The 72,089-nt window shown below is 37.9% G+C and overlaps 1 protein-coding gene across 9 annotated transcripts; it reads right to left on the reverse strand.

Moving 5' to 3' along the window:
• Nucleotides 1-29,085: 29,085 nt before the first annotated feature.
• On the reverse strand, nt 29,086-56,669 carry CNX3 (cofactor of nitrate reductase and xanthine dehydrogenase 3). 9 transcript variants are annotated; one of them, XR_015792164.1, is made up of 5 exons: nt 56,409-56,669; nt 55,156-55,759; nt 45,092-51,197; nt 44,495-44,826; nt 34,956-35,530 (listed from the first exon to the last, which is right to left on the reverse strand). XR_015792164.1 is itself a non-coding variant. In XM_022302099.2 (4 exons), the coding sequence occupies exon 3, from the start codon at nt 55,754-55,756 to the stop codon at nt 55,172-55,174; it is 585 nt and encodes a 194-aa protein (XP_022157791.1). In that variant the 5' UTR covers nt 55,757-55,759; nt 55,971-56,038; nt 56,409-56,662; the 3' UTR covers nt 34,956-35,530; nt 55,156-55,171. The 9 variants fall into 9 exon arrangements, 7 of the variants coding, with proteins under 7 accessions (XP_087982506.1, XP_087982505.1, XP_022157791.1 ...); XR_015792163.1 differs by having other exon boundaries at nt 44,495-51,197; XM_022302099.2 differs by lacking the exons at nt 44,495-44,826; nt 45,092-51,197 and adding an exon at nt 55,971-56,038 and having other exon boundaries at nt 56,409-56,662.
• Nucleotides 56,670-72,089: the final 15,420 nt, after the last annotated feature.

Here is a 72,089-nt window from a genome sequence, read left to right on the forward strand (position 1 = left end):
GTATTGCCGCTTCCATCGGGAGCACGGCCACAACACTTCGGACTGCTGGGAATTGAAGCGCCAAATTGAAGATCTAATTCAAGACGGCTACTTCAAGAAGTTTGTGGGAAAGCCCGGGACCAGCTCAGCAGAGAAAAAGGAGGAGCGAAAGCGTTCAAGGACGCCACCTCGGCGCACCGACCGACCTGCGGTCATCAATACCATTTTTGGAGAACCAAGCTGGGGGCCATCGACAGAGAAGAGCTAATCCACTTCCTCAGATCCAACTCGGACGTCTTTGCGTGGTCTCATGAGGACATGCCTGGCATTGACCCGCGAATTATGACGCATCGCCTCAGCATAGATCCATCATTCCGACCTGTGAAACAAAAGAGAAGACCTGTAAACAAGGAAATGAGTGATGTAATTATTGAGGAAGTTAACAAACTCTTGAAAGCTGAATACGTAAGAGGAATTTCGTATCCCGAGTGGCTCTCCAATGTTGTATTAGTTAAAAAATCTAACGGCAAGTGGAGAATGTGCGTAGATTTTACGAACTTAAATAAGGCATGCCCGAAAGATTGCTTCCCACTGCCGAGGATCGATCAGCTCGTGGACGCCACAGCCGGGCACGAACTGCTCACTTTCATGGACGCCTACTCTGGGTACAACCAAATCAAGATGCATGTCCCGGATGAAGGTCATACTGCTTTCATAACAGACCAAGGTCTGTACTGCTACAAGGTCATGCCCTTCGGGTTAAAGAACGCAGGAGCGACCTACCAGAGAATGGTGAACAAAATGTTCGCCAAGCAGATCGGCCGGAATATGGAAGTGTATGTGGACGACATGCTTGTCAAGAGCAAGCAGTCTAAGTCGCATCTCTCCGACTTGGCCGAAGCCTTCGAGGTTATGAGGGCATATCAAATGAAGCTCAACCCTGCTAAGTGTGCCTTTGGAGTCTCCTCGGGAAAATTCCTTGGCTTCATGGTAAACAACCGGGGAATCGAGGCCAACCCCGAAAAGATTAAAGCCGTGATCGAGATGGAGGCACGTAAAACGCTGAAACAGCTTCAGTGCCTCAATGGCAGGATTGCGGCCCTGAACCGGTTTGTTTCAAGGTCCACGGACAAGTGCCTCCCTTTCTTCAAGGTCTTACGAAAGAAAGGGCCGTTTGAATGAACGGCGGAGTGCGAGCAAGCGTTTCAGCAACTGAAGAACTACCTCTGTTTGGCACCCTTGCTTGCCAAGCCTATGCCGGGGGACAAGCTCCAATTGTACCTAGCAGTGTCTAACAGTGCCGTCAGCTCGGCCCTAATCAGGCAAGAGGAAGCGCGGCAAAACCCGGTCTACTACACAAGCAAGGCTATGACCGAAGCCGAGACTAGATACCCTCAGATGGAGAAGTTGGCTCTCGCTTTGGTCACCTCGGCCCGACGACTTAGACCATACTTCCAAGCCCATACGGTGGTGGTGCTCACTAACTCGCCCCTTAAAAGTATCTTCCACAAGCCGGAAGCTTCCGGACGCCTAATGAAGTGGGCAATAGAGCTAAGTGAGTACGACATCCAGTTCGAACCCAGAACTGCGTTAAAGGGACAAGCAGCGGCAGATTTCATAGCCGAGCTCACACCACCTTCCGAGCTGAGCGGGTCCGACCTGCCTTGGACAGTCTATGTCGACGGATCCTCCAATGAGAAGGGGAGCGGAGTCGGGGTCCTTTTGCTCTGACCAGGGGGTGAACGATTTGAGTATGCCTTGCGGTTCGGCTTCCGGACTTCTAACAACGAGGCTGAGTATGAAGCATTTATCGCCGGCCTGCGAATCGCTCAAGCATTGGGGGCCTCTTGTGTTAAGGTCTTCAATGACTCCCAGCTGGTTGTGAGCCAGATCAAGGATGAATACCAAGCCAGAGACACCCGAATGGAGAAGTATTTGGGCAAGGTCAGATCGTACCTCACCCAGTTTCGAACTTACGAAGTAAGCCGGATTCCGCGGGCAGAAAATTCTAATGCTGACGCCTTGGCAAGTTAGCATCGGCGTACGAGACCTGACCTGGTCAGGTCGGTCCCAGTCGAGATCCTAGATAATCCCTCGATCTTAGAGCCAGATCTGATGGAGATCGGCGCTCCAGCACTCTCATGGATGGACCCGATCGCGGACTTCATTAGGGGCAACTCACCACAAGACCCCAAGGAGCGCAGAAAGTTGGCAAGGCGGGCAGCTCGGTTCGTGATCCGAGATGAGGTATTGTACCGACGTGGCTTTTCCTTGCCTCTGTTGAGATGCCTAACCCCTGAAGAGGGCCTGTACGTCCTCAGAGAAATCCACGAAGGAGTGTGCGGCAATCACTCAGCCGCCCGGTCGCTGTCAGCCAAAGTGATCCGACGAGGATACTATTGGCCGACCCTCAGCCAGGACGCCAAGAAGTTCGTTAGAACTTGCGACAATTGCCAACGCTACGGAACCATAATCCACCAACCTCCCGAGCTGCTCACCCCCATCTCGGCCCCGTGGCCATTCGTGCAGTGGGGGGTAGATATCATTGGTCCTTTCCCTTTGGGCAAGGGCCAGACCAAGTTCGCTGTGGTTGCTGTGGATTACTTCACCAAGTGGGCCGAGGCCGAAGCGCTCTCCCACATAACGGAATCCAGGGTCACGTCCTTCGTATGGACGAATATCATATGGACGAATATCATATGTCGCTTTGGTATACCACAGGCCATAGTGACAGACAATGGGAAGCAGTTTGACAACGCCAAGTTCAAAGCCTTTTGCAGCAAACTTGGCATAAGTCATCTCAGCTCGTCCCCCGCACATCCGCAAGCAAATGGGCAGGTGGAGGCGGTCAACAAGATCATCAAGCGAGGCATCAAACTCAGACTGGACTCCAAGAAAGGTAGGTGGGCCGAGGAGCTACCAGAAGTTCTATGGTCGTACCGGACCACCCAACGGGGGTCGACGGGTGAGACCTCGTTCTCCCTGGCCTTCGGCTCAGAAGCTGTAGTCCCGGTTGAGATCGGCATGCCATCCGACAGAGTAGAGCATTACGAGCCTTCGACGAATGAGGAAGAGCTGCTCCTCAACCTCGACTTGTTGGAAGAAAGAAGGGCAATGGCCCAGCTACGCCTGGCGGAATATCAGGGCAGGATGGCCAGACATTACAATGCCCGCGTCCGACCTCGGGCCTTTCAGGTCGGACATCTGGTCTTAAGGAGGGTCCAAACGCATGTGGGTGCCTTTGATCCGGCCTGGGAAGGCCCATTTGAGATCAAGGGCATAGTCCGACCTGGGACGTACGTGTTGGCCGATCTGAAAGGAGATGTCCTCGCGCACCCGTGGAACGCGGAACACCTGAAGCGTTATTATCCTTGAAATGCCAAGAGAGTTTTCAATGAATTTGTAACGACTGTTCCAAAAGCATTATGATCGGAATAAATGTGATGATTTAATTTCGTGCTTCCGAGTTCGACCAGAAATTAAATGGGGGCCACGGACTCCCACGCGATCGCATTCCAGCAGTTGGTTCAAATTCAATCCTCCGAAGCCTAAGGATACGAGGAACGATATGAAGAATAGCTACGGATTTTAGCCTTTTTACCTTTTTAAGTTAAGGGTGAAATGTTAAAAATCCAGAGTTGGTGCAATGTGTTGAACATTAAGAGATTCAAATTCAAACTTTCAAATTATTTTAACTAAAGGCGCGACCTCAAAAGTAAAGAGGTGCGAGGTGACACCAGTTGCAGTTCAAAGGAAAAGCAAAGAAAAGAGGTCACTAACAACAAAGTAGAAGCGAATGGGAGTCTCTTTATTGAATGAAGAGCAGAGCCAAGGCTTATAGACCTTGCAGTTCTGCTCTGACACTTACAAAACAAAAGAAAAGGGAGGAAGAACAGCGAAAAGCCTCGTGAAGGGCGGTCGCCTAAGAGCCTGCTGGGGGAGCTCCCTCTTGAATGGAGCCGACCTGGTCCTCTTCGGGATCGGAGTAATCAGAGTCCAGATCCCTGACATACTGATCCACCAACGCTTGGGGGCCAGGGGTGCCACCAGGCCCAGACGCCCACTTCTCGGCGTACCTCCTTTTCAGACCGCTGAGATCGATCTGAAGGTCGGGCATGTCGGAAGCAATGCCCTTCATGAGGAACTTGAAGCCCGCGTCAGAAAAGTCTTTGGCAAATCCATCGAAGTCAGGATGTTGCCTAAACGCTTCCTCCAGCAGGACTCCATTGCTGAGGCGCTCCTTCGCCGTCTCCAGCTCGGCAGTCGCATGCTCCAGCTCCTTATCCTTCGCTTCAAGCGCCTGGAGCATGTCGTCCTTCTTCTTCAGGAGCTGGAACTTCTCCCTCTCCAAGCCCCTGGTGATGGCGTGGGCAGCTCGGAGTTGGGCCTTGCGCCTGTCCTCTTCCTTCTTCAGCAGCTCGGCCTGAGACTCCACCTCAGAGTAAGCCTTCAGCAGCTCATCCTTCATGGTGGAAGAAGCAGCCTCTAAGGCAGCGGAGAACTCCTCTTTCTCCCTCGCTGCCAAAACTTCCCTCCCATCCAGCTCGGCCTTGACAGCCAGAGCCGATTGAATGGAAGCAACGAACGCCTGCGAAATGGTACAAAGGAAAAGTTAGATCGAACTGCCTGTTGGGCGAAATCAAGCAAAAATGGGGCACTAGTCTGACCTCGGCGGCGTAGTCGATGTTCCTCTGCAGAACGGACTCGGGGGCGCTCACGAATTTGGACGCCCTCCTTAGGCAGCGGTCCAAACTCGCAGCTGAGATGCGGGTCACCTGCTCCCTCACCCCGACACTTGACAGCTCGATTCTGAACCGCGCCGTCACATCGGATGTCCCGCCCATCCTGGCCGCAGGATCGTCCACCCGATCAGCCCAACTTGCAGGCAGGACCCTACAAGCTCCGACCTCCGAGGGAGAGATCGCCTTCTTTTTCTTCCTTCTTCGCTTTAGAGGGGCTTCCCCCCTCGCCTCCTCGCCCAAAGGCGGGGCGTCTGCCGCCTCGGTCTGGGCGTCCGCCGCCTCGGCCTGGGCGTCCACCGCCTCGGTCTGATCCCTGGGGCGCTTCTCCCTCGAGGGACCCCCAGAAGACTCCAGCTCGATCACCGGGGCTGGATCTTCCGAGGCAGGCCCAACCTCGGCAGGGGTGGGCGGTTTCGAACTCTGGGCAGCCTCAAGAGCATGGGCTCGGCCCTTAGACTTGCGCTTCACGCCGCTTGCAAATCCGCAAACCATGGCTACACGATAAAAACAAGGGTCAACACAAGGTTAGAGGAAAAAGGGGGAAGGCAAGTTCGGCATACCAAGTTCAGAGTTCGGCCTTGAAGATTCGATGGGACGAACTGCCGGGTTATAATCTAGCAGCCCGGACTTGAGCAGCAGTTCGTCAGTCACCAGGGTTCCGACCTTCCTACCCCTCGGAAAGCGCTCCTTGTAGTATTTCAGAGTATCGAAGGAGGCCTGCGTAAGCTCGGGGACTGGTCGGATTGAAACTGCGCGAAGACAAAATCCGAGTTAGACCTGAATGACGGAAGAAAATTACGAAAAGAAAGAACTACTCCGTACCTCGGTTCCCAAACCTAGTGGGGACGTCGAAGAAGGAACGACCTGACTCGTCCTTGGCGAGCCATTCCCCGGAAGCGTAGAACCACTTCCTCACCCATCCCTTGATGGAGGTCGGCCCCTTAACTATACCGCCTGTGCCTTTCCTTGCGCACATATAGAACCGACCAGGCTTCTTAGCTATCCTTTTCGCCTCGAAGCACGCGAGGAGCTGGTCTACGTCCAACAACTCGGCCTCCTCACTATCCCGAGCTCGAAGCCAAAAGAGGATGGCCAAAGCGAAAATGACACCCCACCCATTGGGGGCCACTTGAGCCGGAGCCAACCCAGTCCGGAAGAGGAATTCTTGGACAAAAGGGTGAAGGGGAAGTCTGAGGCCGTACTCAAACATTTTGAAATAGAGAGTGACCCATCCCTCTGGAGGATGGTCAGCTATCTCCCCCTCCTCCGGAAGCCTGAGGAGGATGTCCTCGGGGATGGCGAACCCCTTACGGAGGGATCCGAGGTAGTGCTCAGGTATCCTAGAAGGGTATTCCAAACCCTGACCTGAAGTGGAGGCATCGCTATCCTCCCCGTCATCGGAGATTCTAAAGTGTTCTATCTCCTCGAGCTCGGACTCTAACCTACAAGCTAGATCGGATCCTAGGTTGCTGCTAATAGAGGACGACATGGCAATTACGTTCGAAAGAGAGAGGAAAGAGACCGACCTACCAAGGGTTCGAGTTGCCTTCAGATCGAACTCCAAGAATTCAAGGAACGTGAGGTATGAACTGAAGGATTGGGGGCATTTATAGCCCGTCGGAAGAATTCCCCACCGTGCACGTGTAATCAGCGAGCGGCTAGGATCCTCTCTGAGATCTGAAACGTCGGAATATTTGAATATTCCGACGATAAATCTTCCGCGACAGTTGTATTTTCCCACGAATAGGAAGTCGCCACGTGTCCAAAGCAAGTTGAATGAACTTCTCTGCCAGGTCGAGATCGGACCAGGCAGAGAGGGGGCCAATGTTTGGGGATGAAAATACCCTAGACACGTGGAGGACCCCTATTGGTGCTCCAAGATGGCCCATGAATCATGCCCAGCTCGGATAGCCGAGATGGCTGCCACCAACGCCGGCGAAAGCTAAGTGTGAGGGCCGAGGTGAACCTGGCCAAGGTCCGACCTACCGGGAAGCTCGGTAGGGGCCGATGTGAGCTGCTGTCAGCGGCGTGATTACCGGGTGTAACCGTTGGTCCCGAGATTACCGGGTGTAACCGACGGTCCCGAGATTACCGGGTGTAACCATCGCGAGATTAGTGGGACTACCACCCATAAGTAGAGGACCTCACTCCACGATCAGGTACGATAATTTCTGGCCTCGAACTAGACTTGGAATCCGACCTATACTGACTTGATCGTCGGAGTGCTCACCTTTTTTTGCAGGTCCGCCCAAGCTTTCAGGTCGGTCCGGAGGCCGGGTTCGAGCTACAACCAGGAACACACTGTTGTGCAAGTCTTTGCATAAACATAAACAGGTACGTACAAAATGTGTATTACAAAAATACATTCAATTTATATATTTTACTTGATATACTTTATATTTTATTTAAAAATAGATCAATTTGACATGCGTAAGAAACATGTAAGACACCTATGTTTAATGTGTGGAACTTATCTAAGAGACACAAGGTAGTTGTTGAATTTAATAACTCGAACAAATCTAGGGTGGTTCAAGTATATTGGAAAACTTTTTTGCAACAATTATTACATGAAATTGTCAACTTTGGCCTTTTAACTATGATGATTGGAGAAAGGTCCTGAAAACGTAAAAAGATGAAGTTTAGGGTGTGTTAAAGGTATACATCAAAGATTATTTTGATTTCATGTTGTATATTTATATATTAGTGTTTCTTACTGAATTTACTTCTATTAGTCAAAGTTCAAAAAAAAAAAAAAAAAATAGATAAGAAATGATGTCTATCATTATTGTCTAGAAAGTGAGGTGGCTACAAATGCAATTTAAGAGGGCAATAGGTGAGAAAATATGAATTTGAACATCAATGTCTAGGAGATAAACCAGATAATATAACATGTTGAGGGTAAAAATCGAACAGGATGCATTTCTGCCTACACGGATGCGGGACCACATGCGGTTATATATCACATGGTGGTATTGTCGAGCCGGACACGTATCCGCTCACGAAGAAGCACTGGACCATATGCGGTTACGTACTGAAGGGATGTGAATCCCGGAGCGGAAGCGGATTTTCGTTGCTGTTTTTCGGGATACAAAATCGAATTTCAAAGAAGAAAAATACAGGGGAAACCAAATACCTTTGAAGAACTTTTCTTCTACGGTTTCCCACGAACACCACCACTACGTCTTCCTCGCTATCCTCTTGGGTCTCGGGATCGTGCTTGTGGTAGCACCTTGATCGAAGAGAGGGAGAGATTGAGAGAGCTTTGAGAGAAATTGGATGGGAGTTGTTTTTTTTTTTTTTTGTTCTGTAAAAAAAAACTGCACTTTCCCTTCTCCAACGCTTGAAAAAGAAGAAGGGTAACGTGGGGAGAGTCCCAATTAATATTAATAATATTAATAATATATATATATATATATTTATATATAAATAATTAATATATAATATATATATATATATAATAATTAAAATATAAAATTAATGTATTAATTAATCATATTAATTAATAAATAATTATTAATTATTAATCCAATTAATAATTAATATATATATATATATATATATATTTATATATATAAATCAAATAAATAATTAACACTTAATTATTTATCACAAAAAAATAGAATCATATTCTATAACATTTCTCTCGTATAACCTATAGTTCTAATGTACATCTTATGCACATTATTTTTAACCTATAGTTTTAATATGAATCTTATTCATATTCATTTTTATTTGAATCTCATTCAAATAATTTCTCTTATAATATATAGTTTTAATTTATAATTAACTATATATTATAATGTATCAATATACATATAATCCCTAAAGTAATTTGAACATTTCAAATTCTTTCAAAAACTTGATCTTTGTTTTACCCGTTATGAGCTAGCAAGGGGACCTAATGGACCTACAGATCAGAAGCTCCAACGATGCGAGATTAATCGGTCAAACTCATTGACCTAGTTAATCAACATTCGTTAACTACGGGTCACTCCACTAAAGACCCGCAGTTGCACTCTTCTCACTGCAGAATGTTTTCGTGTCCATGGATATACGACCATTAATGACGAGTCAATCCTTCACGAGTGTTCGTAACTTAAGTTGGGTCAAATTACCGTTTTACCCCTAAGTTACATCTTACTCCTTAAACACCACTACTCCTCTAATGAACAACCCGGTTATGGTCCAACCAATAACTGGAAGTCCCTCTCGGCCTATGAGAGGGTGGGGCCCCTTGTTCAAGTCCCGGAGTCAGCATTTAAGGGAACACTCATCTACTCCCCTAAAGTCGGGGAGGAGTGAATTCCATCTTGTGAAGTTATGTTCCCAGCTCCCCACTCGGTCTCGTCCCCAAAATGGTAGGAATGTTGAGTCGGCGACTCGGGCCACTCTCACCCATACATATCAAAGGACGAGCCCTCACGGGCAGGAGTCCATAACTCACTCAGGATTGAGAATGAGTTGCTTGGTCATCCTAAGAAATAGCAACCTATTAGTTAATGGTGTTACATCTAAAGATTGCATATTTCGTGGTCCGGTCTTATACAAACTCATTGTATAGGATACCCCCACTCGCATGTCTCCACACGAACGACTTGGATCGAGTCGTCTGTAACCTTTACAGAGTAGGTCGTATCCATAGTGTTGCCAGGATAAGGTACCCAGCCTTATCCATATACTATAGACCCTTTAGGTTATTCACGGGATATTATCCATTCATATATTAGGGGTATATTAAATATATACCCCGTATATCAACTATATACCCAGTATATATACTGTCCCGATTACATCATAAATAACCTTGGATGTTTAGTTTATTGGATTTTGGACAATGCAAAGCTATGATTCAACAACAAATTTATTGAATAAAACTTTATTAAATAGAGATTTGTTTTTACAAAATACAAACTACGAGTTTAGGGCAACACACCCAACACATACCGTACGCTGCAAGAGACGCACGTAACCGGTACGAGCGACACACCCCCCCCCCCCCCCCGCTGCAGGTGACAAACCTCAGAGCTGTAGGCGGTAGTGCCACCCCACAGTTGTCGGGAATGTGCTCCATGACACTCACCATACCGTGCGCCATGCCCCTGCCACCTCCAACCGTCGTCCTTTTTGGTCGGCCGCCCGAACCTATAAAAGGAAGGACCCTCACCTTCACCAAGTAATTGAAAAACTGGTCACTTACATTTAAGGTGTCTTTTTCCTATCTCCTACTCCGATTACTGACTTGACCGCTGAAGTTTTTTAGGCAGGACACTGCATCAGCGTCGAGTTCTTTGTTGCAGGTTTTACTGTTCTTAGACGAACCTATTCATTCGTAGGACACGTGGCTGCTTCCAAAAATTCGCCGCCAACGTAACAGAGCAATAAGCTATTTTTATTTTATTTTTGGTACTCAGTTAAAAGAATGGTAAATATTTTTACTTCATAGTAAATTAGCATTTAATAATTTTTTTTGTGGGGTAGTTGCAAATATGACAAAAAATATTTAGTAAACTTATCAAATAACAACCACAATTAGTTTTTTCCAAATTCAATAGCACTTTATGAAAAAAAAAAGGAGGTCCAATTTTAAAATTGCAACTTTATCCAAATGATATGCATGTGTAATCTATCTGTAATATATCTATAATATATCTGACTACTCATATATGTATGTTATATACATGTGATATACTATTGATATGAGTGTCTGATATACTTGCAATATGTATATGATATACATCTGATATACTATATTGATATGAGTATCTGATACACTGCTCATACAAGTGAAAATTTTTGCTATATTTGAAAATTTTGAAAATAGGTGACATATTTGAAATACATAAAAGATTTTTGCTACCCACTACAATTTTACTTTTACAAAAATAAAGTACTAGAAGTTGTACTAAAAAAACAAAAACAAAGTACTAGAAACATAGAGATACTGGAAAAAAAAACAAAAGTATTCTCATTAGTGCAGTTGAAAAAGTATATATATTTTTTACCACACTTATTTAAGTTCATTAATATTTATAATTTTTATATAATGGTAGAAAGAAACACTAAGATGGGATCCAAAAAAATTATAGCTATTTATATTTTCTGATAAGCAACCAGAAAAAATTGTCAATTTCATAAATGAAGAGACAGCTGCAATAGTAGTAAGTTATTAACTAAATTTAGATTTCTCTTTTTAATCTGTTATATTTTAAATGTTACTTTTCCATCCATCTAAGTTTTGATCTTAAAATTAATTGGCAGTTAGAGGAGTAGTCTATGTCAATTATAAATCTATGTAAGGTCATTTTCTTTTCAATGTGGACTACTCTACCCACTTATCGATTTTTAATTTACCAAGAATGTCATCTCTTATTTTTAACAACTTTAACTAATAAAAACATAAAAGTTATGAATATGAAGAGCTTGAATATGAAAAGTTACGTATATTTACTCCTAACAATTTATGATTTTACTTTAATTGAAATTAATGGAAATCAAAAGGTATTGGAATCTCAAAAGTTTTTCAACTTATATCCATCCTCTACATGTACGGATGTATATATATATATATGAGTTCCTCCCTTCTTCCTCTTCCTCACACCATAATTTAACTCTCTTCCTTAGTTTGATTCTTTTCATTTCTTGATCAATTCTTTTAAATTTTATACATATAGATTTAGTAGCATCAATAGTGCACGATGGCGTAGCACATTGAGCGTCTCTATTTATAAGAGTTGCAGAATAATGTTGTTTATAAATAGAACTCATTGAATTCTTATAAATGTTATAAATTAGTTTACAATTAGTATTGTTATGATTTTTTATTCGATGTAATATGGATTATTCAATCAACTTTCTCTCGTATTTGTAGGAAGGATGGAAAAAAAAAACGAAAGAAAAAAAAGTTATCTCCTACTAACATTAAACAATAATGCTATTATTTTTATTTGTTGAGTTTGATTGAAAGGAAATAGCATATTTGTAGTAATTGTTAAATTAAAAGTAGCTAAAAAATATATTCTATTATGCATAGGAATATTTTCTGCATTGATTTATAAATGTGTTAAATTAAAACTTTAAAGTATTTTTCTATTCACAATTGTAAATTTATTATAACTCATTAAAATTAATATAACAAATTAAAGTGGATTAAAAATAAATATTATAGAAATATTATAATATAATAATTTTTATTACAGTAATTATTGTATTTATTTATTAAATACCCAAATATGATAAGTAAAATTAACTTATAGATATAAATTTATGAGTATTTATTGTTTTAAAGAAAAATGTATAAGTTCTTAATGCTAAAAATTAAAAAGGGAGCATCTTGGAAAAACATTTTTGGACTATTCTACCCACTTATCGATTTTTAATTTACTAAGAATGTCATCTCTTATTTTTAATAACTTTAATTAATAAAAACATAAAAGTTATGAATATGAAAAAGTTTGAATATGAAAAGTTAGGTATATTTACTCTTAACAATTTATGATTTTACTTTAACTGAAATTAATGGAATTCAAAAGATATTGGAACCTCAAAAGTTTTTCAACTTATATCCATCCTCTACATGATATATGAGTTCCTCCATTCTTCTCCCCACCATAATTTAGCTCTCTTCCTTAGTCTATGCTTCTTTTCATTTCTTGATCAATTCTTATAAATTATATATATATATATAGATTTAGTAGCGTCATAGTGCACAATGGTGTAGCACGTTGAGCGTCTCTATTTATAAGAGTTTCAGAATAATGTTTTTTTATAAGTAGAAGTCATTAAATCTTACAATTTGATCTCAAGTATCAATCAATGGTGAGCAATTTCTGAGAAATTCAAGTATTAAATCGTTCCTATAAATGTTATAAATTATTTTACGATTAGTATTGTTATGATTTTTTATTCTATGTAATAATTATTCAATCAACTTATGATTTTTTATTCTATGTAATAATTATTCAATCAACTCTCTCCTATTCGTAGATGAAAAAAAAAGTTATCCCCTGCTAACATTAAGCAATAATACTATTGTTTTTATTTGTTGAGTTTCATTTAAAGGAAATAACATATTTTTAGTAATTGTTAAATTAAAAGTAGCTACAAAATGATATTCTATTATGCATAGGAATATTTTGTGCATTAATTTATAAATGTGTTAAATTAAAACTCTAAAGTGTATTTCTATTCACAGTTGTAAATTTATTATAACTCATTAAAATTAATATAACAAATTAAAAGTGGATTAAAAATAAATATTATAGAAATATTATAATATAATAATTTTTATTACATAATTATTATATTTATTTATTAAATACCCAAATATAATAAGTAAAATTAACTTATAGATATAAATTTATGAGTATCTATTGTTTTAAAGAAAAATGTATAAGTTCTTAAAGAAAAATGTATAAGTTCTTAATGCTAAAAATTAATTAGGGGAAAGAATCAATCATATTTTTATTAAGTAAAAGGGAAATCAATTTTGAACAAATGAAAATTTATTTTAAAAAAATTGGATATGAAAAATCATTTTACTTTCTTCAAAAATTTTATACTTTTTTTCTAAAGATATAAAGTAAATTTTTCTTCCAACATTATTTCACCAACAAAAATTGGTTATATAATTCTATTCATTTATAAACCTTTTTTGTAAGTTTTTTACTTTTGATACATTTTTTCAATAAATAGTGATATTTTTATTAATGAAAAATTAAATAAAAAGAATATTACGTGCGTTTGCACGTGGTGATACACTATATGTTAAAATGTTGCAATAGGAAGCGTATTACCATTACAATTAAAATGAGATATTGAAGCAGTTATCATGTCAATTACTATACATCAAGAGACTGTTGCCTATTACGAAACCATTGTTATAAGTTTATCCAAATATGTTGCAATAACTTGCTACAATTTCAAAATTGTTACAACAAGATGCTATTAAATGAGCTATTGAAACTGTTATCATTTCTATTCCTACAATTTAAGATATGCTGCTATTGGTCTTACAACAGTTCGAACACAACTGATACAATAGCTCACAAATTGCAACGACTTTTTATTTTTATTTCCAATGTTTTTATAAACTGCTATTATTAACCTCCCAACACCAACACTTTTCCAATTATTGAAAAACTGCAGTCATAGCAGTATTACAGTGATTAAAAATTGCTTTCAATACCTAGATTTTCTTGGTGGTACCATTTAAATTGTTTGACTTTATTTATCATTAAAATAATTACAAAAAAAAAAAAAAAAACTCAATGAAGACTATTTTTTTTTATTTCTTGATGCTAAAAAGAAATTGTTATGCTAGTATATTTTTAAACAATAATTTTATTCAAATATTTTTTTAATTTCTTTTGAAAGAACATACAATATCTACCATTGATGTATACTAATAACATAGAAATAGGTGAGTTACAGTGAGAATGGTAAGTTAGAAGTGTTTGGATTATGGAGCCAAAATTGTGTCACACAAATCGGGACGAGGCAAGAACGAAAGAGAATCGAAGAAGTGGGCTGCAGGGCCATTTTGGCTGAGAGGACAGGGTTGCAGCGCTAGGAGCAATGCCACAGCGCTACCATAGAGCGGTAGGAGGCAAACTTAAAAGTTGATAGTGCCGCAACGTTGTAGCAATGTTTTAAATACTAAAATTCAACAATTTTAGGTTTTCTAAGAGGAAAATTAAAAGAAGGCAATGTCGTTTTGAGCAGAGAAGAAGAGATCAAGTTTCTTAGGTTGTAGTGCATCATCCAACCTATTCTTGAGTCTCGGTGAGGTTTTTCATTCTTCTATTTATAAGTATCTATTGGCAACGTAGTGTTTAGCAACTAAGTGGTCATTGGTGTGGCATCTAGAGAGAGCTTTGAAGAACATTTGTGAGATCCATTGTATTATCCTAAACATAGTATAACCCACAAATCGTGGAAGACTGGACGTAGCAATAAGTGGGTGAACCAGTATAAATCTTTGTGCCTTTTACCATGCTTTCTCTATTCCTTTATTGTGTTGTTTGGAATTGAGATTTTCTAAATAATTGTGGAATGGGAAAAGAGTTCCTAGTTAGACTTTTAATTGAGGCGAACTAGGATTGTTAGCTATTTGTTGTGCACATAGTAGTAGGGTATTTTTTTTCCAACAAGTGGTATCAAAGCTGTACGGTTTAGAGTCATGGGATTCAGCGAGAAGTTTAGTTTCAAAGGGATTCCACAGACAAAATTTTGAGTTTTGGAAGATGCAGATGAAAGACTACTTATCTTGCAAGAAGATACACAAAACCTTGAAGGAACGACAGGTTGGGATAACAAATAAGGAATGGGTAGAAATTTATGAACATGTAGTTTCAACTATCATGTTGTGTTTACCGATGAACGTGGCGAGTGAGACAACGACGATAGGTTTGATAGAGGCACTGACGAAGAGATATGAAAAACCCTCCAAACAACAAGATATATCTGGTTAGGAGATATTTCAACATTCAAATGGACGAGAAGGCGTCGGTCAATTCCAACATAAATGAAGTCACTAATTAGATAATTATTTGGTGTCTATGGAGATTACGTTTAGTGATGAGGTAAACGCTATAGCTTTGTTGACTTCTTTGGCGGATAGCAGGGAAACGATGTAGATGGATATATGATAACTTTCCAAAAAGAGAGTTATTTGTGCAAGAATTTCATATAAACTAGCTAAGGATAGTCATACTAATACCTAATCTACACTGATTTTTGTGCAAGGAATATTACAAATTCACTATCCTTCTTATTTTTCCTGACAACGTTGAAAGATAGGAAAAATGGCCTAATTTTGAATGTTTTGATGCAGCATTGTTGATGTTGTAGCATCAAAATCAGAAGGGAGCAGAAAACGACAAAAGCTGACAGTGACAGAGCTTTACCCTAGGAGTTACCACAATAACTCGAAGAACACCTGGAAATGAGAGCTGGGGGCCCACTTTATCTGTTTTATTGTACTAAAAGTAATGGGGGTATAAATACTTACATTTAAGGTTGCATCCACACATTCCCCAACCATCACTTCACTCTCAATTCAAGAAAGCTCTCAAGGTTTTCGAAGAGGACAAGGAGAATAGGAGATTCGTTAAGCTTCTGAGGACAGAGAACTGATTTGGAACTGATTTCCTTCAGCTCCATCTTCTTTCCTTTTATTCTCGTTCAGTATTGAACTTATTTTTGTTGTTTTTCTTCCATTTCATAATGGCCTTGCGTAGCTAAGCTTTTTATGTAAGGGGAAGATCTTGTGAACTTATTCTTGGGCTGTAAACTTTGACTCTGTTTATACTGATGAAATATTTTGAGTTAATGTTGTCTTTATTGTCTGATTTTCAATGTGCTTGATCAACATATTGTGATACCTTTTTATTAACTATTGAAAAATTGTAATAGGAAGTGTTTAGCTTCATCTCATGCTAAATCTACTTGAGTTAGAGTATGTGCACTTAGGAATAAGACTCACCTAATAAGGATATAAACTGAACTGATATGCTCTCATTTTTGCTTTAAAACTTGAATAGCAGAAAATCTAGGAAAACTTCATGTCTGTTTGGCCACTATATCAACATTCTTAATGTTGTAGAATTGTTTACATGAGCCGAGAAGAAGTCACATAAACTTTTCCCCCTTGCCTTTGTTACATAAGTAGTACCCCCTTTATTAAGCTCACTTTGCCTTATAACCGCCTTGATTTTACATTGTTGTCTTTACCTGTTTCCTTATTCAGTGAGCACGTTATGCACTATTCTATTTAAGTTCCATAATTTTTCCTTGTTCAATATAGATTGTAAGTTGTTTGTTTTCTTGAGTAAATATTGAAGTGTTAGTCATCAATCCCTGTGGATACGATCTTTTTATCACTTGCTACAACGGTTGTGTACAGTTGCACAAGGAAACATAAATCGTTCAACAAGTTTTTGGTCAAATTCGTTAGGGGACAAAAACTTGAAATTTTTTAAGATATATAATGTTGCGATTGATGAGTAGATTCGCAAGAAAGGAAGTGGAAAGAATTATGCATCTGATTCAGGTACGAAGGATTTTATGGAATCAGCCTTGGCAGTTCAGAGCAAAGGCAAAGGAAAGATGGAATGTGGAAATAGACAGCAAAGGCATAGCCAGGAGAGTGGGAGAAGTGCGGTTGAATGTTTTTACTGTCGTATGAAGGGCCACTTCAAAAAACACTATAGGAAGCTTAAAGAGGATCAGGAAAATGAAGATTCTACAAACTTCATGTCAAAGGATGTGTTGCTAGCTTGTGTTGAGAGTAACACTTGTAGACTAGTGATTAGAGTGGGCAGTGGACAGTTCAGCCTCTATACACGTATCTTCAGAAAAGAGGTGGTTGACGTCCTTCACTATTGGAAATCATGGCATGGTGAGGATGGGAAATGGTAGACTCTCCAATATTAGAGGAATTAGGGACAATGTTCGTCTGAGGACCGATAGTGAGACCGGGCTAGTTCTACATGATGTGAGGTATATACCCAATTTCAAAATGAATTTGATATTTGTAAGGAAGCTGGATCACGAAGGTTACAAAAGTGAGCTTGCAAAGAGGATGTGGAAACTCATGAGAGGATTCAAGGTAGTGGTTGTTCGCTATAGAGAAGCATCAGTATACGTGTCAAGATTTGGCGTTGCCAAAAGATCAGAGAGATAGACTATGCATAGAGCTGCAAATGGTTTATAAGAGACATGATAGAACCAGCAGCAATGACAGTCAAGATATATGAGGGGAATCTGCCACCAGTTCAAGTTCAACAGTTGGGAGGTCGAGAAAAGAAAAAGAAGAATAGTTCAATGAGTTGTTTAATAAATTGTCAGTTTATATAGCCCCAATTGTTAGACGGGTTGGCGAGTTGATGAAGTCGCATAGGCAAAAGAGTGCATTAAGGAGACTGACTACAGTTGGCGTTGAGGTCGAGGGTGAAGTCTCTAGCTTGGAAGCAGACTTGGGTGGGTTGGCCAAGTCATCAGTAAAGAAACCTTTCTTTAGGAGTCGTTGGGCGCGATCGAAAAAGGAAGCGTCAGGGACCACTTAGTTTGAGTAGGAGCATGTGGCTGTGTCTCTTACGTCTAGGAGACAAAACCACATAAGATTGTCCAGTCTTAGGGCAATCATAGATGGAACCTTGGTTGTCGCCAAGAAGAAGTTAGAAGTTGTCGGTGTCATGAGAGTACAACATTTGTTGGTGCCAATAAGTTGTTAATCAGTTATTGTTGGTGCAGTCAGAACTAAGCCTTGTGGTTTGCCAAGATGAGAGACATTTTTGTTGGAGTGAGAGGAAAGATTATCGTTTTGTCTCCAGGTGGGAGACTGTTGGGATTATGGAGCCAAACTTGTGTCGGAACGGATCGGGTTAAGGCAAGAATGAAAAAGGATCAAAGAAGTGGGCTGCAGGGTCATGTTGGTCGAGAGGATAGTGCTACAGCGCTAAGAGCAATGCCACAGCGTTGTCACAGCGCAGTGCGAGGCAAACTTAAAAGTTCATAGCGTCGCCATGCTGTAGCGATGTTTTAAATACTACAGTTCCACTGTTTTATGTTTTCTAAGAGGAAAATTTAAAGAAGGTAGCATCGTTTTGAGTAGAGAAGAAGGAGATCAAGTTTCTTGGGTTATAGTGCGTCGTCGACAACTTATTCTCAAGTCTCGGTGAGCTTTTTCATTCTTGTATTCTTAAGTATCTATTGACATAGTTCTTAGGAGCTAGGTGGCCATTGTTGTGGCATCTAGAGAGAGTTTTGTAGAACGTTTGTGAGGCCTATTGAACTATCTTAAACATAGTAGAACATGCACATCGTGGAAGACTAGACATAGCAATAATTGGGTGAACTAGTATAAATTTTTGTATCGTTTACTGTGCTTTCTCTATTTCTTTATTGAGTTGTTTGGAATCGGGATTTGCTCACAATGAAAGGGAAAAAAGGGTTCCTAGTTAGACTTTTGATTAAGGTGAACTAGGATTGTTAGTTATTTTTCTGTGCATAGTAGAAAGGAATTTTTCCCAAATATATATCTATACTATATCTAAATGGGGCTATGGAGGAGAATATTTACCTCCTCATTTTGCCCCCCAACTTTTTAAGATATACCAAGGTTACCCTTCATTTATATTATATTTCTTCTATGTACCTCCTCTACGGGATGCTATTATTTGAATGAGGTGTCTGTTTAGAGAAGCAGTACGTTGAAGAGGTATGACTGTTCTTCAACCATTTATAGAAGCAGTGCGTCGGTTGATGAAAAAGTATGAATGCCCTTCCTTTACAAAGCATTTATGAAAGGAAAGAATGTAATTAAAAACTCATATCTTTTTTCTCCCAAAATGTCTACAAAAATCTCTTCTTTTATCAAACAACTCATACATTTCCAAAAGGAATGGAAATTAAAAGTTTTTTTCTTCGTAGGGAAACATCGAAGTAGGCCAAAATCAAGATTTGTGAATACAAAAATTAATTTTAGCCGATAAAGAGGTAAAAGTATAAAAATTGATGTCAATTATGAGCGTAATCTTTTATAAAATTCTGTGATTATTGTACTATAATCATATTTTGAGTATTATTTTTTATAAACTTGACATGGAGAGATTGTTGTTTTCTGTTTAATTATTTTTTTTTGGATCCCTATAAAATTATATTTAATATTTGTTTTTATCCCACTTATTGTTGTTTTCATGATCTTTTGGAATTTTTTTATTTTATGTTTATATATTTTTTTAATAAGCATGACAATACACTTTCATGGCCAACATACAAGCATCTTCCTTCTTGATTCCCCATTTAACTGTAAAATCCAGGTTGAGATAAATTTAAGAATATATAGAAAAATTGACTATATAAACATACATTTTTTCTGATCTTGCAGCATAGCAGTTGTAAGATAATGCCTCTCTCCAAGGAGACTACAAGTTCGTCTAATTTGTTCCCATGATTTTGTCTATTTTGTCTCTATTTCGTCACTGAAAAACTATCAAATGCTGAGATTTCAAAAAAAAATATATGTATTTATTAATTTTAATTGTTGGATTTCTAAATTGATGTTAATTTTGTACATTTTGTAATAATATTTGACTTCAAAAATCTATTTAATACGTAGAGTATAAAATTATATATTCTTGTTATTTTTAACTTTTTAGTTTTTTTTAATTATTTTAATCTTTTTATGTATATTATTTTAAATTATATATATTCATGATTGTTTTAATATTTAGTTAAAGGTTCTTTTAAAGTTTAACTTAATATCCAGTTAATCTTTTTCAAGTTTTAAAACATATTCATGTTATATTTTAGTACTAGTTTTCCTATTTATCTTAATATATCTTTTTGATTGGTGTAGTTCTTATTTTATTTTTCTTGGTCGTGTGATTCTTTATCCCACATTTTTTAAATGATTTCATGGCAGTACACATTATCGAATTTCTTTCTCAAATTTTAATTATTTAATTTTATTTTATTTTTATATTTAAAAGGTGCAGTATCATTTATATTTATCATTTTAAAAATAAAAAATGATATTTGATTTGTCAATTTTCAATTTTAAAAAGTAGCTTAAGAGTAATAAACGGTCAATTTTATTTATTTCTATTATAATTTTCACTACCAAACAAATAATTTCATGGTTTGGATTTTTAGTTACATAATTTGATTTAATGTATCGTGTCTTAGATTTGTTTATTTTTAAATTCATAAAAATATTTTTAATTAAAAGTTGATAACCACATCTATTATTTCAAATGTGTATATTATATTCAATATTTTCTACACATCTGATTTTATTGTCTTATTTTTTAGTTGGAATAATGTATTGGATTTAATTGTCATTTTTCTGTATGTTAAATGTTAGAGACATTATATTAAAATATTTAAAACCACGTGCATTGCACGTGATATAAAAGCTAGATTGAAAAGAAACGATATTAGTGAGGGGGAAGGGGAAGGGGCTACATGTGGGGAGTGTAGATTATGAAAAAGAGGTGAAAATTTGAAAAATGGAAATGTGTTTATAAAAAATTATTTCTTTTTTCAAATTTACTTATATTTTTTAAATAATTAAAAAAAAAAGGTGCCGCCTCATATAATTTTATTTTTAATTTTTCAGGTTTTCAAATAAAGCTTGTAAAAAATGCTTCCAGTTATGTGTGCCTTTATTTGGTTGTCTACTTTTAAAAATGATTTCAAAATAAGCCAAATTTAAAAAACTTAAAAAAAAAGTGATTTTTAAAATCTAGTTTTCGTTCTTAAAATTTGACTAAGAATCACACGTGTTTGTAAGATGTTTAAAAAATATATTAAAGAAATTGCGCCGAAAAAAACATAATTAAAATATAAAAAAAAAGTTGTCATGAAATGGTGTGGCTGTTGGGAATGACGTAAAACAAACTAACCTTAAAATTGGAGTCGTGGCAAGGTGGGGGGGGGGGGGGGGGACTTTGGCATTTGAGGCTTAGGGTTTTGAAGGTTTTTAATTTTGGGAAAATAAAAATCTATTTTGGGTCTTACAACCACTCTAAATTGGCACTCTCCCACCACTCTTCGATCATTCATTCTTTTCTCCCTTCTTTACTCAATTTGTGTTTCCTAATGATTGTTCTGAACTAATTTTGATTCCACTCCATTCCAACAAGTGTACGTCTTAGTTGAAGGTTGTGTTAACCTTAGAATGTTTCCATAAAATTGAAATAATCTCTACAGAGTCTTTATGGATAAAGGCAAGAGAGAATTTATAAGAGGGGTACCACCACAGATAATTTTACAGTACCAACCAAAAAGAAAAAGAGAAAAAATGGATGCCTGCAACCTTCTCTTTTCTCAGCTTTTGCTTTGCTTTTTCCTCCTCTCAACTTTTATAAACAGTTGGAATTTGGAGGTAACTTACAAGCTTAGAATCATTTCAAATTACGATGCAATCTTTTCTACTGCCTATGATTTTTTAAAAAAAATTTTATGTTATAAAAAAGAAAACATTGTAATTGACATTCTTATCTATAAATTTAGATTTGTTTTAGCTCAACTATGAGAGTGAGATCCAACTTACCGACCCAATAAATTTAGATACTAAGTATCGAAATAAAAATAATCGAATTAATATGTCTACCTTAGCTAAAACGAGCATAGTTCAGTAACAATTGACATATATCTCTAACTAAAAGGTTGTGAGTTTGATCCCTACCTTACGCATGTTGTACTAAAACCAAAACCAAAATCAAATTAAGTTACCAAATATGGTAAAAGTAGACTAGAAAAAAACACTAAAAATATTTTAAATTAATACAAAGACAGAAATTGGCATATGCAAATACAGAGATGAAAGAATATAATTTGACCTACATAATTTTATTTAGAATTTTTAAAGGAAAATCAAAACAATTTTACAACCATATATAATTCATTGAACTTTTGGTTTATATAATTATTTTTTATTCATATGATCGTTGACCAAAAGTAAAAAATAAAAGTAAATCTATGGTTTATTCCTGACATATGTGTTAATTTTATTATTTATTATAGCACGTTTATTACATAAAAAAATTTTATTGTCGGTGAGTATTATAAGATAAGAGTGATGGAAAAGAGAGATTTAAAAAATGATAACATCCTAAGGTGATATGTTCTTAGTCTAGTAGTACTTTAAATGTCTATTCTTTATGCAACAATCAATTTAAACTAATTGATCATGTGAAGCTATAAAATCTTTTATTTTAGGTTAAAATATTATTTCGGTCTTATTTTAAGTTTTGGTTAATTTTGGTCTCTATATTTTCAACTTTGGTTCAGTTTAGTCTCTGCTTTCAAAAAGTTTGTTTTTTACCGCTAATTTTAAAAGGTGACTATTTGATCCTTTGATTTTATTTTCAATCTCCTTTTTTCTACTACAATTTTAACACGACACTATACACAATATATTTATGGATATGTAACCATAATTTTATATTAAAGAGTTTCTGTTATATGTATAATTTATTTTAAAATTTTATAAATAGACATCAAAATGGTCACTTTTAAAAAGTATAGAGACCAAAATAAAAATTTTGAAAGTCCGAAGACTAAAATGAAGAAAAGTTGAAAGTATATGGACCAAAATGAACATTTTGAGAGTATAATGACTAAAATGAACCTTTTGAAAATAAAGAGACCAAAATGAACTAAAACTCAAACTACAGCAGAGACAAAAATATATTTTAACATTTATTTCACGAATATATACAGGTTATCATTCAATTTTTATTATTTTGTTGATTAAAATTCATATGATTTATTAATTACAGTATAATTTTTTTTAATTTCATTATAGAGAGTTATAATTTCAACTTTATTTAACTTATTACTTAAGTTAAAAAAAATAAAGTTAAAATTAGTCGAATTAAATTAGGTAAAAATTTGTAAAAATATATATTTCTCCCTTTTTCTTTTATATTTATGGAAAATGGATTCTTAAAAAATAATATATATGGTTTAAATACTATTTTGATTTATGCTTCCAACTATAGTTTATTGTCCTTTATGTAACTCTAAATTTTGTTTATTTTAGTTCCTGTAATTTTAAAATCTTCGTCTGGTCCTTATATTTTAAAAAAGTGACTATTTTAGTCCAATTGTAAAATTATAATACAAATTTTATATTTAATAGAAATCATTTAATACAAAGTTATGACTATAATTCAAGTATGACGTTGAAATTGGAAAGAAAAAAAATAGATAAACAAGAAAATAGGACTAAAAAATTGTTACTATGAAACAAACTTTTGCAGGGTATAAGGATTAAAATAGACAAAAGAAATAAAACTACTAGAACTAAAATGAACATTTTGAAAGTATAGCGGAAATTTAGAACATATTTGGTTGATAATTTTGTTTATTGTTTTCAGATTTGATTAAGTGAATATATTTTCAGATTTATGTTTTTTGATCGCAAACCAAACGCACCATTACTAAAATCATAGTTTTATAGATTAATCCGAACATAACTCAACTGATTAAGACATAACTCAACTGATTAAGACATACCTAATCGACCAAAAAAATTTCAAGTTCAAATTCCGAACTAAAAACAAGATCATGGGCCCGCAGAGTGCACATGAAGAGATGAGGTTTGTCTCATGTTGAGCTAATTGTAGACAAATTGCATGAATGAAGGGAATCATCTGCCACTTCGCTGTCAACACAAATATCTATTGTTCTTTTAGTCTCTAAAACAGGTTCTATGAAAAAAGTATTTAATCCTATTTTCTCCCTCAACTATATTTATTGTAGTCTTTAATCTCGATCTAAACAAATAGACACATTTTTTTTATATTCATTTATATATATATATATATATGATATACATACATACATGTATGTTTGTATAAAGTATATGTGGTAACTTAGAGTTGTCAAAGCGAATATAGCTCAACAGTAATTGACGCGTATCTCCAACTTAGAGAGTGAGAGTTATGTTGTACAAAAGAAAAAAAAAAGTTGGAGTTCGGGTTTTTTAGTCGTTTCCAACTTTCGAGAAATATACGCATTTGATATCTATTCCTATTTTTTATTTCTCGTTTTTTAGAAACCTTTCTAAAATCGTGTAGAAATTTTAGAAACAACAAAATTAAAGGCTTGTTTGGTAATCTTCATATTTCCTTTTTTTAATAAAGTAAAATAGAATTGCACATGATCTCCAACACTCATGGATTTAAAAATGATATAAAGCAACATCTGTATTTATGTTGGAACAAATTAGAAACAAGAACTAGAAACAAGAAACTTTTTTGTTATTTTCAAAATTTCTATACAATTTTAAGAATGTTTACAAGAAATAAAAAACAATAAACATAAATAGTTGTCACATATTTAGATTTCTTAATAAAACTAAAAACAATAAAAAAGAGGGTGAACGTTACCAACCCCATCCAAAATCATGATAGAATGAGTGCTTAGATCTAAGAGTTTCTAAATGAATTTGATTTCTTGTTAATTTAAGCTTTCCTTTAATAACAATTTTGTTTTTAGTTTTTTAGTTTTAAAAAATTATGCTCGATCGCATAATTTCTTTAGCATGTTTTCATATTCTTTAAAAAAAAATATTTCAATTTTTACTCAAATTTAAAAGACAATAACAAACTTTTAGGGCGGCTTGGCTACCATTTTGTTTTCTATTTTTTATGTCTAGTTTTCAAAAATGGATTTGTTTGATAACCAATCCAATTTTTTATTTTCTGTATTTTAAAAACGTTTTAACAAACAGAAAAAAGTTATTTTAAAATCAGATTTCTATTTTTTGAAATCTCATTTTTTTTCTTTTAATGCTCAATTTTTTCCCTCTCATATATTTATATCTAATAAATAATTTAATTCGCACTCTAAAATTTTTCTCTATCTAATTTTCCCTCCCTACAAAACTTATCTTTCTCGCTCTAAAATTTTCATGTGCATAATATTTACTATTATTTCTCTCTTCAAAAAAATTTTCGAAGAGGTAGATTTTCATTTCTTTTTTTTTTAACATTTAACTCTTATTTTTCTCTCTAAAATTTTACAATCTAATTTTTTTATCTTTCAACTTTCTTTTGCTATAATTTTCTGTATCTTTTTATTTATTTATTTTTCCCTAATAAATATATTTCGATTTTTTTTTTGTCTAAAATTTGTTTTCAATACAATTTTTTCCTGTGCTTTTCCAATTTTATTTCTTTCTCGAACCTGTCTTTTGCCCTCTACTTTATTCTACTTCTCTAAAATTTTCTCCTTTTGTCTTTTAATTTTTTTCTTACTAAATTTTTTCTCTTTAATAAAATCAATTTATTTATCTCTCTAAATTTACTCCCTTTTAAATTTCTATTTAAAAAGTTTTCTTTTCTAAACTTTTAAATTTCATGTCTACACATTACGGATGACAAAAATTCTCGCAAAGTTGGGTACCAACTCTAAGAACATATATTTTCCATATTTTCCACCAAGCCCCGACCCCTTCCTCAATTCCATTTTTAAATAATAAATATATATTTTATTAACTATTTTACTAAATTAGGAATAAAATACTAAATATTATTTAAAAATAATTATTATACTAGTAAATAATCCATTTTCAGTAATAGATATAATTTATATATTTTTTATTTTTTAAATTCTAAAAATAATTAAAATTAATTACTAAGCCGGTAATTTTTTCTTAGAAGATCTCCGTCTCGAGATGAGGATTCCTTGACTTGGACCTCCATTCCCAAAATCAGAGAATGGAGTGGAGACGGTAACTAAACATTTCCACATAACGAGGTGGGGAGGACATATTCATACCCCATCCAACTTTCAATCTCTAGTTTTCATAGATTTTTATCTCTCTAACATATCTATCCAATTCTCTAATATTTTAAAAACACAAAATTAACCATTCTTATCAAAAATCTTTAGAAAACAAAAAATAAAAAAGCAGGTATCAAACATATATGGTTTTTTTTTAAACTAAAGAAAAAAAAAGTAGTTATCAACTTAACCTTTAGAAACCGTGTTTTAACTTAGATTTTGAAAACAATTTCAAGTGATAGTTGTCCGAAAGAAAGAAACATATGAATAAAAATAAAGAAAATAAAAGATAAAATGGTTAGGAAATAAGACCTTTTAATTGTCAAAGGTTGAAAGTTTTTTTTTTTTTTTCTCTTGTATAAAGTTGATAATCTAAAACAAAACATTTGAAAATTTGGGACTAAAACAAAATATTTAAAATTTGAAAGTTTGAAATAAAATGATTAAAAAAGAATAAAAATGAGATTCTTTTCTTTATTATTATTATTTTCTTTAAACTTGCCCATGTTCAATAAAGCACAAGCACATGTTGGTGGGCCCATTTTTACCAACTTGATTATTTAGGCTTTTTGGCAACTACAATAAAACCATTTGGAATCACCAACAATCTTGGGAATTGGAGATGGGGTACAAATTTACATCCAAACTTTTTGTGTGGGACATGGACAATATATATATATTTTATACAGGTGGGGGTACGAACTCATGATCTATTAGTCATAGATAGGTGCCTTAAGCATTTTAACTATACTCGATTTGGTAGGATATGGACAATATAAGAATGGGCTAAGATGAACCTTTTTATCTTTGGAGTATTAATTAACCCTTTATATCCTTTCACCCTGACATAAAATAGGGTATTTTCGTAAATTAATAGGCTTAAATACTATTTTAATTTTAGAACTTTCAACTTTAGTTTATTTTGTTCTCTATACTTTAAAAACATATATTTTAGTTCATATATTTTTTAAACTTTGTTCATTTTAGTCCATATACTTTCAAAACTTTCGTTTTCGAAATATTCATTTTTATTTTTATATCCTTTATGTCGATTAAAATTGTAACATGATACTTCACTTATTAAATTATTTGAAACATAGTCATAAATATATTAAATGGTTTCCATTATGTGTATAAAGTTTTTGTTAATGTGTTAAAAAATATGGATCAAAATGGTCTTTGTTTAAAAGAACAGAGACCAAGACAAACATTTTAAAAATATAGAAACTAAAATGAAGAAAAGTTGAAAGATTAGAGATCAAAATGAATATTTTGAAAGTAGAAAGACCAAAATGAACCAAAATCAAAACTATATTGACAAAAATAAATATTTAAATCAAATAAATATGGGTTTGCCGTCATTGATTTAGTGTCAATATGTTCAATGAACCTCTGATTAAACTTAACACGCTCTCTAATGGCTAAGTAGTTAATGTTTATATGCTTACTTCAACTCTGACTTTTATTATTCTTATGTAGAAACATAGTAGCTAGATTGTCGTAGTATATCTTTAATGACATGGAAATAGAACCCACTATTTCAAGCCTATAAATAAAACTCCAAAACCAAATAGCCTAGAATGTAGTTTCATAACAAGAGATAAACTCAACCTAGAGGTTGAGGTGCTTTGCACTTCTCCCAGAAATAGCTCCTCTAACTAGTAAAAAGACATATCCTAGTGTCGATTTTCTAATGTCAGAATATCTAACAAAGTCCGAATCTGAATATCCCAATCACTTTAAATGATTAAAATCTCTGTAAGTAAGCATTTAATCTTTTGTTCCTTGAAGGTAACACATTACGTCATTTTACAGCTCTTAAATGATCCATGCCTAGATTACGTTGATAAATTTTGATATGAACTGCTAGAGGACTTGAAATTATGATAAACATTTATTTTAGAGTTTTTGTGGTAATTTTATTACTTTCCAATTTTTTTCATTTCTTGAACATATTAAGCAGGGTATTTTTATCTTTTTTGTTGTGATGTTGATGATGTGACATTTAGGATTTAGTTGGGAGACTATCTAAAGTCTTGCCATTAAGTTGTTTTAAAAGATTAGATTAGTTTTGATAATGAATTAGCATCTAGCTTTTCCTAAGTTTAGCCACGGAGCTTTCTTGAACTTTGCAATTTCATGTTTGTTTGAGTTGCATGCCAAAGAACATTCAAGTGTGATTGATCATACGTATCTTGTGGAGTGTTTGAATCTTGGGCCAAAGACTTGTTCTTTGTCTCGAGAATTTTGATGCAATCCGTGTCTAACCTAAAACTTAAGGTTGAAATTGAATTGATTTGCGAGTTCTAGTGTTTGTGAATTAGTGGTTCATTATGTTCCTAATTCAATTCTCTAGGGTTTTTCACATCACCAACATTCTCAACTACTAATGCTATATCAGGTCTAGTACAAATTTGAGCATACATTAAGCTTCATACTTCATACACATAAAAGAATGTTTTTCATTTGTTCTCTTTTAAGGTCATTAATTAGTCATTGACTCAAATTAAATTTGCCACGTTTAATTATAGGTGTCAAACTAGATGAACGAATCTCTCATGAACGTTTATCGTGACAATCTTAATGACTTTTAAGCTCTACTTGTTTTAATTTATATGTCATTGACATAAGAAGCTTCATCCATAACTTTCATATCAAAAGATGTCTATAGAATCTCACCAATGACTTTTGAACCTTTAGGCAATTTCGTAAGATCCTAAACTTGATTACTAGCCATAGATTTCATATCATCGTTCATAGCATCATACAATAATATGGACTTGCTTCCACCCATAGCGTGCTAAGACTTGTTGAGATCATCCTCAGCAATGAAGTAAATATCATGCTTTTGTAGATACGCTATAATTAGAAGGAATAATAGACTTTATTGTTTTTGCAGATCTCCTTAACGTTACATTAACCTCCTCTTTTGGAGAATTATGGAAAATAGGATCTACGTAAACAATATATGTTGCTAGTTCAATCATCATAGTTGTTCAAAATGTTCTAATTTTTTATTATCATCTTGAACAACCACAACTTTGCTTGATGATTGAAGAATGGAGCGCGTTTCGTGAATTTCCTATAACAAAAAAAAAAAAGGAAGTTTGAGGTTAACTACTCCACAAATCTTTGATTGTTCTCTAGAAATCTTGCATTTTGTGATTGTACTATTCTACTTCCATTGGAAGGACAATACACCCTAAAGCCTTTATACCTTCTTGTTGGGTGTGGCTTGTCCCAATTCAAGTTCCTTAACCAGTTTTTATTGTCAATTGCCTTACCTAGCCTCCAACTTGAGAAGTTTAGGCTTTAAATAAAGATAAATGCTCAAGTAATAAACAATTAATCAAATTTCAAATGCTAGAAACCTATTTAAACTAGAAACAAGTATCTTTGGAAATGTAACATCTAATTTAACCTGAAAGAAATATGCAATTATTAGAAAATCAAATCTAACCTATGCAAGCTAACAAATATGCAACTATCAAAAAATCAAACCTAAGCCTACACGATAATTAAATAACCGAAGGTAAAAGAGAAACTAATTATCATTTTGAAGAAGAGACTCTGCACATGTCTGCCAATTTGGTATGTCGTCTCTCAAGGTAGTGTACTAGTATTCCTATGATACTCATTGTTCTCCCTTGATTTTACCTACTCCTTCTATGTTGGAAATTTCATTAATTGGTGATATGTGGAGGGTATCGCCTTAAACATGTGTATATTAGGCATGCCTAATATCGCATTATAGGATAAGGCATAGTTGACGACAAGGAACTCGACCACCTTCGTGACGCTCCTTGCCCCATTGTCAAATTTCATAAGTAATTCTATACTTCCTACAAGGATGACTTGTAATTCGCCAAATCCAAATAATGTTGTTGGGCTATTTTTCAACCTTTTGTCGCCTAATTCCAAATCGTCGTAGAAGGGATAGTATGTCTACTGAGCTGGTCCCATCTACCAAGATCTGACGAACTTTCACATTGGCTATCTTTAAAGTAATAACCAATGTATCGTTATATAGGTGATGCAGATTAGTCACTTCACTTTCGGAGAATTGATCTTTGGTCTTTGACTTGCAAAAAAAGTTTGATAGATTTCATGAGTTCTTGCCCTAGCCTCCCTGCTGGATTCTCCTCCTACAGGTCCTCATAGTATTAACTTTAATTATCTCCCTGGTGGGAGACTTGTCGTCCGGGTTACTGTTCGAAGTTGCCTTAGAATCCTCCATGAATTTTTTGAGGTGCCTTACGGATTAGATATTCCACCTACTCCTTCAAATCATCGCAATCCTGTGTTGAGTGGACATGATCCCGATGGAAGAGGCAGTACCTCCTTTTAGTCCTCTTGTGAGATGACACTTTCATCTCGAACCATCTGAGTAGCTTCTTATTCCTAATTTCTATCAGAACCTCTTCGAGCGGGACCGTTGTTGGGGTATATTTCTCGAATTTTCTCAGAGGTCACATTGACTTGACTGGTCCTGCATACTATCGGCTTTTTCCCACCTTGATCCAAATTGTTTTTTCTCTGGACCTATCTCTCTTTAGACTGTACTCTACTTGACTATGCTTTCCGTCGTAATCATATTTTTAATGGAGTACTTCGCATGCAGTGATATACTTTTGAGTGCGACTAAATGCCTTTGAGAAGGTAGCTGGAGTCTTTTTTTCTCAATGCCTCAGAGAAGGTCGTTGTCGGTAAGACCCTCAACTCGTAATTTCTCCTCGTTGAAACGAGCCACATATTCTTTGAGACTTTCTATCGACTTTTGCTTTATGGTGAGAAGGTACGCCACGGGTCGACTCATATTCTGTCCTTTAACGAATTATGTGACAAACGCCCTTGCCAGTTTTTTGGAGGAGGAGATTGACTTCCTCTTCAATTGTTGAAACCATATATGGACGGAGCTAGTTAATCCAAAGGAGAACACCCTAAACCTGATGGCCTCAGTATCTTTGCCTCTTCGTGGATCTCAAACGAGCGTAGGTTGTTTCACCTCTTATTATTGTCTAAAATCCTGTTGCTCGAGTCTCTTTAGAATGAGGGATATGTTCTAGTGCATTCCCTCAACTTTCTCTTTCAAAGCAACTAATTTATTCTCTTGATGCCCTGGGATCTCAGCTGGTTGATCTATCCACTCTGGAACCTATCAACTCATTTCACCCTAAATCTGTTCTGGAACTTGTCTACTCCTTTCACCCTAAACCACCTCGGGTAAGAATAGCCCTGACTTACTTTCTTTCATCGAATGGCATTCGTCGTTAGAGTATTGTCGACTTCCTCCAGAATCCATGTCGACATCTTATTTTTTGCCTTATAGAGCTTTAGTCGTCCCCACAGACAATGTCAATTGATGATGCTGAATTTAGGCTCCTTCGGATTTTGCCAAATTCATACCAAATGAAGAAATGAGAACGAACATGGATCCTACAAAACCAATAGCACTAAACACCAATGTGGTGGCCACACAAGCTTCGATGCTTAATTCAGTATTGGATATAGCTAAGTATGGAAAGTAGGGTTCTTTGGCATACCTCTAAGGTTTTGTCTACCCTTCTATTTATAGAAGTCGAATCCTGATGCTCCTAGGAAATCATGCCTTTTGGAATTGTGCACTTTGTTGTGGTCCATCTGTCAAATCGTAGAGTTGTTGGCCTGTTTGGGATCTAACCAAGACGAGATAGGTTCGTGCTGAGCTGTGCATAATAATTGGAGAGGCTTTATCAGAGTTCTCGGCCGACGGTTGAGAACTGATTGACACCGACCTCAGGTTGGCCTTGGTCGATCTGGGCTGCTTGACCTCTACATGCCGGGTTCTGGCCTCCCTTCTTAGGTCTTCTTCAAATTCGGCCAAATTTTAGACCTCTTGTTGTTTCGTTGGATCTCATTTGACCTGCCTATAACATTTATTATTTTTTAAATCAAAATATCATAACTTTCATTATCTCTTTATAGATTGTGTTTTTTTTTCTAACCACTATTGTTATAGACTTACTTATATATATGTGTGTGGAGATAGAACTCACAAAATATAAGGAAAGATCCCACTGAGGGAGACAATCAAAGAGGGAGTCGCATCAGATAGGGATACGATCAGAGCCAAGTTGATGGAGGGAAAAGATGCGACAAATTGACGGAATCGAGCAAGGGAAAAACAGCGGGGCAACGCGGTGGGTGATATATAGAGCTGGTTGCAACTGGAGTGGCGGGTGGCAGAGGGTAAAGGAGAGGGAGGCTTGTATATTGAGTTTCTACCGATTGTGTACCTTTTTGGTTTGAGGTAGAGTGCTTTATAATTTTTATTAATTATTCATAAAAATACACCTTATTTCTTCGCATTATTTGTTCACTGTATTTGTTCCTCTCTTCACTGTATTTATTCATTTGTTCACCAAACTTATTCCTATTCACCGTTCATCTATTTGTTCCAGCTTGGGTCTTTGTAAGATATCTAGCATTTGATGTTCATACAACAGTATCTACAACTCCAATAAGGATAATGTGTCAGAAATAGCCGGGATAGTTAAATTGATAGTATTTCTATTTCTAGTTATATTTTGTATATTAATACTTATTATATATTCTTTAATGCTTTTTAGTATCATTTTCGATAATGATTTTATTTATTTAAATTTTGTCTTTTTATCTTGTATAATTTTCAATAATGATTTTTTTTGTTTAAATTTTGACCTCATTTTAATTTAATCAATATTTTTTTCCTTAGATTTGTTAGTATAATTCTTCTAAAAATTGGTTAGGAAAATATTTGAATTAAAAAATATATGTAAGATTCTAAAAATATTTGAATTATCCTGTAAAAATGGTGGGGAAAAATATAATTCTAGGAAAAATAACATATTCATTTTAAACCATTTTAGGAGAGGATAATTTCGTACCTAAAAAATTAGTAAAGATCTTTCTATTTTTACGTTAGGCATTATTCAAAAAGTTTGTCCATCTTTTGAAATTACCTATTTTCAGTGGCTATACCGGTGTTACCCCAATTTTTAATTACTTTCCTAAATAATCATAAATCAATTGCTCAACATAAAATTTCAATATTGCTCATAAAAAATAAATACTATTTAAATCGTGAGTTGAAAAATAAAAAACTAATTGTAATCTAGATTTTTATTTTTTAAAAAAAACATTATATTACTGCATTTAAATAGATCTAATATTCTTTCTATATTTTATGAAAATAATATGTTAATTGTACACAAAAAATATGCTGTAATTTTTTAAAAAAATTATGAGAAATATGATATTTTCCAAAATATATAGTATAACCAAAAAAAAAAAAATAAAAAGAGGGTAATAAATTATGTTACAAGAAAAGAATGGTGTGCTTTATGCTCCCGAGCCATAATGCATAAATTGCAAATTGCCAACTTATTTCAAATTGCCGTGATTTTCTCCACTTTCTCCAAGGGATTGGAAGTAATGATTGGAAAATTTGATACTTCTTTTATTAAAATCTTCGAAGAAAGTGATGACTTCTTCACATAATAATGGTCTTGACTTTTGTTTTGGAATGATGATCATGCGTCGTTATAATACGTTTTACTCTTTTTCTAAGATTGACTAATGCTAAAAAGCCCCCAATCATGGAGGATAATATTTTTTCCTTTTTTTTTCAATGTTGTTAAAAAACATTTTTCTTTAAATATTATAACATTCAAACTCATTCAAAAAAAAAAAATAAATAATGCTGATTTTTTTTTTTTTTTGATTAGCTGGCGTTGCATGTAGGGCCATAGAAAATATTTTCATTTTTAACAGAATTAAAAAAAAGGGAAAAAAACAAAGATACGAATCATGGGTTGTTATGTTTAAAGAAATCTAGACACTTGGGTTTTGTTCAATAACTTTTTCTGTTTTGGCTTTTTAAATTTACTTTCGAAAGATTAGGTTATTTGATAATCGATTTAGTTTCATATTTTTTAATTTTAATTTAGCTTTATTTTAATTTGATAATCAATTTGGTACTTTCAAATGTTTTAGCGTAAAAATTGATTGGTAGAGAAATAACGGTCTCACATATTCTAGTCAACGGTTGCATCCCCATTGAAGAGAAGCCATAGCTGAACTTGCCTCTCCTTGCTCCTCTCATTAAAGGTCGTCGTTGGTGGAGTGAGTTCGTGAAAGGGCATTGTCCGTGCAGATCATCAAAGGGGAATCTCGCCATGGCTCCATAGATTTCATGGTGAGGGGCACGCCGACGGAGATCATGAGAAGGGAAGGAGGTGGGTGGTGGAAAGAGGAAGATGGTGGTGATATTTTTCTCATAATAAAAATGCCAATAACCATTTGTGACGTTTTCTACTCGTCATTTTATCCCAAACTTGTAAAATTTAGGCGTCAATAATGCCTAAAATTGTTGTGTTGATGCTCCAACTGGTGGCCATTACTTTCTGAAACATCAAGGAGGGCAGCTAAACAAAATTTGTTGAAATCTTTGACTATGGGTTGTAGTTCTTTTGGGAAACTTGCAGTGAGGGTCAAACTTTCAATGTTTTCTTCCCATAAAATCCAGCCTTAGTGCACTATGTGGATTTTAACAAGAATTTTAACTCCTTCTGGAACACTTATGTCGAGGTAGTAACAATAACCCAAACTTCTCATCGAATAATGGAGCGAGAGCTACACATTTTCAAGTTAGACCACCTGCACCTTGTTCATTTCAACCACAATTCATCACTCATCCGAACTTTCCACCACGAAAGGTGCGAAATCAAGATTCATCCACTTGAATTCTTTTTTCCAAGAGAGCGTACGATCGAAACAGATGATGTAGTACAAAGCAAAGAAGCAGCACTCAGAAATTACTTTCGACATTGAACAACATAACACAATTCACCTTTCTTAGTAACACCGAAAATAAAGAAACCAAGACAAAAAAACATGCAAGGCAATGCAACTACAAAGTGGGAAAGAATTATTAGAATCTAAGAGTACTGTTGTCAATGTCAAATAGGCCATTTCAATCAATGAGAAAACTGAGGAAAGAGCAAATGGTGGAGGACGTGAACTGACCATTGTTCTAGAATTGCCACATCAACATAGTGCATACGTAACGCCTCCAAATTTTCAACAACTCACAAAGGAAACGTTATTAATTCTACTTGCTCAAACCTTTCTTCCAATAACATAAAACTACTCACCCAATGCCGGGAAATATACAAATTTATTTATTCCACTAAATCTTGTGAACTTCTCACATAAAATCAAAGAATCAACTTGCCCTTAGTGGCCAACCAACACAAAATTCTCCTATATATTCAATAACATAATCAAATCCAAACAATTTAAGTAAAACAACCGAACCTACTTATCAAGCACAAAGTAGCCTATGCAAAATCAATTGGAAAAAAAACTAAGTCTCTTCCTGTCATCAACTCAAATCAAGATATCATGTTAACAAACAATAACACAGCCTACAATCTTCTTCAATCAAATTTCCACCACGCCATCACCATGTTCATAAACTTGGTCTATCCCTGAAAACATCCGATGGAGGGAGGTGAATATATAAATATTCTGTAAGTAACCCTCATTAGCCACACACGAACGACATGTTCATGGACACAATAATCAATAAAACATGCTAATTCAATCATCATGCTTATCATAACATAAACCAAGTTACATAATGCATAAAAAGCCTTCTAAAAGACACACTCAAGTCTTCCAACTACAAAGTCTCACTAAGTCTTTAGCTTCCTCAAGCCTTTCCAACTTCTTCCAAAGTTATCTTAAACCGTTCTACAACTCTTTCAAACTCTTCGAGACTTACTCTCCAAGTCATCTCGACCCGTGACCATTTGTACCAAGGACCTCGACACTACTCTACAAAACCTTGACGTTCAACCCTTGACCATTTGTACCCAAGGCCATAAACTACTCCATCGATCCTTGACCATTTGTATCCAAGACCCTAATGACTCTACAACCTATTGACCCTTGACTATTTGCACTCAAAGCACCAACAGCTGCCAACACTTAGGCTCATCACATCAAGTTTGAACTCGAGGCCCCGACGACTTAACAACCTATTGGCCCTGGACTATTTGTACCCTAGGCACCAATAGTTGTCACCTCTTAGACTCTCGATCATTTGTACCTGAGGCTCCAATGACTTCGCAACCCATTGGTCCTTGACCATTCGTACCCAAGGGCCCAATAGATGTCAGCTCTTGGACTCATTGCATCGATCCTTGATTATTTGTACCCAAAGCCTCAACATTCATCTTACCCAATGTGACATATCAGCCATCGACCATTTGTGCCCGAGGCTTGATATTAACTCTCATTCTTTTCTTTCTTTCACTGCCTGACCCATTCTATCTTGCACTACATGTGCATCATAGCCTCCAGAACTTTCTCAAATTTCCCACAAGGATCCTGCATGCTTTAATCAAAATAAACACAACATAGTCATTCTCACAACAGCCAGCATGCTTTTCACAATTTCAACCCTAATAAACAATATCCCAACATGCATATTGTCAAACAAAATGCCCATTTGTCAACCAACAACAAGTTCTTCATAACAAGTTCACAATGATAGTTGAAGAGCCTGGTAAAAAATGCTCTGTTCTCTCTCCTCCCTCTTCCTTCCTTTCCTTTCCTTTCGGTCTCTCTTTTGCTGTTAGTTTCTGAATTAGCCTATCTCTAGCTTGATTTTAATCTCATTGTTCGTGGTTCATTCCAGATTTTCATTATGGAAATCAGTAGTTGTTGTATTGATGGCTCCTTCTTCAGTATTTGGGGTGAGAATGATATGTTCAGGGTTGAGGATGTGGCAAGGAAATCGGTGATGTCCCTGCACTCTTCTCAATTTTTATGGTTCGAAAATCACAGGTTGGAAGTTAATCAGCAATCGATTCCGGACTCCTTATTTTTTCAGCTACGCGATGATCTTGGGCAATGTCGTATACAAAAATACAGAACTAAGAACATTTGGCTTTTAGAATGGGTGGTATGGCCTTCTACGGGTGGTAGGAAGAGCGTACTTGTTCCTGTTGGATCGAAGAGAGATGGTTGGCAAGTATTTTGGAAGATGTTGAAAACTTTCTCTGTGAGGTTTACAGAAGCTCAAGCTTCAAAGATGGTAGGGAATGATCGACTCTCTACTATGCAAAATGCTAATGTAGTAGGGAAACAGCTTCACCAGGAGTTTTCGGAAAGGAAAGGTAGTTTTGTCCCTAAGTCGACTCCAAAAGATGGAAGATCTTATGCCGAAGTGGTTGCTGGAAAATGTGAGTTACAGCCTGCAAGGGCCTCCGGCATCATCCATAGGATGCTTGAGGAATCTACGGTGTCTAAAGTCGACAAACATCAAGTTTATTGGGTTCAAAAAGAAGAAGAGGTGCTGGAGTTAGATTGGAATCGCCTTATGGTGGTTTCTAAGGGGTGTGCACATGACGATTGGAATGCGATTTCCAAAGCTTTAAAAGAAAAATTCTCTCTTGACTGTGTGATAAATCCTATCATGGTTGATAAGGGTCTCTTGAGATTTTCAGGGGATAGGATGCTCAAGCCTTGTGAGCTTTCTGGAAAGTGGAGAAAGATAGGAAAATATCATATTAAATTAGAAAAGTGGAGTCCTTACCTACATAATAGAAAAGAGTTCATTCAGGGTTATGGTGGTTGGATAACAATTAAAGACCTACCTTTGTATTATTGGACTCGTTCTACTTTTGAAGCTATTGGTAGGCATTTCGGGGGATTACTGAAGATTTCTTCAAACACTCTTAACATGTTGGAGGCCTCAGATGCATTCATCAAAGTTAAATCTAATATCTGTGGTTTAATGCCAGCCACTGTGACCATTGCTGATGAGAAATATGGATCTTTTGAGATTAGGGTTTTTGTTAATCGCCCTCCATCTTCAGTAGTTTCAGTTGATTCCAATTTGGATTTTGAACCACTATCAAACCCTTTGGATGTTGATCGTTTTCGAAGAATAATGGAAGATGAACAGTTGGATCATCGAAAGCCTGACTTGGAAGTTGAAGAGTCGCAGAGGAAAGACTTATTTTTAAACTTGGAAAAAGAGGCAGTAATGGAGGCGATTGATTGTCAATTGGGCCATACAGCTGGAAAATTAAATATGGCAGGTGGAATGACAGCGCCATTTATAGAAAACGAAGAGTCTATGAAGCAAATGTCGTTTGGTATTCAAAATAAGGAGGGAGAGGAAGATATTCTTCCGGCTTTTAGGGTTACCATTAATAATGAAGAGAGATTAAAGGAAGGAGAGATGGCGTCAGATGTTCCGATTGAGGCTAACTTAAATTCTCTTGGAAATCGGAGGGAAGTTAACAATTTTGTAGAGATTTCACCCATGGAATCAGAAAAGGCAGAGGATCTTTGTGAAGAAAGAGGCAGAATTGCTATTAATGAAGAAAGAGAATTTGCAAACAAATTAAATTCGAAAGGAAATATGGAAAGAGATTTATTGGGAAAAGATTTGGGGGAGGAGAGAATGTTCTCCGTAATAAATGAAACCCTAATTTCTGTGACCCCAAAGGCTGTTGCTATTCCAGATGATTCTCCAAAATCTACGCCATTGAAAAATAAGTCAAGAAAGTTTATTCCCCCATTACCTTTCTCGTATTCGCGGAAGAAATTCAAACCAAAGCTAAAGGACGAATCTAATTTGCAGTGATTAGAAATCCCAATTATTAAGGAAACATTAATGGAGGAGGGAGAAGATCGAAAAGTCCTTGGGCAAAGAGAATTACCGGTTGCCCTTCAGCAGACTTTGTTCCCTGGTCTTGTGTTTTCCACCAAAGACACTTTCAACAAAAGTCCAAGTGTTTTTGCACTTTCTGAAGATGAAGATGAAGAAGATCTTAATGTGAGTCTTAGTAGCCCTGATCCTTCCCCTGATCGAATGAATTTTATTTCCGACTTTGATAATTCATCCGAATTTCTTTCTGATGAAGTCCTTCCTAATCTCTTTGATTTAGACAAGGATCTCTCTAACTCCAACCTTGAACAGTCAGCCCAAAGAGTGGAAGAAAAGTTTGTTACCAAGACTGCTATTCCTCCATTCTTTGAATCCGTGGGGATAGAGGTGGTCCCAATTCAGAATTCTCAATGAAGATTATGTCATGGAATGTCCGTGGCCTATGTTGTTATAAGAAACGGCTAAAAATCAAGAAACTTATCTTGAAGCATTGTCCGGACATAGTACTCATTCAAAAATCCAAGCTACAACAGATTGATATCATGGTGATCAAGTCACTGTGGAGTTCTCAAGATATTGGCTGGGCTCAGATTGTATCGGCGGGAAAATTAGGAGGCCTCATTACATTATGGGATGAAAGCAAAGTAGCTGTTCAGGAAGTCCTTGAAGGAGTTTTTTCATTAACCATAATGTGCTCTTTTTCTAATCTACAGGATATATGTATCACCAACATTTATGGCCCAACGAATTACAAAGAAAGGAAGAAATTGTGGTCTGAAATTTGTAATATTGCTGGATTCTCTATCAAACTTTGGTGTATGGGAGGGGATTTTAATGTCACGAGATGGGCTTCTGATCGGTCTTCGGGTGGAAGGCAGTCTAAGGCAATGAGGAAATTTAATAAAATCATTGAAGAGCTTGAAATCCAGGAAATTCCCTTATCCAATGGCCGGTATACATGGTCAAAGATGGGAAATAACAATACGCATTCATTGCTGGACAGATTTGTTGTTTCTTCAGATTGGGACTCCCTCTTTCATAACTCTCGTGTATATAGAGGTGAACGTATTACATCAGATCACTACCCTATTTTTCTTGATTCAGGAGAATTTGTTTAGGGGCCTTGCCCTTTCAGATTCTTTAACTCCTGGTTGAAAGATAAGGACTGTATCAATTTAATTGAATCCAAACTTTCGGAGGATAAATCCTACGGGTGGGCAGGTTATCTTATTTCTGCTAAGCTTAGAAATCTGAAGATCGCTCTGAAGCAATAGCACAAACAGAAAGAAAGGAAGGATAAGGTTGCAGAAGCAAAAATTATTGAAGAAATTTCTTTGCTTGATGAGAAAGAGGAGTCGGGATTAGAAATCGAGGAAGTGGGGAAGAGATGTTCCTTAAAACAGAATTTGCTTGATCTTTATATTCGAGAGGAACAATATCTTTTGCAAAAAAGTAAAATCAGGTGGTTGGCTGAAGGAGATGAAAATAGCAAATTCTTTCATAGATTCTTGGCAGCAAAAAGGAGAAAAGCTCTAATTTCTGAGATGCAAGATTCTACAGGGAATTCTCTTGTGAATTTGAGGGATATTGAGATGGAAATTGTGCAGTACTTTGAAATTCTTTACAGAGAGGATGGACAGCAGCAATTTTTACCAATTGGTTTCAATTGGAGACCTATTTCCGCTCAGAATAGTGTCTGGTTAGAAAGACACTTCGAGGAAGGAGAAATTTGGGATGCTTTAAAAGGCCTTGGCAAGAATAAGGCCCCAGGGCCCGATGGCTTTATAGCAGAGTTTTTCATTAAATTCTGGAAGTTCTTGAAGGCAGATTTTGCAAGATTCTTTGCTGAATTTTTTGATAATGGCAAACTGAACTCGTGTATTAAGGAGACTTTTATATGTCTTGTTCCGAAAAAAGACAAAGTGGAGAAAGTAAAAGATTTCCGTCCCATTAGCCTTTCGACGACTACTTATAAGATTTTGGCAAAAGTGCTAACAGAGAGGCTTAATAAGGTTATCTCTTCTACCATCTCTAGTAATCAAAGTGCTTTTTTAAGTGGAAGGCAGATTCTTGATCCTATTCTCATTGCAAATGAAGTGGTGAATGATTATAGAAGTAGAAAGAAGAAAGGGTGGATTTTGAAACTCGATATGGAAAAAGCTTTTGATAAAGTTGATTGGGCATTTCTTTCAGAAGTCCTCAAACAGAAAGGCTTTGGCAAAAAGTGGATTAATTGGATAAACGGTTGTATTAGAGGCAATAACTTTTCGGTTTTCATTAATGGGAGACCGAGAGGGAGAATTAAGGCTTCAAGAGGGTTGAGGCAAGGAGATCCCCTTTCTCCTTTCCTATTCTTATTGATAAGCGATGTGCTTAGTAGTTTTTTCGACAGCATTTACCAAAAAGGAGTGTTCAAAGGTTTTGTTGTGGGGAGGGATTCAATTCACATCTCCCACTTGCAATTTGCTGATGACACATTATTGTTTTGTAAAGATGATGATGAGATGCTTAAGATCCTATTTGAAGCCATTAAAGCTTTTGAGTGCTTGTCCGGCCTTAAAGTGAATTGGGAAAAATCATCTTTGAGTGGCATAAATATGGAAGACCAAAGGGTTGTGCAGGTTGCAAATTCTTTTTGTTGCAAAGCTGAACGTCTTCCTATTTTATATTTGGGCCTGCCTTTAGGAGGAAATCCCAAACTTGATTCTTTTTGGGCTCCAGTTCAAGAAAGAATTTCTAAGAAACTTGATAGTTGGAAAAAGTATCACTTATCAAAAGGTGGAAGAGCGACTTTATGTCAAATACTTGGGAGCATTCCCCTTTACTACTTATCTATTTTTCAAGTCCCAGTGAGAGTTAGTAAACAAATTGAGCAAAAAATGCGTTCCTTTTTGTGGGGCGATTCTTCGAAAGGATCCTTGAGACATTTGGTGAGATGGGATATTGCCTCCCTCCCGCGGGAAGCAGGTGGTTTAGGCATTGGTTGTATTCTTAAGCGCAACAATGCTCTTTTATCTAAATGGGGATGGAGGTTCAGCATGGAGACAGAAGCTTTATGGTGTAGGGTGGTGGCCAGCTTATATGGTTATGACCATTTTAATTGGAATGCGATACCTAAACTTCATGGTTCGAGTCGTAGTCCTTGGAATAATATCAACAAACAGTGGCTTCAGGTGGAGAAATCCTCTTTTTTCAAAGTTGGCAATGGTCGGAAAACTCTCTTCTGGCATTTTTTATGGATTGGAGTTTCTCTCTTAAAGGATAGATTTCCTTCTATTTACAGCATTTCGGCTTCTCCTCTTATTTCGGTTTCGGAAGCTTGGGATAGTGAGTCCTCTTCATGGAATATTGTAACTCGAAGGGCATTGAAAGATGTGGAGATTTTGGAGCTTTCGGAGCTTCTTTCTTGCATTTCTTCAATTACTATTTCAGAAAATGATGATGTTCGTTGTTGGAGCTTGGAAAAGTCGGGCCTCTTCTCCATTTCTTCTCTGTGCAAGTCTCAAAGAGCTGATTTGCGGGTTTCAAAAGCTCTTCTACTCTCTCTTTGGAGTTAGGGCAACCCAAAACGAGTTAATATGTTAATTTGGATTCTATTATATGACAAAGTCAATACAGCAGATATTTTGCAGAGAAAGTCTCCTAAGATGGCTTTACAGCCATCCATTTGCTTTTTTTATGTGCAGAAAATGAAGAAAGTTTAAATCATGTCTTCTCTTTCTGCCCATATGCTGCTGTTTGTTGGAATCTTTTTCTATGGATGTTCCAATTAGTATGGGTGTGGGATCGTGTGGCTGCTAATAATATTTTTCACATTCTACATGGTGTTGGATTGGCACCTAAAGCTAATCTACTTTGGATTAATGGATTTAAGGCTATCATCTCAGAATTATGGTTTGAGAGAAATAAAAGGACTTTTGAAGATTCTTGTCGCCCGCCATTGGAATGCTTCAACATTGCCAAATTCAAAGCTTCTCAATGGTGTGCTCTTTCCGATTTGTTCTCTTCGTATTCCCCTAGTATGATTTGTATGAATTGGGAGGCCTTTATTTCTCCTTTGTAGTCTTGTCTTATGTTTTATTTTCTATTTCTTGCTTTCTCTATCACTCCTTCGGGAGTTTGTATCTTTGAACAATTTTGTTCCGTTTCATATATCAATGAAAAGTTCGTATCTTGTTCAAAAAAAAAAAACAAGTTCACAATGATAGTTCCAACAAGAAGCCCAGCAGCAAGTTCATGTTCAAAACACCCAAACATGCTTAGACATCCGTAATCAAGCTACAATCCATGTTTCTTCAGAAGCAACAATTCACCATTTATATCATACATAGATAAAGAAGAAGAGTACCATATATCTATGAGAGTTCAATTAGGATTACTTTGAGAATAGTATTAGTATTTTAGTCAAGGACATTATGGTAATTAGATTGGGGTGAGTTTGTTATAAATAGGGGCAGTAGGGAGAGGAGTTATTGCTATTCATAATGGAAAGGACCATTTGCCTATTTATATAACGGATCGCATGGTAGGTCATAAATTGGGAGAATTTGCGCCCCACTCGAAATTTTCGGGGGCATGTGAAAAATAATAATAGATCTCGTCGTTAATCCCCGTGGTGTGTACCTTTTTTTTTAATCTTTAACTGAAGGTAAGGCTTCACTAGTGATATCCCTAGTATGAGAAGGATATCTTGGAGAATAGTTTAAAGTGAAGAACTTGAGAGAGTTCTTGGGAGAGAGATAGCCCTCTCGAAAGGCTATCTATATTGTAATTTCTCTTTGATATTGTAATATAGTTATCTAGTTACGTTCTTGTATTTGGGATCCTAACAATATCCCAAACAAAATACAGTAACATATCAAGTTTATACCACATACAAACACACATCCTGAAGCTACTTATAACACGCTTAATGCAGTTAGCACTTGAACCAAGTCGTCTCCGAGAGAACAAAAGAAAAATCAGAATATTAATAGTCAATCCCGCAACTATAATCAAAGCAACAAGGGTATTATGAAGGGTCATTACCTACTGACCCTCACAGAAAGGTTTGGTTCGACACCACAGATCTGAGGCCAATAGGGAGTGAGTATTAAAGATCTGACTTTGATTGTACTAGCTTTGACCGGGTGTGGGTCAATACTGAAAGTCACCGGAATGCTGTTGTTCGTTGAATGCCAAATGAAACTCGACTGCTACTCGCAGATCTAGGTGTGGGGATTGCAAACTAGGCCTGGTGACCGTGGGTGCTACAGATCTTGTTCACCCGCAGAGGGAGTCGCGTCATCGTTCATGTCGAGAAGGGGTGTTGCTGCTAGTTCGTGGTGGCTGCGGGTGTGAGTCTGTTGCCATTGCAAGGAGTCGTCGAAGCTATGCCACCACCAGAGAAGAAAGGTGCTACAAATCTAGCGGTCTTGGGTTTGCTGGGTTTGCATTGTCGCATTCGTGGGGTGTTGCATCGTGAGTTGATGTCATTGCAACTTGCAGGTGCCGTGTGTGGAGGGTCATTGCTGGTTTTTGCTGCTCGCCGGAGAAGAAAGGTACAAGGAAGCAGGTAGTGGCTACTGGGTTTTCATGAAAAAGGTTGAAAAAGAGAGGAGCCGGGGGTTTCTCCATGATGGCACATGGGCTTTATGACTTCATAAATGTGAAGGGGTTTAAAAATCTAGTTGAAGGGCCCAAAATTAACCAAAATCCCAATTAACGCTCTTACGCAAGTAGTAGTAGAAGTCACCACAAAAATTCCAAAAACTAAGATTAATCTAACCTGGAAAACATGGGGCATAGGGTGTTACAGATTCTCCACCTTTAAAAACTTCCATCCTCGAAAGTTCGCTGGTCCACCAACTCTTGATGCTTGACCATGAACCCATCCTCACTTTGCAAAGTTGTCTTCTCTTGTTAAATACCTCCTCAAAACACTTAGTACTAAAGTGATCTCCAAGTCCTTAGGCCTTTGGTTACTCTAGCTAAAGTCTCCACTAGTCTTCCTCTGGGCAAAGGGTCTCCACCTAGCTGAGTGGCCAATCTCCAAACTATTTGATAGGTGGTCGTCATGTCTCAGTTGATGGAAGAGAACGTGCGTATCTATTGGTGGGCCTGCACAGCAATAGAGAGGATTCCCACTTTAACTATTTATCTGATAGTTAACACTGAGTCTGATGATGTGGAGACCAACAACGAATAACCTAACGGTTCTAACCCTAGGCTTGCTTGCAAACAAAAGCAAAGGAATCAAAGGAATGACTCAACCTCGAGTCATAATATGTAGCATGAATATTAAGAAAGATGGTTCCTCTAATGGCAAATTCAAGGAATACAGCAGAGTCGCAATTAGAAGGAACAAAACTTAGTGTAAGAGTACCAGTAGCGACAACATCTGCATCTCCTACTTCTACATGAGTTAGTGGAAAGGACGTGCCTTCTGAACAATTTCTTGCACTGCTGCCTCCATAGGTGTCTCCTAAGTCGCGGTCCGGGTGTTTGAGCCAGTCATCGAACATTCTTTGGCATTGTGGCCCTCCTTTCTGTACTTGAAGCAAACCCTATTTCTTGTCCAGCAAAGCTCATCGTGACATCTATGATAAGGGGAGGACAATGGGAGAATATCTTGCCCCTATGCCTGCTACTAAATGGCCCTAGGTGATTGGTCAAAGAATGACGAAGAAAACTTCCTCTTAACTTTAGAGGATGAGACGACCTCCTGTTGAGGTTGTGCCTTCTTGGAGACATTCTTATCCATGATCAAGGCACCCTTGAGTGCTGCAGCATAAGGAGCTTTTGAGAGCGACAGACTTTTGATTTCTTCGCGAAGCCCTTTGATAGACTTCCACAAACCTGCTTTCATATTGGACTACCATCAAAGTTCCCTGGGTGAGGTGGAGGAACTCCGTCTCGCTTCATAGTTTTCGGGAAGTAGTGGTCATACAGTAGGTCTTTAATCTTGTCCAGGTGATAGTTACATTGACGTAGTCCTCCGAGGTCACTACTGTATCCCAGCAATTACACGCTTCACCTCTCAACATGAATAACACCCCTTTGACCTTGAATTGTGTGAGTCCTGTGAGAGTCCTGGTAAGTGGTAAGGGTAGTTTGAGAATATTATTAGTATATTAGTGGGAGGGCATTATGGTAATTAGATAGGGGTGAATTGTTATAAATAGGAGTAGTAGGGAAAGAAGAAGGGATCTTGGAGAATAGTTTTGTGAAAGGAACTTGAGAGAGTTCTTGGGAAAGAGATAGCCCTCTCGAAAGACTATTGGTATTGTAGTTTTCTCTTTGGATATTGCAATATAGTTATCTTGTTAGCTTCTTGTATTTGGGATCCTAACAAATTGGTATCAGAGCATCGATTCTGGCCATGGGTGTTGTATCAAAGTTAATGTTGCTGAAGATACAAAGATGGGAAGTAGAAAAGGACAAGCATTCGACAGAAATGCAACAACTACTAAAGGAAATGCAAGATGCGCTAGCGAGGTGTGTTACAAGACCGGCTGAAAGGGAAAAAGAGACATCAAGTACGGAAGAACCAACTGTGAAGAAACCTGTCCTGAAGTTATTGGGTCGTTGGAAGCAAGGGTGAAGGGTGGCTGGAAGGCGACGTTCATACCCAAGAACGTGGACTGGAGTGCGATGGAAAATCAACCAAGGTTTGAAAGTGTTTCTAGATCCCTTGAGAACATACGAGAAGAATAGCCATCGACGAAAGATGAGGAGGTTGCAGCAACAAATCCCGACTACGTTGAAGACACCAAAGCAAGGTAACAAACATAAGTTTGAGAAGTTTAAAAAGGATGAAGGAGAAGTCGACTACCAAGGAAGGAGCATCAAGAGTACGGTAGGGTGGTGGGTGAAGAAGCACAGGACAGAAGTGGAATGATGGGAGTAGGTGGCGATGGAGAGCCCGACAGGCGAAGGAAAGGGGGAGGAGAAAACAAAGGAATCAACCCCAACATTGGAAGTGCGTAAGGAGGAATGAAAAAGTAATCAAATGGCCGAGAAGAAACGACAAAGTTTGGGTGGGATCGGATTTGAACGGGGGTTTTCGAGTGAAGAAGCGGCGGAACGAGAAGCTTGAGAACGATGGCGCCCAGCGATGGAAGGGTGGACTACATGAGGGAAGAGACGAGGTTCCGACGAGCGTAGGACTAGAGTTGCACGGTGGCCAATGGATGAAAAAGCACCAGAAAAAATATTGGCACAACAGAGGCGGATGGCGGCAGAAAGGTACGACATGTGGAAGAAAACTTATAAGGCAAGGGCTAGGGTTAAAGGAGCCTCCTGGAAGAAATAAAATTATTGGGCTTGGGTGGAGGCTAAGTCAAATTAAAAGGGCCCAATTTGGTTAAAGTAAAGGAGACCCTGTTATGTTTTTTATAATGGGGAGGAGCCAATTATTATTATTGATGGGTGGGCCAGAAACTATTGTAAAACAGCAGAACATAGATGGGCTAGGACAAGGTAAGAGAAGAGAGGCCCGTCTTAAAGAACATCCTAGGGCTGCGAGTTTCAATTTTTTACCTATGGCCACACAGGCGTGCACATCAAGGTACAATCCAATTGAAGCTTTTTAATTTTCTATACATTTGCACTTTGAGGGGGATGGAGAAATTTTGGAAGCCAGCTCATCCAAATGGACCAAAATTTGAGGAAGCCTAGGGTGAAAGTTTAGAGGCATATCTGCAAGCTCATTTTAGGAGCTTGTCAATAATAAACAAAAACTCATTCTATTCAAACTCAATAACTTGCGGTACCATCTATGGAATTGTGATTGTCACGCTAAACAAAACAAACTCTAGCAATAGGAAGCGAGCAAATCCAAAAATCCATCAAGGAGAGGGAAGTGGCCAGGTTGGGTTCAAAAACACAGTGCAGGTTCCGGTTCGCAAGGCTTATGCTGTTTTGTTCACAAAGTTGGGCAAAAATTGCAGTTTTCTCGTATCTAAAAGTATGGTCAAGGGAGGTGGAAGGGCAATTGACAGGCTGACTTGGGAACAACAAAACCAAATTTCCGACCATTCAAGTTGATCCCTTTTGCTTCAACTTTCAGGCAGTGGTTCCTTGTTATTGCACTGCTGTTGAAGATTATATTTTGGGATCTGCACCTTTTGTTAATATAGGTGGGAGGGCGAGTATGAGACTTTTGTTTAATTTTTGTATTCACACCTTGAGGACAAGGTGTCTTTGAAGGGTGGGGTAATGTGAGAGTCCTGGTAAGGGTAGTTTGAGAATATTATTAGTATATTAGTGGGAGGGTATTATAGTAATTAGATATGGGTGGGTTGTTATAAATAGGTGTAGTAGGGAAAGAAGAAGGGATCTTGGAGAATAGTTTTGTGTAAGGAATTTGAGAGAGTTCTTGGGAGAGAGATAGCCCTCTCGAAAGGCTATTGGCATTGTAGTTTTCTCTTTGGATATTGCAATATAGTTATCTTGTTAGCTTCTTGTATTTGGGATCCTAACAAATTGATTGTTGCAACTCAAGTACACAAACGAGGCTTCTAATTCTCTAATCCACTACTCAACTACTATAGCCTTCTCCCTTCCTCCATCAAAGATAGAGGCCTTATAATGGTTGAAATCCTTGATGAACTAGGTTCATCATGGAAGCATGTTCTCGATGAGGTTGCTAGGCTTGAGCGCTACCTGCTTGGTTCGTATTGTTAATTAACGTCTGTAGTGCTTCTACAAGCAATGCCATTTATGGGGCCACTTCAGCGCAGCTATTGGGGGAGAAGGTCGTCTAATTCTACCTGAGAAGCCGCCAGAGAAATATGGGGGTCTACTTTTACCTGAGGAGCTGCCAAAGGGATAAGGGGGTCTACCCCTGGTGCTACATTCCCAACACCATTCCCATTTTTTAGAACTGGATCTTTATTAGCACGAATTCTTGATTGATCACGAGGAGGCATCGTCTGGAAGGAAAATAATACTAGGGTTACTAATAAGGTTGCTGACCTCTTTAGGCCGAACAGTAGTCCTAATCGGAGGCAACAATTTAAAACATCTAAGATGAAACATGCACGAAGTTAAAGTACAAAGCTATTTAGTCAACTAATGAAGCATCGTATTCCTAACTATTCAAACAAGGCAATCATACAATTCAAACGTAAGCACATAATAGTTCAATGAATCAACCATCAGCAAGATCACAAGTGTGCGTACCTGGTACCTGGTGATGGTGAAGAGATTGAGAAGTACCATTAACACTAAGAATTTATCGAGCTACTATTGGGACCATGGGTACAAATGTTAACGGCCAATGGGTTGCGAATACATCAAGACCTCGGGTAAAAATGGTCAAGGGTCAATGCGATGAGCCTAAGAGGTGGCAACCATTAAGGCCTAGGATATAAATAGTTAAGGACTAATAGATTGCAAAGTCATCGAGGCCTCAGGTACAAATGGTTGAGGGTCGATGTGATGAGTCTAAGAGATGGCAACTATTGGAGCATTAGATACAAGTGGTCGAGAGGTCAATAGGTTACGAAGTCATCGGGGCCTCGAGTACAAATGTTCGAGAGACGTTGTGATGAGCCTAAGTGGTGGCAGCAATTGGAGCCTTGGGTGTAAATAGTCAACGACCAATAGTTTCGAAGTCATCGGGGCCTTGGGTATAAATGGTCAAAGGTCAAACATCAAGTTTCTTTAGAATAGTGTCGAGGTCCTGCGTAAAAATGGTTATGGATTGATACGACTTGAAGAGTTTGAAAGAGTTGGAGAATGGTTTAAGAGAACTTCGAAGAAATTGGAAAGGCTTGAGGAAGCTAAAGACTTAGTGAGACTTTGTAGTTGGAAACCTGGAGTATGAGTCTTTTAGAATGCAAGTTTATGCGTTATGTAATTGATAGAGTCCAGAGCTCTATTATTTATATAATAGAAGGGAATTACAGGTTGAGGGAGATTTCGAGAGCTCCCTATCCTCTCCTATACCACTCACAAGCAATAGCCAAAAAAGATACCCCACCCTTCTAAACAGAAGATTATATAACCAACCCCACTATTCCTTACTCAATGTCAAAAATGTCCTCTAACTAAGTCAGGCCCACAATCACATTCCCTTTCCCTCTATTACCCTTCTTCCTCGCATATGTCCTAACGATTGGGGGTCTATCAGTAATCTGGTTTGTGTTCTTATACGCATGATGATTGAATTAGCATGTTGTATCAGTTATTGTGTGGATGAGCATGTTTTTGTGTGTGGCAGAGTATTCATATACTCACCCCCCCTCCGTTGGGTTTTTTGTCACGTGAAGACCAGGTTTATGAACATGGTAATGACATGGAGGAGATTTGATTGAAGATGACCATAGGCTGCATCATTCTTTGTTAGTAGGATAGGTTGACTTGAGTTGATGACAGGAAGAGACTTTGGTTGACTTTTCTATTGTTTTTGCTCAGGTTCCTTTGTGCTTGATAAGTAGGTTTGGTTGTTTTATTAAAAAGTACACAAGGGGTATCATAGCCCAGGGGCCCCATTTCTTAGTATTTCACTCATAAAAATCTCATGTATGTAAATATATATATATATATATATATATATATATATGTAGTAAAAAATTTATTTGTTGTGGAGTAGAATATCAACCCGACCCTTTTTTAGTATAAAAGTTCAAAAGCAATACCTTGAGATATAAGGTAACTATTGGCCAAGTAACACTACCACCTCCACTTCGTATTGACAATATCACCAAGAAGGGGGGCTTAACACGAAGTGGGCGGTGTTATACCCAATAGCTTACTAAAAGACACAAACGAGCACATAAAAAAAAAAAAGAGAAAGTAGACAAAGAGAAGAAAGGAAAAGCCAAATTTGATCGAGGGAATTTGGTAAAGGAATCAGATCTTAATCGACCCGTGTCTAAGGAAGAGACTCAAAAGTTTCTGATGTTGATTAAAAAGAGCGAATACAAAGTAATCAAGCAACAAACACCTGCAAAGATTTCAATATTATCTTTAATGAAATCCTCTACAGAACATAGAAATACATTACTAGAGGTCTTGAAGCAAGCTTTCGTATCACGGGATATTACAATGAATAACATGAACAATATTATTGGGAATATAATTGCCTCCAACTCCATTACTTTCATGGATGATGAGATATCACAAGAGGACACAAGTCACACTAAGGTCCGTTCATATTTCAATTAATTAAATACAAGAACTTTTTAGTGGCAAAAGTCCTTGTCGACTACGGATCTTCCCTACATAATGCCTAAACATAATGCCTAAATCAACGCTAGAGAAGTTACCTATCGATATATCCCATGAGACCCAGTACTATGATAGTAAACACCTTCAATGGGGCATGCAACGCAGTTGTTGGTGACATCAAGATCCCAATCCCAAATACGCTCTTGAACCTTTGATAGCACTTTTCAAGTTATGGATATTACATCAGCTTATAGTTTCTTGTTAGGACGAACTTGGATACACTTGGCAAGAGTAGCCCCATCAACTTTACATGGCTGGCAAGATAAAGGTAAAAATTGAGTTCCAAAAGGAGAAAATTAAATTTATGGTTGGTCGAAAATTAGGGATTATATCCGATCAAAAAGACATCCTAATCTCAAGACTTACTTCAATGTCATATGTTGAAGCGAAGAATTTTTTACAGTCATTTGAAATTGCAAATGCTACAACTTTACATAGAAATTCAAAAGACCAAAACCACTATTTTTTAAGGCCTCCTTAAAAATGGACGGTAAGAACTTATGACTTGTTTGAATATGTCTAATGATACAAAGAGAGTGAGGTTGTGGTTCAAGCTGAACAGAGTACAAAAACGTGAAAAGGAAAAAATTTTGGCACGATTTGAGAGTTGCGAACCTGAGTACCAAAAGAAGACCATTCCACATCTTTACCACTCTTTCAAAAGTGCAGGCAAAGTTCACCCAAAATGCCACGAGAACTATGCAATTGGTGTCGTAATAGAAGCAGAGGAACCTGGTCATTTGGTTTACCCATGCCTAGAGGGCCTCAAACTCAGCAATTGGAGTGTTATCAAGCTACCATCATTCATTAATAAGATGTCAAAGTAATTGTCCAATTTTTTGCTTTGACTGTTTTCGATAATTTGAGTTCTCATCGTCAAATTTTCATTAGGTTCTATTCTATCCTATTTTCGTTCAATTCAATTTCCATTATTCTTCATCATAATAAAGATTAGTTTCATTCACTTTGCTTCTTTTTCCACATTTGTTACATTCTCTAAGCCAATATATTTACTTGATTTTCTTGTCTTTTTCCCTCGTTATGTCTTAAGTAGTAATACTAAGATTGAATATGATAATGGTTCGATATACGAACTTGATATACCTGTAGACAACATTGTACTCCACCATTCCAAATGAAGTCTCTTGCCAACTTTTCCAACAAGTTAATGACCTCCGAGCACATATTGTGCCGACATTACTATCAAATTTCGATATGAATTTATCAACCATTGGATCCCAAAAGGTGCTCACATGGTGGTTTCGCTCAAAAGAAAAGCATGAGTAAAAAGAGAGGTAACTTCTCACCATGCAGCTAAACAACCTAGCCATAGTCGTCACCCTTTGATCATTAATATTAATAGCAATGAAGGAAATTTTCACAAGATTCAAAGATAAACCTAAACCTTGGAGGAGAATGCACAGGGTGGACCACTATGCTGACAAGTTGTCTTCTATATCAGCGCAAAAGAGGAGCGTATCATCCGTGTATTGGAAATAGGTAATTTCCATGGGGGAATCTGAACCTAAAAACCCTTCAGCACCTATCTTTCACAGCAATAATGAATGGTGTGACTAAAGTCCCCAATAATCATGAAAAGAAATGGAGAAATGGGGTCTTCTTGTCTAAGATCCCTGTTGGCTACAATTTATTCCCACGTCTACCATTGATAAGCAAAGAAAAGTTGCTCATGGAAAGGCAACCCAAAATCCCACCTTCTCCATTTTTTGCCAAGGCCTTTAAGCTGACGGACAAAGTCAAGATAATCAATCAACTTTATCATAAGCTTTCTCGAGGTAAAGCGTAGAAACCTTTTTTTCTTTTTTGATCTCCACTCTTCTACTACCTCTTGCACCACCAAAATAGCATCCAGATCTAACGCCCCTCCACATAAGTGGCCTGACTGACATCGATGATAGAGAGAAAAACCTTCTTCAATCTCTCTACTAGCATCCAAATCTAATGTCACTCCACAAAAACAGCCTAACTGTTATTAGAGGGATAAACCTTATTCAATCTCTCTGCCAAGAAATTCGCTATGATTTTATTGTAAAAGCAACTTCTCATTTGGACAAAAGTAAAGCACAGTGAGGTGTTCACCTCACTGACAGTTGCCCGTCAATGCCCTCCTTTATATTGATGCATAGTCTCTAAGTTTTTAACCTCAAATTAAATCCAACAAGTAAAAACAAGGATTGGTAGAAAATAACTGAGGTCTTACGAAACTTCAAGTTTCCATAACCAAAGAAAGGGGAGGGAAAGCCCAAAGGCGTGAACCAAAGACCCTAAATAGGTTAGAATCTATCTTTTAGACCATTAGAATATATATATATGTATGTATATATATATATATATATTTTATAAGAAACTAGACTTTCATTATCAAAGAGTAGATACAAAAAAGGGGAGATGAGATATCCCCAAAGGCCAAGGGATTACAAAAAGGCTTCCCAATTGGCAAAGATTTGAGTAAAACCATAATTACAAAAGGGATTGTTAATAGACGCCCAGGAGGAAGCTGAAATTCTAACATTCTCCCAAAACATTTCCTTGTTTGTTTCTTGACCTAAGAAGCATCTTTTGTTACGTTTAAACCACAGTCTCCACACTAACCCGACTATCCCAAAGGTCCAAATAAGACTGGCCTGCCCCTTAGAAGTCGTTCCTTGAAATAATTGTGAAAGAGCTTCGGCTGCACTGCTGGGGAAGCACCAACTCACGTTGAAAATCCTGAAAAGGTCCCCAGCATGCTAAGGCGAAAGGACAATCAAAGAGAAGGTGCCATTGGTTTTCTTCATTATTTTTGCACATCACACACCAGCTAAGGGAGAGACAGACAATGGGCATCGCCTTTTGAAGCCTGCAGCAAGTTTTAATCCTTTCGTGCATCATCAACCACAAGCAAATCTTGACTTTTTTGGGAACCTCAAGCTGCCAAATAAAGCTCCCTTTGAACCCTCCTGTCATAGAGCGCTGCTGTAAAAGACCGGTCATGAGGGATTTAACTGAGAAAAAACCATTGTTCTCGAGCATCCACACACTCTTCTATCAAAGGTTGTGGAAGGAGCCACACTTGCAAGGAGGTTAGATAAGCTTGCCCATTCTTCAACTTCCGGATCAGACAGGTTCCTCCTAAACAAGAGATCCCATCTTCTATACTCTTCTTTCCAACATTGAGCTATTGGAAGGACCTTTGAGGCTGCCACTCTAAACAGCCTTGGAAAGGCTCTGGCTAACGGTTCATCTAACAACCAAGGGTCGTTCCAGAACATGGTTTTATCTCCTTTTCCCACCTTCGTCTTATACCACGCTTCTGCTTCCTTGCACGGAGGAAGAATGCTCACCCAAGGCCCCTTGGATTTAACCACACCTTTCAACGCTGGCCACCATTCTTTATCAGTGAGATTGTATTTACTTGCAATTACCCATCTTCACAAAGCCTTGCTTTCTGTCATGAATCTCTACCCCCACTTGGCAAGGAGGGCACAGTCTTGCTGTCCAAGTTGCCTACACCCAAACCTCCTTTCGACTCAAGGTCAGAAGCTATCTCTCATCAGGTAGGATTGGGGCCACCTCCCTCTTAAGAAGAAATTTATAATCAAATGCTAGAGGTGCTTTGAAACTTGCCTCGGGCATGTGAACAAGGAGAACAAAGAATTCCACTTGGCTAGCTTCCTCTCCACCTTCTCTTCAATGGGTTGCCAGAAGGATTTTTTGCTGGGTTTCCCACCCAAAGGCATGCCTAAATAGGACAAAGGCCAAGAACTAGCCTCGCACGCCCAGCTACTAGCTAAGGCATCTAAGCTCTCTTCTGAAATATTGATCCCAGCCACCTGAGTCTTCCTCATATTAATTCTGTAATAATATTATACATAGCACAGCTACAATATTAACTTACTGTCTTCATATTCACCTACGGATATAACAGTTGGCTTAGAAACATAATTTGTTAACTTAAGAAAAATAAGACAGTTTCAAATTTTTCTACATATTACATCTTTCACATAATGTTTGCAGCATTTAAAAACTTTTACTCCCACTTTAGTCTTGAGTGATCATGTAACTTATATTGCTACCATGAGTTCACCCAAAAATCTCAAGGACAAACTAATTTTTGAATTCAAGAAGTGGTAAATCAAACGATAATTGACTGAAAATGTGCATCAAATCAACTGAATCAAACATTCAAGATAAGGAAAACAAATTATGTACCTTTACAAGGTAGCTTTTACTCCTCCCTTGACCATTGTCCACTCTTCCCACCGGTTTTACTTTCGAGTCGCACATTTGTGATCTGTATATCTTTCGAAGCTGCTTTGCACATGTCATAGACGGTAAGGCCAGCAATGGTCACTGCTGTCATTGCTTCCATTTCAACTCCTGTTTTCCCAGTTGATGCAGCTTCTCCTTCTATATCCACACTGTAATTTTCAGGATTCATATGAAGGTCGACTCTAACATGTGTCAGAATTATGTTATGACAAAGTGGAATTAGAGTGCTTGTGTGTTTTGCTCCGCATATTCCAGCAATTTTAGCGACACTGAGGACATCTCCCTTGGCCATCTGATTAGCTAAGACCAAATCGAACACCTTCTTGCCAAGAATTACCTTGCAACTAGCAATTGCAATTCTTTCGGTGCTTTCTTTCGGCGAAACATCCACCATTTGAGCTTCCCCAGCTCCGCCAACGTGGGTCAAAAACAGGGCACTTTCATCCGCTTGAGAGATTTTCTTGGACTTTTCAGCTGTAAAATTGTTACTTGAAGAACCTGAAATCCCACTAGGAGGAGGCTCTCCAAATACTGATTCCATCTCCTAAACAAATATTATGCAGTTGGATGAGAAAAGATACACAGACTACGGCTTTAAAAACAAACTACACAGCCAAAATAAGTATTTGCATAGGTAGAAGAAATGGCAATTCATAGCATACAGTTTAAAATTTTTCGTTTTATCGCTTCATCAGTGATATAACAGTATATCAAAGCTAATATTTGTACAGGGTTTTAATGCAACAACAGACTACCTCATACTGCAAAAGTATGTAAGAGACCACAAGTTGAAGTCTCCTTTTTCCGTTCAAGTCCAGATCACCTACCACGAAGAAGGGGAGCAAACCAAAAGCAATGGGCAGAAAAATGTTATCCAGCAAATACTATATCATGAGTAAGTTTGCTATAGCTTTTGAGTAATATTTTCAATCGAGTAAAGTATGATAAGGTGGAAAAAAAAAAAAAGGCATCTATGTATTTATTCTACCCACAATAGCAGCGGCCATAGAATGTCCAGATACAGAGTATATCTGTTTTCTAATAAATGATAGGAGAAATCCCTAATGAAATTTCCCTTTTTCCATATTTTGTACAGCAGTTCATACTTGTCCCGCGTCTCAGACAAAGTTTGTTTACATGATAAAATAAAATTCGAGTTCTGAACAAATGCTATTAATTGAAATCGAAAATACCTTGTTGAATTCAGCAATGGAATTTGCTAAATCATGGTTGCTGTTGCTGCTAAACAGCCTTCTTGATGAAGGAAGTACAGCTCCCAATCGACGAAGAAACATTCAATCGGGAAAAAGAATTTTCAAACTGCTGCCATTGAATCAATATTTTGTAAGATTCGAAGAACGACGAACTTTACTGTGAATGCGAAGAGCCAGATGAATATGACAATGGGTGGGTAGGGAATTTATTTTCTGTTTTGAAAATCAAAATTTAATTTTTTGTTTTTTTTGTTCACCATTTTTTCCCATTTTCTCTCAGCCTTAAAAGATTAAAATCTTTGGTTGATTTTTTTTCCTTTTTTCTTTACCGTCAAAATTAAAATCTTCCATTTAATTGTTTTCTAACTCAAAATCGCTAACTAATTTTTTTTTCTCTCTCTCTCTCAAAATCAAAATTTCAAGAACTTGAGTTTAATTTTTTCTTTCATGTTTTTCTCTCTCTCTCTTGTTCTTAATAATTTCTCTCTCACGTTTTCTCTCTATCTTCGGTTAAATCGAACCCGATCCAGGTCGAGGTCGAAGCCTGTGTTATAGTCACGTCCATTGGATTATATCTTCGGTTAAATCGAACCCGATCCAAGTCGAGGTCGAAGCCTGTTGTTAAAGCCAGGTCCGTTGCATTTTCTCATTCGGTTAAATCGAACCCGATCCAAGTCGAGGTCGAAGCCTGTTGTTAAAGCCAGGTCCGTTGCATTTTATCTTTCGGTTAAATCGAACCCGATCCAAGTCGAGGTCGAAGTTTGTTGTTAAAGCCAGGTCTATTCCATTTTATCATTTGGTTAAATCGAACCCGATCCAAGTCGAGGTCGAAGCCTATGTCAAGCCAGGTCTATCGAACTTATCATGTCAATTAAATCAAACCCGATCCAAAATCGAGGTTAAGGCCTGTATCAATTACGAGGTTCTTTGCATGTCGGGATCCCGCCTAGTGTCTAGCTGCGTCCATCTCTATCTTGTTTTGTCTGAATAAAATTTTCGCCTTCCCAAATACTATCTTTTGCCTTTGTCTACCCTTTTAGTTCGGCAAGGATACACAAAGTGGGGCAAGCTGTAGACACCGTATGTGGTCCGGCTTAATTTTAATTTATATTATTGTATTTTACTTTATTGTGTTTTATTTTAATTAAAGAATAACATAGGTTTACTTTATTATTAGTTTTAATATAAAGTTTAAATTAACTAAAATTAAAATGTTAGATTTATTTAATTGTTTAATTTTATTAATAAGAAAATAAAAATGGTTTGTTTAGATTTTGTTTTATTATTAAAATAAAAAATAGATAAATAAAAATGATTTGTTTTAATGAAATAAAGATTTTATTTTAACAAAACCTTTGATTTTTAACGGTTTTTTTCCCTCTTTGATTTTTTCCTCACCTAACGTGGCATTTCCTCCTCCTCCCTTTCCTTCCCTTTCTTATTTTAGCATATATCACCGTTGTTTTTTTTAGTATTTAAGGGGAGAGAAGCACACAAGAACCAGGACACAGGGTAGAGAGTTAGAAACTCATCACCTCATCACCATATCTTCTTCTCTCCATTTCTCTTATCCCACCATCACCACTTTTCTCTCGCATACCCACGACCTCCGGCGACGCAAGGGAACGCCGCGAACGACAGCAGCAACAACTTTCTTCTTCACAGCTTCTTCCAAGCTCGGCACTCCGACGATCTCCTCCCCGGTAGTGCATTTTAAGTAAGTATCAAATACGTTGGAAAAGGAAAGACTTTGGAAATCATGCTTTTAATTTGAAAAAGATTCTTTTGTTTCTATCAAAAGATTTTTTTTTGTTTTTTAAAAAAAATGTTTTTTTTTTGTTTTTTTAAGAAAAAAAATGTTTTTTTTAAGAAAAAGTTTTGTTTTTACTTTTTTTTAGAAAGAAAATGCTTTTAGTAAGAATTTTTTTTAAGATAAAAAAAATCTTCTAAATTAATTTTAAATGAGTTTTTGAAAATAAAATAAGGATTTTGATATTTTAAAATTTGTTTTAAAATAAAAGGTTTTCTTTTTCTAATAGGAAGAATTTTTTTTTAAATGAAATAAATAATAACTTAATTTTATTTTAATAAAATATTTTACTTTAAAATTTTGGTTAAAATACGTGAGTTTTATAAAATAAATCTTGTTTAAAAAAATTTGAATTCTTTTAAATTTGGATTCTTTTTATTTAAAACGTAGTTTTTATATAAAATGATTTTTTTTACAAGGTTTATATTTTTTGTGTTACCTTTGTTTTATTTTTTAATTAAAAAAGAATCTTCTGCTGCAGGATTTTAAAGGAGGAGATAAAAACAGAGTATTTTAGAATAAAATCTCATTTAAAATTGTTTTAATGGTTTGGTGGTTATGGTTTTGAAAAAATCTTAACAAAAAATCAGTTTTTTAGCAAATAAGTTTTGTTAAAGTAAATTTGACTTTGTTTTTAAATAATTTTTTTCTTTTAAATAATTTTGTTAATTTCGAAATAAATAAAAAAAGATATTTTTTTTGTTTTAATTTAACAAAATTCGTTTTTTTTAGTTTAAAAAAATAAATTAAAACTTTTGTTTGTGTAAAAGAACATAATGTTTACATCTAAAGATGTTGGCATAGTGGTAAGATGTTTGTTTTTTAATGTACATGACCTAAGTTCGAGTCTTTAAATGCTTCATTTTATCGTTAAAAAATTATTTTTTATTTATTATTTGTTTTTGCTAAATAATTATTTCAAAAACTCTAATGACGGGAATTGGAACCTTCCAATATTCTCCAGGTGTCAAAATTTTTCTAATGGCTTTCGTGCCACTCATACCTATTAATTCATATCTTATAACAAAATGTGAATTAATATAATATGGGACATTTAAAATAAAATAAAAATATTTTTTTTGACCAAATAAAATAATAGGATAATTTTTTGACAAAATGTGGTACCGTTTTCGAACGGCTGTCGTAGGGTGCTAACACCTTCCCTACGCTCAGTCGACTCCCGAACCAACAATCTGTTTTCGCAGACCTTGTTTTTATATTTAGGTGACCAATCACACCTCGTAGATGATTGGTGGCGACTCCAAACCCTTATGTCGAAAGAGACCATTCAGGGGATGACGTTGGCCGCTCCGCGTCGCGATGACGTTGCGACAGTTCAAATATGCAATTGTGATTTAGGAAGAAAATAGTGGTGTAATGTTGTTGTTTGAGGTTTTAACTAACAAGCAATTTAATGAAACTTAACCTCCTTGTCTCCTATCTTAGTTTTGATGCAAAACATGGAAAACACACTATGTTGGGAAAATGCATTAGGCGCGATTCCTGACTTTTCTTGGGATTTGAGTTCTACTCTTTCACTACCGCTTTTGGTTGTTGCAGAGACTAGGGTAACCTACAATCATATTCCTATGTGTGATCACAATCCTAGAGAATTTCTACCAACTCATTTATATTATGGGTCAGAGGGCCTATGTCTAGGACCATGTTTTATGCTTATTCTTGAGTCACATCCCATATTGGTTTCCTATTATTTTACCTAACTCACCTTTCCCAAGGTTGGGCTTTGGTGTATAAATCAAGTTCCCACTGGCCAAATGGAAAAAAGACGTAAAGAGAAGTTTTTAGAAACCAACCGAAAAAAGTGCCAGGCGCAATCTGGCCAAAATCCCGAGCGTGTTGAAAATCAAATCATTTGACTAAGGTATTCCACAAGGAGGTTGATAACTAATTTAGAACATAATTAAATGAAAGTAAATGCACGAAAACATAAATAAAGTATTTTTCATTGAATTTAAATGAATAAATGAGCCGTACAAGGAGTTCTAACTTGACCCTCTTCTCTCTCGAGCGTAAGGGGAGTTGAAACTCGCTAAAGAACTTTAAAAAACAGAATGAACAAAGAACGGAAGTAAGAACTCGAATTAAAAGCAATACGAAAGGTAAAAACGTGAAAAACGAAGAAATGAACAACTAGAACATGAACATAAATCCTAAAAACGTGTTCTACAACTAGATAGCATCTGAAAGAAGATGAAATGAAGCTTGGAAGAGATGATTTGCTGAGGGATGAATGACTTCCTTTTATAGCACCATAGGTTGGTTGAAACTCCCCTCCATTTTAGGTGGAAAAGGGTTGAGATTCACCTAACCACCTCACTTGGACTTGGACTCACGGTTTTGAACATGTGGGAAATGTCCTCCTTTCCCTTCATTAATCAAAACGTGCGTTTTGACAAATTGCCCTCCAAAAATGCGCCGGACGCAATTCTGCAAAAAAATAGAATTATGTTATTTTCTTCCAACTTTGACCGCATTTATCTCATATTTTTCCTAAAGTACCATAGTTTGACTTTTATGCAGAAATAATCTATGTGTGTTCTACTTTAAGAATATGTGGTCTTTTATGGAAAATAATAATGGGAAATGGGTCAAAAACGTGGTCAAACAGGGCTATCGACACATGTTTCTGCAGTAAAAAGTCAACCCTAACACTCGCCATTTTGAGGATGAGGTAATAGAAGTGCGAACTGGGCGACAAGTCAGTCCTTTTGGGGACTTGGTTGACGACCCTGAGGCCAGGATGGGTGGCACCTCTGACATCGAGATGAGGTTCAAGGTGGAGCCATCTAGTGCCGGAGTGAAGGAAAAGGCTATAGAGATGTCGGGCTCATGCTTCGACCGCTGCTGGAGGAAGGCTTCCAAGTTCGTCAGCGCTCTTGGGTCAGCCATCCAACGCTTGTTGGATTATACTGCCGAGGTGGGATCTCACTTGCTTTCTTGCGCATTTATGGATTTACATTTCGTAGTATCATTTTGATTTTCTTTGCCGATGCTCGTAGGCTCATGCTGCAGCTTGCCAGACGACCATCATGGTGAAAGCCGAGCTAGAAGGGCGCGATCTTCTCACTTTGAAGGAGCGAGATGCCTCCTCTGCTGCTTTGGAGGCTGCTGCTGCTCTGGAGGGGAACTCAAAGAGGCTTGTGCTGAGGCTCAGGCGTGGAAATCCACCTCTGTGAAGGGATGTGAATCCCGGAGCGGAAGCAGATCTTCGTTGCTGATTTTCGGGATACAAAACCGAAATTGAAAGAAGGAAAATACAGAGGAAACTCAATACCTTTGAAGAACGTTTCTTCAACAAATTTCTGATGAACACCACCACCGAGCCTTCCTCGTATCCTCTGGGTACAAGATCGTTCTTGTAGGAGAATTTCTTTGGAACGAGAGGGAGAGATTGAGAGAGCTCTTGAGAGAATTGGTGGGAGTTTTTTTTTCCAGTTCTGTAACCCCTGCCCTTCTCATTCTCCAACACTTGAAGAAGAAGAAGAATGGTGACGTGGGGTAACTCCCCATGTCACAAAACCTCCCACTCCCCTGCAATATTGCAGGGGAGTTAATAATAATAATAATAATAATAATAATAATAATAAATAAATAAATAAATAATATATATATAATAATTAATATATATATATATAATTAATTAATCAAATTAATTAATAAATATAATTAATTATTAATCCAATTAATAATTAATAAATATATATATATATATATATATATATATATATATATATAATTAACACTTAATTATTTATTATAAAATTAGAATCATATTCTAAAACATTTCTCTCGTATAACCTATAGTTTTAATGTACATCTTATGCACATTATTTTTAACCTATAGTTTTAATGTACATCTTATGCACATTATTTTTAACCTATAGTTTTAATATGAATCTTATTCATATTAATTTTATTTGAATCTCATTTAAATAATATCTCTCATAATATATAGTTTTAATTTACAATTAACTATATATATTATAATGTATCAATATACATATAATCCCTTAAGTAATTTGAACAATTCAAATTCTTCCAAAAACTTGATCCTCGTTTTACCCATTATAAGCTAGCAAGGGGACCTTATGGACCTACAGATCCGAAGCTCCAACGATGTAAGATTAATCGGTCAAACTCATTGACCGAGTTAATCTAGATTCGTTAACTACGGGTCATTCCACTAAAGACCCACAGTTGCACTTTTCTCACTGTAGAATGTTTTCTTGTCCATGGATATACGACCATTAATGACGAGTCAATCCTTCACGAGTGTTCGTAACTCAAGTTGGGTTAAATTACCGTTTTACCCCTGAGTTACACCTTACTCCTTAAACACCACTGCTCCTCTAATGAACAACCCGGTTATGGTCCAACTAATAACCGGAAGTCCCTCTCGGCCAATGAGAGAGTGGGGCCCCTTGTTCAAGTCCCGGAGTCAGCATTTAAGGGAATTCTCATCTACTCCCCTAAAGTCGGGGAAGAGTGAATTCCATCTTGTGAAGTTATGTTCCCAGCTCCCCACTCGGTCTCATCCCCAAAATGGTAGGAATGTTGAGTTGGCGACTCGGGCCACTCTCACCCATACAGATCAAAGGACGAGCCCTCACGGGCAGGAGTCCATAACTCACTTAGGATTGAGAATGAGTTGCCTGGTCATCCTAAGAAATAACAACCTATTAGTTAACGGTGTTACATCTAAAGATTGCCTATTTCGTGGTCCGGTCTTATACAAACTCATTGTATAGGATACCCCCACTCGCATGTCTCCACACGAACGACCTGGATCGAGTCGTCTGTAACCTTTACAGAGTGGGCCGTATCCATAGTGTTGTCAGGATAAGGTACCTAGCCTTATCCATATACTATAGACCCTTTAGGTTATTCACAGGACATTATCCATTCATATATTAGGGGTATATCAAATATATACCCCGTATATCAACTATATACCAATATATATATCGTCCCGATTACATCAAAATAACCTTGGATGTTTAGTTTATTGGATTTGGACAATGCAATGCTATGTTTCAACAACAAATTTATTGAATAAAACTTTATTGAATATACATTTGTTTTTACATAATACAAACTACGAGTTTAGGGCAACACACCCAACACTCTGATGCTGACAAGGCCGAGCTCAAAAGTGCCGAAGCAGAAGTTGCTCGGCACCTGGAGAATTTGAGAGGCGCGCATGCTGTGGCCAAGTGCCTGGAGAAGGAGAAGTTCGCACTGATGAAGCAGAACGACGACCTCGAATGCCTCCGAAACGACCTGGAGGGCAAACTGAAGGCTCGAGATGCCGAGACGGCGGACCTGAAGGCCAAGCTTGAGCTGGCAGAGTCCAAGCTCAGCAATGGGGTTCTCCTGGAGGAAGCATTCTACCAGCATCCTAACTTTGACGGGTTCGCCAAGGATTTTAGTGATGCTGGCTTTAGATTCTTGATGAAGGGAGTTCAGAAAGTGGCCCCCGAGCTCGATCTTGCGCCTATCAAACTTCGGTATGCAGAGAAGTGGGCTTCGGGTCCCTGGGACCCTTGGCCCCCAGGACCTTGTGGAGCAATGTCTGAAGGAGCTCGAATCTGACGTCGAGCCCATCGAGGGCGACGATGCGGATCCGTCTTCCCAAGAAGCTGACGGGGCTCTCCTTTCAGCTGCTGGTGTAAACTCCTCTCAGGAGGTAGGGATGATAGACTCCCAAGAGATAGACATCCTTGGGTCCCAAGGTGAGCTCGGGTCACACCTCGGAAGCAGTTGAGGCCTTTCCACCTTCTGCCACTTTCATTGCTCTTTTGTCTATCTTTTCAGATTCTTGTAGGCCGTGAGGTTTATACACCTCGGTCAATATTTCACCTATTAATGTAATATCATCTTTTTAAACTACCTTTTAAGTCTGTCACTTCTTTTTTCGGAATTCGCCTCCTATATTTTACCTTGCACTCCATTTCTACGAGTCTTTAAAGGTTCTGACCTTTCTACGTCTCGATTCACATCTTACTTCGAACTCGTAAGTTTCGAAGGTCCGAATTTAGTTCTGAAGGTTCGAATTTTCCAATTGTTAAATAAGCCATAATTCACATCTCACATACGATAATTGTTAAATATTGTTAAATTAGCCTTAGAGTGAGCTGGAGACGAGCAGAGGTGACTGATTCCGAGCTTGCGGTAGAAGTCTTTGAACTTGGCGTTGTCGAACTGCTTGACATTGTCAATCACAATAGCATTAGGTATACCGAAATGGCAGACTACATTTGTCCAAATAAAGGTCGTGACTCTAGCCTCCGTGATTGTCGAGAGGGTTTCAACCTCGGCCCATTTGGTGAAGTAATCTACGACAACAACCGCATACTTGGTGTGCCCCTTGCCCAATGGGAAAGGCCCGATAAGGTCAACTCCCCATTGCGCAAAGGGCCATGGTGCTGAGATCGGAGTCAGCAGTTAGGGAGGTTGGTGGACAAGATTTGCAAAGTGCTGGCAATTGTCGCATGTTTTCACAAACTCCTTCGCATCTCGGTCTATCGTGGGCCAGTAGTAACCCTGACGAATGACCTTCGCTGATAGGGACCTGGCCCCTGAGTGGTTGCCGCAGACACCTTCGTGAACTTCTCTAAGAACATAATTTCCATCTTCTTTGGAAATACACTTAAGGAGAGTTAAGGAAAAGCCACGCTAGTATAGTGTTCCATCTCGGAGCAAGTACATAGCTGCTTTCCTTGTCAATTTTTTGGCTTCCCTTGGGTCTGGCGAGACTTTTCCCTCTAGTAATCCTTGATCGGATCCATCCATGACGGAAGGTGGGAGTCGACCTCCATCATGTCTGCCTCCAATATAGAAAGATTGTCCAATATTTCCACTATGACCGACCTCGTTAAGTCGGTCTCATAAGCATACGATAATTTAGCTAAGGCGTCAGCGTTGGAATTTTGTGACCTCGGGATTTGTCTGATTTCGTAGGCCTGGAAGGAAGCAAGGTTCGATCTGACCTTTCCCAAATACTTCTCCATCTGAGAGTCTTTTGCTTGATACTCTTCTTTAATTTGATTCACTACCAATTGTGAATCACTGAACATTAGAAGGTGAGTGCCCCCAGCCCTCTTGCCATGTGCAGTCCGGCCAACAAGGCTTGGTACTCGGCCTCATTGTTTGAGGTAGGAAAGTTGAAGCGCAGGGCATATTCAAAATGCATGCCATCCAGGGCGAGGAGGAGCACACCTACGCCACACCCTTTCTCATTTGAAAACCCATTCACGTACATCGTCCACGGTTGGTCGGACGAGGAGGTTTGAGCTGACGGAGGAGTGAGTTTGGCTATAAAGTCCGCAACAACCTGTCCTTTTACAACCGTTCAAGGCTCAAACTGGACGTCGTACTCACTTAGCTCCACAGTCCATTTCATCAACCATCCAGACGTTTCTGGCTTATGAAATACCTGCTTCAAGGGCAAGTTCGTGAGCAGGGTCATGGTATGGGCTTGGAAGTACGACATTAGTCTTCGTGCCGCAGTGACTAAAGCAAGGGCCAGTTTCTCCATTTGGGGATATCTGGTGGTTATGGCCTTACTTGTGTAATAGACAGGACTCTGTTGTACTCCATCTTGTTTGACCAGGGCTGAGCTGACAGCGCTGTCTAACACGGCCAAGTATAAATGTAATTTATCTCCTGGCATGGGCTTCGCGAGCAATGGTGCCGAGCAGATGTAACTTTTGAGTTCTTCTAAAGCTGCCTCACACTCAACTGTCCACTCGAATGACCCCTTAGTTCTTAACACTTTGAAGAAGGGGATGCACCTGTCGGTGGACCTGGAGACGAACCTATTGAGGGCAGCAATTCTCCCATCAAGGCACTGTAGCTGCTTAAGGGTCCTCAGTGCTTTCATCTTGAGAACGACCTTTATCTTCTCTAGGTTAGCCTCTATGCCACGATTATTGACCATGAACCCTAGGAACTTGCTAGACGAGACTCCAAAGGCACACTTGACAGGATTTAACTTCATTTGATACTTTCTGAGTACCGCAAAGGTTTCAGTTAGGTCGGCCAGGTGCGACCTGGTTTGCCTGCTTTTGACAAGCATGTCATCCACATAAACCTCTATATTGCGTCCGATCTGGTTGGCGAACATTTTGTTCACCATCCTTTGATAGGTCGCCCCCGCGTTCTTTAGACCAAAGGGCATGACCTTGTAGCAGTATAGGCCTTGATCGGTTATGAAAGAGGTGTGGACTTGATCTGGCTCATACATTTTTATCTGGTTGTATCCGGAGTAGGCGTCCATAAAAGTGAGCAGCTCGTGCCTGGCCATGGCATCTATGAGCTGGTCGATCCTTGGTAGTGGGAAGCAATCTTTCGGACAAGCCTTATTAAGATTGGTGAAATCTACATACATTCTCCACTTTCCATTGGATTTTTTAACCAGGACAACATTAGAGAGCCACTCAGGATACAGAACTTCTTTTATGTATTCAGCTTTTAAAAGTTTGTTCACTTCCTCAACAATTACATCACTCCTTTCCCTATTTATAGGTCTTCTTTTTTGCTTAACAGGTCGGAATGATGGGTCGATGTAGAGGCGATGAACCCTGATCTTCGGATCTATGCCCGGCATGTCCTCATGAGACCATGCGAACACGTCGGAGTTCACCCTGAGGAAGGAGATGAGTTATTCCCTGTCCGCAGCCCCCAGCTTGGTGCCTATGCTCACCTGTTTCTTTGGGTTGAGCAAAGGGACAAGCTCTAACTCTTCAGTTAGTGACGCCACATCCCCCTGATTGGTTTTAGGCAGCTCGTTCTCGTAAGTCTGAGTTGCTGAACTTAGAAGATTTGACTGCTCTTCCAAAGCATAGACTGTTGACCCTTTGAGTGTAGAGGTATAACACTATCAGGACGTTTTCTAATCTCCTCGGATCATGCCGACTCTGTTGATCGTAGAATATTTCATAACTTGGTGCAGAGTTGATGGGATGGCCCGAGTGAATGGATAATAGGTCGTCCGAAGATGGCATTGTAGGCCGACCTACCATCTATTACCACGAATTCGACCATCTGAGTGACTTTGGTGTCACATTGGGCGATAGTGATGGAAAGATCAATGCAACCCTCTAGGGTGACGGATTCTCCTGCAAACCCTACTAAGGGGGTCAGACTCTTCTTCAGTTGTGCCCTGGTCCATCCTAGTGCTAGGTAAGTGGTGAGAGATAGAATGTTGGCAGAAGCGCCCCCATCTACCAGCTCCCTTCTGACCTGGACATGGTCTATGAATGGCGAGATCACCAAGGCATCGTTGTGGGACAAGTGTACTCCCTCCAGATCGGAGTCGGAGAAGGAGATACGGCAAGTCGGCTTCTGCTCTTGAATGGTGCAGACTTCCCAACGAGCCTCCCTAGCCAGCTCCTTCCTCTTGTTCCCGGACTAGCCCCCACTAGGGCCGTCAAAGATGGTATTGATGACTACAGGTCGGTCATCTCTCCAAGGTAGCGTCCTTGAACGCTTCCTCTCTTCTTTCTTCTCTACCGAGCTCGCGCCTGTCTTGCCTACATATTTTTTGAAGTAGCCATCTTGAATCAGGTCTTCAATCTGGAGCTCCAAGTCCCAGCAACTCGAGGTATTATGGCCGTGATCACGATGGAAACGACAGTACCTGTCCTTGTTGCGCTTCTCTAGGTCTCCTCTAAGCTTATCAGGTCGCTTGAGGAGTTTTTCCAAACTGTTCTCCTCAATATTGGTGAGAATCTCGAAGATCAGAATGGTGGTTGGGGTCTACCTTTCATAGGGCCCCCTCCTGCTAGAGTCCGAGTCGGACCTCCTATAGTCGGATCGACCTTGGGGAGATGATCCCTTGTCCTTAGACTTAGAATCAGACTTTCCCTTCTCTTGGCCACCTGGCTTCTTCTGGTTGGACCTCTTGTTTGTCCGAACTTGTTTGGTTCTGAGTAGTTCTTGCCCGTCTATAACCTTTTTAGCCTTCTGCAAGACTTCATCGAAGGTTGATGGCGCTTCCTCGCCTAGTTTGACTGTCAGAGTCTCGTCGGCCAGGCCGGTAAAGAAGTAGCACATAGCCGAATCCAATGCGCGACCTTAAGCTACTCCTCTTGGAAGCAGGTCACGTACTCTCTTAAAGTCTCGCCTTCTTTCTGCCGGATGGTGGCGAGGTGAGTGGCTGTCTTCCTGTCATAGTGTCGAGAAAAGAATTGACCAATGAACTCTTTCCTCAGTTGACTGTAGGTCGAGATCGACCTTGCCTACAGCCTTCTGTACCAGAGCCGAGCACTTCCCGTGAGAATGATCTGAAAGGCTCGACACTTTATGGCATCAGACGCCGCTTGGAAGTCCATGAGGCCCTCAAAAACTTCCACATAATCCTTTGGGTCCTTAGACCCGTCATAGGGCTTCATGGCGAGCATCTTGAACTTTGGAGGGATGAGTGCCTCCAAAATGTCCAAGGTGAACGACGATTCGCCCATCTCGCCGTTATCGAAAGGACTTTCTTTCCTTTCGCACTTCGCCCTAAGTGCCTCGACCTGTTCATCAAACTTGTTTTTCATCAGGTCGAACTCTTCCCTCGTTCTTACGGCCTCTGGTGTTAAAGGTGTGTACTTTGACTGCGTCTTGAGGTCGAAGTTGGAGTATTTTTTAGAGCAGGACGGAGAGATCCCTGGGCCCCGTGAGGCCTTCCTCTTCTTTTCGACGAGGTGCTTCCTGAGATCATGATCTCTCAGGCTATAGTAAACTCCCACACTATCAGCGACGGGCTCGTGATCGCCGTGATGAAGGGGTGGATGTTGATCTTCCCCTCCCTTCTGCAGGTCATCTCCACCTGGAGCCTTTGAGTGGGATCCAGTTTGATTCGTGTTCGTCATCTCATTATACATCTCCTCCATGGTGCGCACTCGACTGCGCATGTCATCTAATTTCCGCTGGAGGGTTGCAAGAACTTTAGGGTCCGCGGCTGGCGTGGCCCTTCGAGAGGTCTTTCTTGAGGTCTCACCTCGACCACGGTTGGTCTTGCTGGGCCTCGGATGTGCCGGAGGCAGGATGACATTTGCATTGCGGGTGGACCTCCGACATGGCTCCACATCCTGTCCGGTTCTGGTCTGATATTCGGTCGCTTTGGCGTCTAGCTTGCGCTGTACGCCGTTGTTCCCGTTCAAGGCTCTTCGTTCTGCCGTGTTTGAAGATTCTATTGGTTGAACCATCTCGGATCAGATTATTTTAATCGCTGGGATGACTTGCAATGTCTTCCCCATAGATGGTGCCAAATGTTTATGCAAGGATTTGCACAACGTTGATCTAGCTCGAACCCGGTCCTTGCTCTGACCCGAAACATGAAGGGAAGACCTACACAAGAAGGCGAAATCTCCGACGCTCAAGTCAGTAAGCAGCTCAGACTCAATATTAAGTTCGAGGAGAAATTCGATACCTGATGGTGAAATGAGGCCCTCTATTTATAGGTTTAGGTTCCGACAGGGGTTATGACAGGTGGTTACCTTGGTCGGATTTGAGGTCGGATATGTCGGGTTCGATCAGGTCGACCTCGGCAACATTCTTGGAAATGTCGAGTGAATTCCTTAATATGAGGTGGTGAATATCCCATCTCGGAAGGATCCGAGATGGAGCTCCATAAGTTCATTCCTCTAATTCTTCTGTTAATAGCGAATCCCCGTCCTCCACGTGGCTAAAGTGTATTTCTTCCCCAAACAGAGGTAAAATCCTAAAGTCATTATAATATCTTCTACTCTCGAATATAGGATATATTCTCCTGAATCTAGAGGAAATTCTAAGACAATCAGGATATCTTCTCCTTTTGAATTCCTTATTTGAATTCGAATTGTAGAAAACAGAGTTTTTCTCATCCATAATAATAGCATCCACTCTCAAAGTTGAAGATTGTCAAACTTCTGCTTTGAAAGTAATTTTGTCGTTTATGGGTTGACTATTTTTGTGGAATAACCCTCTTTTTGGTTGCTTTTGGTTGTCGTCTTTATGCGTTGGCTTTCCTAGCCCCTATTCTCTTTTGTCTTAGTTGGTTGTAGCCAAGTCTCTTGGGCTCTGTCATTCGGTTAGTTTTAACCATTAGATTTTGGCCTTGGGATCTAACTTTCAGCAGGATCAGTGGTACTTCCTTTGGGTTTCTAACCTATTTGGCTTTTGCACATGGTTTTATACCCCATGGTTTACTCTTGGATTTCTAACCTATTTGGCTTTCGCGAATGGATTTACACCCTTAGTTTAGTTGGCACCCTTGGGTTTCTAACCTATTTGGCTGATGCGGGTTATTTACCCTGTGTTTAATCAATACCTTTGGATTTCTAACCTATTTTTGCTTTTTCCAAATGGTTTTATACATTGGGTTTCGTTGATTAGTTTGGCCTGCTCGCTTTCTATTTTAACCTTTCGGGCCTGTACGCATGCCTTTCAACACCTTTGGGATTCTCTTCCCCAATTTTGCTGACCGACTTTTAGCTTATCTACCTGCTTCTAGATTTGTCCCAATTCGAATTCTTTGACCAATTGTTGATTAACTTACCTAGGACCTGTCCTAGAATTTGTTGATTCGTTCATTTTGGGTCACGCCTTAGAACTTATCGATTTGCATTTCCCTCGGCTACCTCAGGTAGAGGCAGCATCTGAGTCGTATGGCATTCGTTGTCAAAGAGTTGTGGTCAACCTCCATAATCACTGTCAATTTGTTTCTCCCAAAATCTCCTCGGATTCGAGCAATTCTCTGTCAATTTGTTGTCAATCGTCTTGACTTTTAGATCTTAGTCGTTCTCATAAACAGAGCCAATTGTTGATGCAAAAATTTGGCCTCCGTGGATTTCGCCAAATTCGCACCAATCTTCTGGAATTAAAGGGATCGACAAAACCTACAAAATAGAAGAGCACTAAATAATTGTAGCCACAAGCATGCTCCGATGCTCCAATGCTAGTGTTCCCACAAGCATGCTCTGATGCTTAAGTCAGAATCGGAGTAGTTGAGTATGGAAGGTAGGGTAGTTCAACGTAGCAAATAGAAGGGACTTGTAGACAAGTTTCAAAATGTCAATGTTGACGGATATTTCGGGAAAAACCACAAAAATGATAAAAATTGATGTAATTTTTTTTTTTAATTATTGTAGCTTAATTATACTATATTGATCATTTTTTACCATCATATGTAGAAATATGAAAAACTTAGTTAAGAAAATTTCGAAATCAACAAAAATATTAGGAAGATTGATAGAAATTGTTTGAATTAGTAAATTAAAGTTTTACTTGCTATCCTATTTATTGTCAAAGAATTTATAAAGTCAACATTAACATATAATGTTATTATAAAATAATACAAATTTAAATTTCAAATCCTAACCGAAAATTTTTTTTTTAGTCCATATTTGAATTTATTTTTGCTCAAATCAAATAATTGAAAGAAAATTTGAATTTAAATTTGTTTTTAATGTGGAATGATTCAAATTATTTTAAAATGATTAGTATTAATACTAAAAAAAGTGGAATAAGTGAAAACTGCATAGATCATTCTCCTCCTCCCATGTATTTGTTTTGATTCTTGAGAGAAACCAAAAAAATTAGACGTGGCATAGCTATCCTTCTCTTCTTCTTCCGTGGCAGCCGCTCCGACCCACAACCACTCACGTTCCTAATTCACGCCGGTGAATGCTTTTTAAAAGTCCGGTGATGATAGAATTTTGATTGTTCCTGTTTGTTTATCTGAGGAAGGTTTGAGAGGGAGGAGGAAGAGGAGGATTATGTTGCTTCAGACTCAACAGAGGGGAGAAACGGTTGAGGAATCTTTAATTGAAAAATCTGAAGGGGAGATGCTAAATTGCTAG

This window comes from Momordica charantia, assembly GCF_013281855.1.
Source record: "Momordica charantia cultivar OHB3-1 chromosome 7 unlocalized genomic scaffold, Mcharantia_2.0 BLBB01000007.1, whole genome shotgun sequence".
In the NCBI taxonomy this organism is placed as follows: Eukaryota; Viridiplantae; Streptophyta; class Magnoliopsida; order Cucurbitales; family Cucurbitaceae; genus Momordica; species Momordica charantia.

What these genes read in the sequence shown, in the direction of transcription:
- CNX3 (XM_088126380.1), bottom strand. Translation starts at nt 56,510, where the DNA reads ATGTTTCTTCGTCGATTGGGAGCTGTACTTCCTTCATCAAGAAGGCTG. An exon ending in CCATTGCTGAATTCAACAAG is followed by an intron (nt 55,760 to 56,408) that starts GTATTTTCGATT and finishes ATATTTGTTTAG; the next exon opens with GAGATGGAATCAGTATTTGG.